This window comes from Euphorbia lathyris, chromosome 5 (genome assembly GCF_963576675.1).
Source record: "Euphorbia lathyris chromosome 5, ddEupLath1.1, whole genome shotgun sequence".
Classification (NCBI taxonomy): domain Eukaryota; kingdom Viridiplantae; phylum Streptophyta; class Magnoliopsida; order Malpighiales; family Euphorbiaceae; genus Euphorbia; species Euphorbia lathyris.
This window is the reverse complement of record NC_088914.1, coordinates 81630992-81703080: the sequence shown is the minus strand read 5'-3', so window position 1 is coordinate 81703080 and position 72089 is coordinate 81630992. Positions and strand designations below refer to the sequence as shown.

Sequence of the window (72089 nt, the reverse complement as noted above, 5' to 3'; positions counted from 1 at the left end):
ATGGGTACTGATACTGTCCTCTGTGTTGACGAGAAAGGTAAGTCTGTAGAAAGCAAGTTATATCGAGGTATGATTAGCTCTCTACTCTATCTTACTGCCAGTAGACCTGATATTCAGTACTCAGTATGCTATTGCGCTAGATATCAAGCTGACCCCAGAGAATCACACTTTATAGCTGTGAAAAGAATTTTTAGATATTTGCAGAGCTCAGTTAATGCAGGTTTGTGGTATCCAAACTCAAATGACTTCACACTCATTGGATACACTGATGCTGACTATGGACGGGACAAGCTAGAGCGTAAGAGCACTTCTGGAGGATGTCACTTCCTTGGAAGCTGTCTAGTGTTTTGGTTCAGCAAGAAGCAGTCATCAGTTGCCCTGTCTACAACTGAAGCTGAGTACATTGCTGCTGGAAGTTGTGTGGCCCAAGTCCTATGGATTAAGCAACAGCTTGAGGATTATGGTGTCAAAACAGAAACAATTGAAGTCAAATGCAATAACAAAAGCGCTATTGACCTATCTAAGAATCCAATCCAACACAGCAGGATGAAGCATGTCAGCATAAGGCATCACTTCATCAGAGATCATGTACTCAAAGGTGAGATCAAGCTGACCTACGTACCAACAGATGAACAGCTTACGGATATCTTCACTAAGCCTTTAACCACATCAGAAATAAACTTAAAACCACCCCAAGTCGAGTGATATGTTTAGGATTGATATATCACTGTTGAGACTTGTATGTAACAATGTCTTCTGTCCGACAGAAAGCTGATCTCACAAGCTTCATATATACAGATATCTAGATAGTTACATAGATCCGATGAAACGTTGTTCATTAGGATTGGGGATCCGATTTGAGATAACAGGATGGGTAGATTCATCCTTGTCAACTGTTCATCTTATTGGTATTAATAGGTATAACTAATCCTCAGACTCAAAGGAATGTTAATTGGTCATCCTGAATTACTGAATGTGAGACTTTGATCCTGTGGTCCCACGATCCTTAACAGAGATGACTCTGGGGTGTGAACTGCAAAGGTTGGGTGTCACAGGAAGTAATTTCAGGGTAGTTATACATTGGATTGAGCATTTATCACTCCCGATTAATGGGAGATACATCCAAGGATCGCTTGTGGAAGACTTGACTCTAAACCCTTGCAAGGTGATAGCTTAAGAGTAGAAATACAGATTTCACTTAACCTATCTTTTTGAGTTGACTCGGCCAATAACAAGTAAAACGAACGTCTCGCTATATATGACTTGACATTACCCATAGTCATAAGATTCAGTTCAAGGATGTAGTTGATAAAGGATCGTATTATACCGTAACTAATACGGAAGGGTTAACGACAGAATCAACCTGTCTTCTTAACGGACTCTGGGGGAATGATTACAGACTTGCCAATAACATACTCTGTATATCATTCCGTTATGCAAGGGATTAAATATAATTCTTGAAGAAATTAATTTAATAGGTTGCATACGGCCAGAAGTAGTAAGGACCTAATGGATCACACATAAGACTTGGATAAGCATCAGCACATACGGGAGCACTAACTGGTATGTCACTCAAACCTTCAAACGTAAGAGATCTCCAAAAAGGATGGATTCGGTCAGCACGGACTGATGTGTCCGTGTCAATATACGTTTTAAGCTCACATGTGTTGGGGTTTAGTGTCCTATAGACAATTGTTCCAGGATACAAACTTAATGTAAATGAATTGTTCTTTATATCATTTGTTTAATGAGATATATGTTTTATAACTATATAAAGGCAATCCCTTTTAAGCACTAAATAAAGTCTAATAAAAGGAAATCCGTAAGTTTATTTAAAGTGATTATAAAGTGTTCATACAAGCATAAAGTGAGACAAAACTTTATAGTAAACTGATAAACTTAAAACCACCCCAAGTCAAGTGATATGTTTGGGATTGACATATCACTGTTGAGACTTGTATGTAACAATGTCTTCTGTCCGACAGAAAGCTGATCTCACAAGCTTCATATATACAGATATCTAGACAGTTACATAGATCCGATGAAACGTTGTTCATTAGGATTGGGGATCCGATTTGAGATAACAGGATGGGTAGATTCATCCTTGTCACCTGTTCATCTCATTGGTATTAATAGGTATAACTAATCCTCAGACTCAAAGGAATATTAATTGGTATTCTGGATTACGGAATGTGATTCTTTGACTCTAGTGTAACACGATCCTTAATAGAGATGACTCTGGGGTGTGAACAGTAGACGTTGGGTATCACAGGAAGTAATTGCGGAGTCGTTATATATTGGATTGAGCATTTATCACTCCCGATAAATGGGAGATACATCCATGGATCGCTTGTGGAAGACTCGACTCTAAATCCTTGCAAGGTGATAGCTTAAGAGTAAGAAATACAGATTTCACTTAACCTATCTTTTTGAGTTGACTCGGCCTGTACAAGTAAAATGAACGTCTCGTTATATGTGACTTGACATCACCCATAGTCATAAGATTCAGTTCAAGGATGTAGTTGATAAAGGATCGAGTGGAAGACTCGACTCTAAATCCTTGCAAGGTGATAGCTTAAGAGTAAGAAATACAGATTTCACTTAACCTATCTTTTTGAGTTGACTCGGCCTGTACAAGTAAAACGAACGTCTCATTATATGTGACTTGACATCACCCATAGTCATAAGATTCAGTTCAAGGATGTAGTTGATAAAGGATCGAATTATACTGTAACTAATACGGAAAGGTTAATGACAGAATCAACATGTCTTCTTATAGCTCTGGGGGAATGATTACGGACTTGCTAATCACATACTCTGTACATCATTTCGTTATGCAAAGATTAAATATAATTCTTTGAAAATTAATTTAATAACGTTGCATATGGCTAGAAGCAATAAGAACCTAATGGATCACACATAAGACTTGGAACCTAAAAGAGAGATAGATGTTAATTAATTGATAGAAGCCCAATTGAGCCCAATAAGGCCCATGGACATAAAGGGGATCGAAATTCATGTAGTGATATATATGAATAATTAATTTGATTTTGTTAATCCTAATTAGATTATGAATATGAATTAAATTAATTAAGAGATAATTAAGTTAGGAGTTTTAATTAGATTAATATACTCCTATTATTATCCAATGAGGTTATTATTTTTATCCTTAATATATTAGATATATAGTGAGATAATAATTAGGAATTCTATTCCGAATGGAATTCCTATTCAGTAACCTAATTCTATCTAACTAGGGATTAGATACAAGAGATTATAAATACCCCTTCCCTTGAGATTTTCGAAATCCAAGCAAGCCATACCATACTTGTGATTTTCGAAATTCACCTAGTCCAAGAGAGAGAAAATTCGACACCCCTAGTTCTAGGACGAGATTTTTCTACGGCTTCGTTTGATCAATTGATTTTCATCTATTTCTTTTATCCTTGATCTTGTGTTGATTAGTTAGAGGCAATCTACTTTGGTTGCTATTCAACGGTTGATACTAAATTAATCTTCCCGTGTTTTATTTCGTGTTTGGGAACTCGAAGAAGAAAAATAAACAAAAGGCAGAAATTCGTTTTACTAATCCTACATCAGGTCAGTTCACGATTTCGCGGATTCCCGGAGATTGAACCGTCGGATCGTCGCGAATTTTGGACAGGAGCTTCTAGACATATTCTTCCACGTTTCCACCGAAGGGATTGTCGTTCGAAGGTCTGGAAGGTCTGTTTCGGATAGGGGCAGATTGGTAGACAGTTTCTATCTCTTTTGAAGTTGTGGGCACTTCGTTTGCAACAGTAGATAGAACTTCTAAAAGGTATTTCTTCTTATCCTTCTTTATATGAAATAACGGTTAACGGATCTTGTGGTTAAATGGAAATAGGTTAAAAATTTTATATTTCTGCTGCTATACCTTAGCCTAATTTCCAACAGTGGTATCAGAGCCATCGTCAAATCCGTTATGAAAATTTAGAAGTTTTTCAATAGGATTGAATAAATATTTATAGTTAGGATTAATTAACAACTTGTTTTGATTAATTGATTCTAAAGATAAATAAGTTTTAATTAAGTGTTAATTAAAAGAGATTATGCGTATGTTCCTAATTATTTTGATTGATAATCATTATAACGAAATCTATTAGTTTTATAGTTAGATTGATAAAATCAGTTTTATTAATTCTAAAGATAAAACGGAAATCTATAGTAGTTTTTCCTATTTTCTGAAAATCGTTTTAAAACCGTTTTAGAACTGATATATATATATATATATATATATATATATATATATATATATATATATATATATTTAAAATCGTTTTTATATTTAAATATATATGTTTTAGAAATTGATAGTTTTCTGTTTTGATTATCGAATGAAAATCTGTTTAAAAGTTTGTTTTACCAATTTGTAAATCAAAATATTAAATGAATTAAAATCAAAATAATTGGGATGTGCATAATTAAAGTTTTGTATAGTTATATTAATCTAAAGATTAATATAAAAGATACGAAACTATTAGAAGTAAAATTGGATGAAAGTTAATTTGATATGTTAATGTGATTAACATAAATATTACATAAGATAGTTATGTATTCAACCAATTAAATTTATTTAATTGAGTCTATGCATGTTTGGAGTTATGGACATATTTGGACCCTCTTTATTCTTTTGGTATTTTTGAAATAGGGCCTGCGAGTCCTGCCTTTCTACTATCTATTGTAATTTCTCCTCTCATCTGATTCCCTTCAATTCAATTGAAGTTTTCTTTAGTAGTATAGAAATTAATATGTAATTTCAAGGCTCCATGGAGAAGACGGAGGACCTAAAGAGAAATATGTAATAGTTAGTATTTCCTTAGGTTTGCCCTTTTATTCCGTCTCTGGCTCGACGGAATAATTTAGATGATATGTCCATAACGCCAATGTATGTGAATGTATGTGTCTGATGTATGCTAAAGCAAATCAAGACTAAGTTAGATTATGAGACCTAAAATAAAATCCCTCATTAAAAAGTTAAGTAAATAAACAAGTTATTAAAATCGGTTGCCCCTCCCTAATATTATAATTCAGCCGGCAGTGCTGAGGGCTTTTAGGTTGTTGAGTAAACTCAAGCTCGGGGTCCTTTCAGTAACACCTGAATTATCGAAAATCATTTTTCATGAATATGGGGTAATACTTAAATTAGATTATGATAATTGGATGAGTAAACTCATGTTGTCATAAACTAATGGGCAAGACGGTTGGGATTAATATGAATAGCATATTAGTTACTAATGTGGTTAGTAACCCAATAACCTAGGAATCACATTAAAGATGTGATTGATTACATGAATCTACTTAATGAATGAGACTAGCTTGTTGAGTAAACTCAAGGCGAAATCTCAGGAGTTAGGATCCTAGCTCACTAAAGGATTTGTGAAATTCTTCGAATTAATATGGAGGGCTATTAATTTGGCAAAATAGTGGGAGCAATCTAAAATAAACTAAAAGGCCTATAATTTTAGATTGATATACTTTAAGCAAATGAATGACATACGTTTACTATTTCTCACTCTCAGGTTTAATTAAACCCACTCTTATAATCATGACTAAAACCAATCTGCAAAACATTCTTACCGATAACAAATTGAATGGTTCAAAATTCACCGACTGGTTTCGTAACCTCAAAATTGTTTTGAAGTTCGATAAAATAGGGTATGTACTTGATACATCGATACCCCCTCTCCCTGCTGATGATGCTCCCATTGAGGAAATTGATGCTTACCAGAAGCATAAGGCTGATGATGATCATGCCGGATGCATCATACTTGCATTGATGATACCGGAATTACAAAGGCAACATGAGGAAATGGATGCATATTCCATCATCATGCACCTAAAGGAATTGTTTGGGAAACAAACCAGGTGCGAACGCTACGAGATATCCAAGTTGCTATATCGTAGTAGGATGCAAGATGGCACATCTGTCATGACACATTGTGTCAAGATGATTGGCTACATTACCAAACTTTCTAGTATTGGATTTGCGATGGATAACGAATTAAGTATAGACTTAATTCTTCAATCCCTCCCAGAAAGTTATTCACAGTTCATTATGAACTATCAGATGAATGACTTGCAAACCTCTCTTGAAGAGCTTGCAAATATGCTCAAGTCAGTTGAGCCCAATATGAAGAAAGACAAAGCCATACCGGCTCTTGTCATTGAGGGATCAAAGAAAAGGAAAGGGAGCTATCCCAATCCTAATTATCCCAAGAAAGGTAAGAAAGCCGTGCCCTACAAGGCTAAGGGAAAGGAAGTGAAGAAGTCCAAAGGAGAGTGCCACTTCTGTGGTAAAGATGGGCATTGGAAGAGGAACTGCAAGGAGTACCTAGCCTCCCTCAAGAAGGGAAATGGCGGTGCTTCAACATCTGGTATGTTTTATATTGAAATAAATACAGTTTCACTGTCTGAATCTTGGGTATTAGATACCGAATATGGATCTCATATTTGTACAAATATGCAGGAGCTAAATCAGACTAGGGAACTAAAGAAAGAAAGCATAAGCTTGCGAGTAGGAAATGGAGCAAGAGTTCCCGCCCTCGCAATTGGAGATTATGTTTTAAATTTGCCCTCTGGGCTTGTAATAGAATTAAGGAATTGTTTATACATTCCTCAAATGTCTCGCAACATTATTTCTATTAGCCGTCTTGTTGACGACGGTTTTCATATTTTAATAAAAGACAAGAGTTGCAATTTTTATAAAGATTCGATCTTTTATTTTTCAGGAATTTCACAAAATGGGATTTATGTGTTAGATAACAAAATTCCTGCTTTTGCAATTGATACCAAAAGACATAAGCTAGATAATTCAACTTACTTGTGGCATTGTCGTTTAGGCCACAAAAACAAGAGACGCATGCTAAAGCTATATTCAGATGGGCTTATAGATCCAATCGATCCCGAATCATTGGAAACATGTGAATCATGTTTAAAAGGTAAAATGACAAAGACACCCTTTAGCAATAAAGGTGAGCGTGTATCAGACACTCTAGGACTCATTCATTCAGATGTATGTGGTCCTATGTCAGTCCAAGTAAGAGGAGGATTCAGATTCTTCATAAGCTTCATAGATGACCATACCCGATATGGTTACATCTACTTGATGACGCACAAGTCATAAGCTTTTGAGAAATTCAAATGCTTCAAGAATGAAGTAGAAAATCAATTAGGAAAGAAAATAAAGACGCTTCGATCTGATCGAGGTGGCGAATATCTTTCAGATGATTTTCTGAATTATCTAACTGAATGTGGGATATGCTACAATGGACACCTCCCTATACACCACAACACAATGGTGTGTCCGAGAGGAGAAACCGTACCCTATTAGATATGGTACGATCCATGATGAGCATGGCCTTACTTCCAAAGACGTTCTGGGGTTATGCCTTAGAAACTGCCCTCTTCACCCTAAATCGAGTACCAACTAAATCCGCTAGTTCCACACCATATGAATTGTTCGTTGGTAGGAAACCCGTGTTTTCATTTATGAGAGTATGGGGTTGTTCAGCCTTTGTCAAACGCATTGCGTCCGACAAATTAGATTCTAAATCTGATAAATGTTTCTTCATTGGATACCCTAAGGAAACTATGGGATATTACTTCTATCATCCAGATTATCAGAAAGTAATCGTATCCAAGCACGCAACCTTCTTAGAGAAAGAGTTTCTCGAAGAAACACAAAAGGGAAGCATGATTGAACTTGACGAAGTTCAAGAAGAAGAAACACTGACTGAAACAACAGAGGCGGTTGAGGTACCCGAAGGAGTCCCATTAGATGAGACTCCAGTGCCACCTATTCGTAGATCATAAAGAGTTCGTGAACTCCCAGTTAGATATGGTTTTCTAGTGGGAGATGATAATGAGGTTCCCGTGTTAGACGACGAACCCGAAAACTACGAAGAGGCTCTTACTAGTCCAGATTCTAAAGCATGGCTTGAGGCCATGGATTCTGAAATGGACTCCATGTATACTAACCAAGTGTGGATTTTGGTTGATCCACCCGAAGGGATAATACCCATTGGGTGCAGGTGGATCTTCAAAAAGAAGACAGACATGGATGGAAAGGTTAGCACCTACAAAGCTAGGTTAGTAGCGAAAGGATATCGTCAGAAGCAAGGAATTGATTATGATGAAACTTTCTCACCTGTGGCTATGTCCAAATCAATCAGAATCATGCTTGCAATTTCCGCTCACTACGATTATGAGATTTGGCAAATGGATGTGAAAACAGCTTTCCTAAACGGAAACCTGCTTGAGGATGTATATATGATGCAGCCTGAAGGTTCCATATCGAAGGATGCAAATAAAGTTTGCAAACTTCAGAGATCCATTTATGGACTCAAGCAAGCATCTAGAAGCTGGAATAAGCGTTTTGACGAAACCATAAAACAATTTGGTTTTGAACAAAATTGCGAAGAAGCTTGCATTTATAAGAAAGCAAGTGGGAGCTCTATAGCATTTCTCATACTATATGTGGACGATATATTATTAATGGGAAATGACGTTGCTCTCTTATAGTCAGTGAAAGTATGGTTATCTGGTAACTCCTCAATGAAAGACCTTGGTGAAGCAGCTTATATACTTGGTATAAAGATCTATAGAGATAGATCGAGAAGACTGCTTGGTCTTTCATAGGCTACATACATTGAAAAGGTGCTAAATCGGTTTAGCATGCTTGAATCGAAACGAGGTAACTTACCCATGTTACATGGAGTAAAGTTAAACAATCATCAATGTCCTAAAACCGATGATGATAAACGACGCATGGCTGTAGTCCCGTACGCCAGCGCAATCGGTTCGATTATGTATGCTATGCTATGCACTAGACCTGACGTAGCGTTCGCGTTATCTGTAACGAGTCGTTACCAAGGGAATCCGGGAGACGAGCATTGCATTACCGTCAAGAACATTCTTAAGTACTTGAGAAGAACTAAAGATATGTTCCTAGTGTACGGAGAAGGTGATCTGAAAATAGAAGGATTTTCAGACGCAAGTCATCTCACAGATGAGAATGATTATAAATCCCAATCAGGATACCTGTTTATCTTGAATGGGGGCGCGGTCAGTTGGAAGAGTTCCAAGCAGGGAAGCGTAGCTTTCTCTACGACCGAGTCAGAGTATATCGCAGCTGCGGAAGCAGCAAAGGAAGCGGTTTGGATTAGAAAGTTCATTACAGAACTAGGTGTGGTGCCTGACATTGTCAATCCCATTACACTGTACTGTGATAACAATGGAGCCATTGCGCAAGCAAAGGAACCACGGTCTCATAATGCATCCAAGCATTACCTTAAGCGATACCACATCATTAGAGAGATTGTGGCTAGAGGAGATGTGAGAATAGAAAGAGTACCTACAGAGGACAATGTTGCAGATCCGTTGACAAAGCCTTTAACCCAGAGAATACATGATCGTCATTTAACTTCTACTGGGATAAGTTTTAGAAACAATTGGCTTTAGTCTAAGTGGGAGTATGTTGGGGTTTAGTGTCCTATAGACAATTGTTCTAGGATACAAACTTAATGTAAATGAATTGTTCTTTATATCATTTGTTTAATGAGATATATGTTTTATAACTATATAAAGGCAATCCCTTTTAAGCACTAAATAAAGTCTAATAAAAGGAAATCCGTAAGTTTATTTAAAGTGATTATAAAGTGTTCATACAAGCATGAAGTGAGACAAAACTTTATAGTAAACTGATAAACTTAAAACCACCCCAAGTCAAGTGATATGTTTGGGATTGACATATCACTATTGAGACTTGTATGTAACAATGTCTTCTGTCCGACAGAAAGCTGATCTCACAAGCTTCATATATACAGATATCTGGACAGTTACATAGATCCGATGAAACGTTGTTCATTAGGATTGGGGATCCGATTTGAGATAACAGGATGGGTAGATTCATCCTTGTCACCTGTTCATCTCATTGGTATTAATAGGTATAACTAATCCTCAGACTCAAAGGAATGTTAATTAGGATTGGGGATCCGATTTGAGATAACAGGATGGGAGATACATCCATGGATCGCTTGTGGAAGACTCGACTTTAAATCCTTGCAAGGTGATAGCTTAAGAGTAAGAAATACAGATTTCACTTAACCTATCTTTTTGAGTTGACTCGGCCTGTACAAGTAAAACAAACGTCTCGCTATATGTGACTTGACATCACCCATAGTCATAAGATTCAGTTCAAGGATGTAGTTGATAAAGGATCGAATTATACTGTAACTAATACGGAAAGGTTAACGACAGAATCAACCTGTCTTCTTATAGCTCTGGGGGAATGATTACAGACTTGCTAATCACATACTATGTACATCATTCCGTTATGCAAAGATTAAATATAATTCTTTGAAAATTAATTTAATAACGTTGCATACGGCTAGAAGCAATAAGAACCTAATGGATCACACATAAGACTTGGAACCTAAAAGAGAGATAGATGTTAATTAATTGATAGAAGCCCAATTGAGCCCAATAAGGCCCATGGACATAAAGGGGATCGAAATTCATGTAGTGATATATATGAATAATTAATTTGATTTTGTTAATCCTAATTAGATTATGAATATGAATTAAATTAATTAAGAGATAATTAAGTTAGGAGTTTTAATTAGATTAATATACTCCTATTATTATCCAATGAGGTTATTATTTTTATCCTTAATATATTAGATATATAGTGAGATAATAATTAGGAATTCTATTCCGAATGGAATTCCTATTCAGTAACCTAATTCTATCTAACTAGGGATTAGATACAAGAGATTATAAATACCCCTTCCCTTGAGATTTTCGAAATCCAAGCAAGCCATACCATACTTGTGATTTTCGAAATTCACCTAGTCCAAGAGAGAGAAAATTCGACACCCCTAGTTCTAGGACGAGATTTTTCTACGGCTTCGTTTGATCAATTGATTTTCATCTATTTCTTTTATCCTTGATCTTGTGTTGATTAGTTAGAGGCAATCTACTTTGGTTGCTATTCAACGGTTGATACTAAATTAATCTTCCCGTGTTTTATTTCGTGTTTGGGAACTCGAAGAAGAAAAATAAACAAAAGGCAGAAATTCGTTTTACTAATCCTACATCAGGTCAGTTCACGATTTCGCGGATTCCCGGAGATTGAACCGTCGGATCGTCGCGAATTTTGGACAGGAGCTTCTAGACATATTCTTCCACGTTTCCACCGAAGGGATTGTCGTTCGAAGGTCTGGAAGGTCTGTTTCGGATAGGGGCAGATTGGTAGACAGTTTCTATCTCTTTTGAAGTTGTGGGCACTTCGTTTGCAACGGTAGATAGAACTTCTAAAAGGTATTTCTTCTTATCCTTCTTTATATGAAATAACGGTTAACGGATCTTGTGGTTAAATGGAAATAGGTTAAAAAATTTATATTTCCGCTGCTATACCTTAGCCTAATTTCCAACAACATGCACACGGAATGCCATGAGTCATGGGCGACACGCATCCGCATTCACTAACCACATCCATACTCAATCTGTGCATACGCTTGAGCTCAGCATTTAGTATACGCAAGCAATAATGTGAAATATGTAAGTCGAGATACTTGAAATGTGGTCCACATTGAGCCACCGCATATCTTCTTCTCGAGTCCTCGAGTGAGTATCTGATTATATACCGTAAAGGATTACAAAACTAATGTATTACACTTTAAAAGATTAAAGCAAATAACAGAATAAATGTCTTACTTGATCGCCTCGATCTGAGCCTCAATGTCCTTATGCACCTTCGCCCACACTGTATAGAGTGCACTAGTAGATGAATTCAACCACTGTTTCAACTGTGCATGTGAACTCTCCACTCGACAGGTTGTGGTGTTTCCTAAGTGCAACACCTTGTTCGTCCATGCTCGACAAAACTTCTCTTTATGCACTAGCCATGTGGTCTCCATGTACTCTATCATATGAGGCCAGTTGGCAGTAGTATCCTTTATGGCATACACTGCCGCCTCATATTCGGCTACTGTCGGGGCTTCAAGTATACGTTTCCATTTGGAATTCTTAAAAACTTCACCAAAACTCTTCACTCCACACAACTTGCCTACTCTATCCTCCACATCTTTATTAATATGCCATGTGCACAATAAATGATGACTATGAGGAAATACCTCACGAACCGGCCTCATCAGTCCTAACTCCCGGTCTGTAGCAATGGTTGTTGGATGCACATCAGGTTGGAGCAAAAGCTTCAATTTTTGTAACACCCACATATAACTTCCCTCAGTTTTATCCTTCATGATTGCATAGGGGATCAAGAAGTTTTTGTTTGAAGGCGTCATTCCAATGATCTCAAAGAATGGCATCTTATACTTGTTTGTTTTATATGTTGAATCCATACCAACAAACAAGTAATAAGATCGGAACAGTGTGATCGATGTAGGATGTGTCATAAATAAGTGAGTCACAACATTGCTGTCCGGCATCGCTTGCATCCAATGTACATATTCCTTATCTATAGCAAGCTGATAAAACTGACCGATTACATCCCGACCCTCAAAGCTCTCAGTCTTGATTTTCTCCCTATAGTTATAGATATGTCTTTGTGTCGGGCAATCCTCCGGATGTTTTTCTTTGATTACAGCAAAAATAGCACAAGGCTTAGCTTGAGCTGAACTCATTTCACGAACAAGTTTTTTGGAACCCGGGCTTAGTCCGCTCATCTGTCTGTAGCCCTGACAATATACAGCCAACTGATGACAGTGCTGTCCTCTATCTCCAGCAATCCCATTCACCACCCAACCGCCTAATTCAGCGATTTCCAAAATCTTTATCTGGAATTTGCAACCACGGTACTTTGTTTTTGTATCCCTCCGTAGTATAACATCCGTATACATATCCCTTTTCCTTCTATAATTCTTAATACCACGAGCACATTTAACCAATATCCACTTTGACTTGCCCCATGTCTTGTGCGACGCTGTGGTTAACTCGAAGCCGATCCCAATTGCCGTCTGTTTTGCCAGTTAACAGCTTCATGATATGTTTGAAACGTTTGTTTGGAAAAAAAACTGCGAACTGTAATCAATGCCGTTTCCGCTAAATTTTTCCCACGAAATCTCCTGCAAATGATAAATAACGAACATTACATTCCAACACGCGATATTTCTACAGCGTTTCGGTATCTAAACCCGAAAAGCAGCCACAAATATGCTCGGGCATGTGAGCATCACGCCCCACCAGATATGGTTATGTCTATTTGATGAAGCACAAGTCCGAAGCTTTTGAGAAATTCAAATGCTTCAAGAATGAAGTAGAAAATCAATTAGGAAAGAAAATAAAGACACTTCGATCCGATCGAGGTGGCGAATATCTTTCAGATGATTTTCTGAATTATCTAACTGAATGTGGGATATGCTCACAATGGACACCTCCCTATACACCACAACACAATGGTGTATCCGAGAGGAGGAACCGTACCCTATTAGATATGGTACGATCCATGATGAGTATAGCATTACTTCCAAAGACATTCTGGGGCTATGCCTTAGAAACCGCCCTCTTCACCCTAAATCGAGTACCAACTAAATCCGCTAGTTCCACATCATATGAATTGTTCGTTGGTAGGAAACCCGTGTTCTCATTCATGAGAGTATGGGGTTGTTCAGCATATGTCAAACGCATTGCGTCTGACAAACTAGATTCTAAATCTGATAAATGTTTCTTTGTTGGATACCCTAAGGAAACTATGGGATATTACTTCTATCATCCAGATGATCAGAAAGTAATAGTATCCAAGCACGCAACCTTCTTAGAGAAAGAGTTTCTCGAAGACACAGAAAAGGGAAGCATGATTGAACTTGATGAAGTTCAAGAACAAGAAACACCAATTGAAACAACAGAAGCGGTTGAGGAACCCGATGCAGTCCCATCAGATGAGACTCAAGTGCCACCCCTTCGTAGATCACAAAGAGTTCATGAACTCCCTATTAGATATGGTTTTCTAGTGGGAGATGATAATGAGGTTCCCGTGTTAGACGACAAACCCGAAAACTACGAAGAGGCTCTTAACAGTCCAGATTCTAAAGCATGGCTTGAAGCCATGGATTCTGAAATGGATTCCATGTATACCAACCAAGTGTGGACTTTGGTTGATCCACCCGAAGGGATAAAACCCATTGGGTGCAGATGGATCTTCAAAAAGAAGACTGACATGGATGGAAAGGTTAGCACCTACAAAGCTAGGTTAGTAGCGAAAGGATATCGTCAGAAGCAAGGAATTGATTATGACGAAACTTTCTCTCATGTGGCTATGTCCAAATCAATCAGAATAATGCTTGCTATTGCCGCTCACTATGATTACGAGATTTCGCAAATGGATGTGAAAATAGCTTTCCTAAACGGAAAACTGCTTGAGGATGTATACATGATGCAACCTGAAGGTTTCATATCAAAGGATGCAAACAAGGTTTGCAAACTTCAGAGATCCATTTATGGACTCAAGCAAGCATCTAGAAGCTGGAACAAGCATTTTGACGAAACCATAAAACAATTTGGTTTCGAACAAAATTGCGAAGAAGCTTGCATTTACAAGAAAGAAAGTGGGAGCTCTATAGCATTTCTGATATTATATGTGGACGATATATTATTAATGGGAAATGACATAGCTCTACTATAGTCGGTAGAAGTTTGGTTATCTGGTAACTTCTCAATGAAAGACCTCGGTGAAGCAGCTTATATACTTGGTATAAAGATCTACAGAGATAGATCACGAAGACTGCTTGGTCTTTCACAGGCTACATACATCGAAAAGGTGCTAAAGAGGTTTAGCATGCTTGAATCGAAACGAGGTAACTTACCATGCTACATGGAGTAAAGTTAAATAATCATCAATGTCCTAAAACCGATGATGATAAGAAGCGCATGGCTGTAGTCCCGTACGCCAGCGCAATCGGTTCGATTATGTATGCTATGCTATGCACTAGACCTGACGTAGCGTTCGCGTTATCTGTAACGAGTCGTTACCAAGGAAATTCGGGAGACGAGCACTGGATTGCCGTCAAAAACATTCTTAAGTACTTGAGAAGAACTAAAGATATGTTCCTAGTGTACGGAGAAGCGGATCTGAAAATAGAAGGATTTTCAGATGCAAGTCATCTCACAGATGAGAACGATTTTAAATCCCAATCGGGATACCTGTTTATCCTAAATGGGGGCGCGGTCAGTTGGAAGAGTTCCAAGCAAGGAAGCGTAGCTTTCTCCACGACCGAGTCAGAGTATATCGCTGCTGTGGAAGCGGCAAAGGAAGCAGTTTGGATTAGAAAGTTTATATAAGACTTGGAACCCAAAAGAGAGACAGATGCTAATTAATTGACGGAAGCCCAATTGAGCCCAATAAGGCCTAATTACCATGGGGGGCGATTTTTATGTATGGAGATACATAAATAATTAATTTGATTTTAATCAATTCTAATTAGATTGGGATTATGAATTAAATTAATTAAAGGATAAATAAGTTAGGAGTTTTAATTAGATTAAATTACTCATATTATTATCCAATAAGGTTATTGTTATTATCTTTTATATTTAGATATATTAATAGATAATATTTAAGAATTCTATTCCGAATTGAATTCTTATTCAATAAACCTAATTCTATCCAACTAAGGATTAGAGACAAAAAGATTATATATACCCCCTATGTAGATTTTCGAAATCTACCCCCTAAGAACAAGCTAGTGAATTTCGAATTCCACCCTAGCAACAAGAGAGAGAATTTCGACCCCTAGCTCGAGGACGAGATTTTCCACCGCTTCCTTCCGTTCAATAGATTTTCATCTCTTTCTCTTTATCCTTGATCTTGTGTTGATTAATTAGAGACAATCTACTTTGGTTGTTAATAAACGGTTGATTCTAACTTGATCTTCTGTTGTTTTGTTTTGTGCTCGGGAACTCGAAGTAAGAGTTGTGGGCACTTCGTTTGCAACGGTAGATAGAACATCTAAAAGGTATTTCTTTTTATCCCTCTTTGTATGAAATAACGGTTAACGGATCTTGGGGTTAATGGAAATAGGTTAAAATTTTTATATTTCCGCTGCTATACGTTAGCCTATTTTCCTTCAGTGGTATCAGAGCCTGCGTTAAATCCGTTATTTCATATATGAAAATTTAGAAGTTTTTCAATCAGATTGAATAAATATTTATAGTTAGGTTAATTAACAAAACTGTTTTGATTATTAGTTCTAAAAGATAAATCATTTTTAATTAATTGTTAATTAAAATAAGTTATGCACATGTTCCTAATAATTTTGATTGATAATCAATATAACAAAATCTATTAGTTTTATGGTTAGATTGATAAAATCAGTTTTATTTATTCTAAAAGATAAAACGGAAAATCTATGATAGTTTTTCCTATTTTCTGAAAATCGGTTTAAAACCGTTTTTAAAAAAATTACAGCAGTTCGGGTCGCGCCTTACGGCGCGACCCGACTACTGTCGCGGTTGCTGCCGCACGGCGTCTGGCTACCGCGCGGCGTCTGGCCGCCGCTGTCGCAAGGCAGCGGCGGGTCAGCTGCGTAGGGCTGCTGCCAAAAGGCAGCAGCCCGAGACCCACTCAATTTTAAATCGTTTAAAATTAGTTTTATATATATATGTATATGTTTCAGAAATTAATAGTTTTCTGTTTTGATTATCGAATGAAAATTTATTTAAAAGTTTGTTTTACCTAATTGTAAATCAAAAGGTTTTAAATGAATTCAAATCAAAATAATTGGGACGTGCATAATTAAAAGTTTTGTATAGTTATATTAATCTAAAAGTTTAATATAAAAGGATACGAAACTGTTAGAAGTAAAATTGGATGAAAGTTAATTTGATGAGTTAATGTGATTAACCTAAATATTACATAAAATACTTATGTAATCAACCAATTAAATTTATTTAATTGAGTCTATGCATGTTTGGAGTTATGGACATATTTGGACCCTCTTTTAGTCTTTTGGTATTTTTGAAATAGGGTCTGCGAGTCCTGCCTTTCTACTATCTATTGTAATTTCTCCTCTCATCTAATTCCCTTCAATTCAATTGAAGTTTTCTTTAGTAGTATAGAAATTAATATGTAATTTCAAGGCGCCATGGAGAAGACGGAGGACCTAAAGAGAAATATATAATAGTTAGTATTTCCTTAGGTTTGCCCTTTTATTCCGTCTCTGGCTCGACGGAATAATTTAGATGATATGTCCATAACGCCAATGTATGTGTCTGATGTATGCTAAAGCAAATCAAGACTAAGTTAGATTATGAGACCTAAAATAAAATCCCTTATTAAAAGTTAAGTAAATAAGCAAGTTATTAAAATTGGTTGCCCCTTCCTAATATTATAATTCAGCCAGCAGTACTGAGGGCCTTTGGGTTGTTGAGTAAACTCAAGCTCGGGGTCTTATGGTAACACCTGAATTATCGAAAATCATTTTTCATGAATATGGGGTAATACTTAAATTAGATTATGATAATTGGATAAGTAAACACATGTTTTCATAAACTAATGGGCAATACGGTTGGGATTAATATGAATAGCATATTAGTTACTAATGTGGTTAGTAACCCAATAACCTAGGAATCACATTAAAGATGTGATTGATTACATGAATCTACCTAACGAATGAGACTAGCTTGTTGAGTAAACTCAAGGCGAAATCTCAGGAGTTAAGATCCTAGCTCACTAAAAGATTTGTGAAATTCTTCGAATTAATATGGAGGGCTATTAATTTGGCAAAATAGTGGGAGCAATCTGAAATAAACTAAAAGGCCTATAATTTTAGATTGATATACTTTAAAGCAAATGAATAACATACGTTTACTCTTTCTCACTCTCAGGTTTAATTAAACACTCTTAAAATCATGACTAAAACCAATGTGCAAAACATTCTTACCGATAACAAGTTGAACGGTTCAAACTTCACCGACTGGTTTCGTAACCTCAAAATTGTTTTGAAGTTCGATAAGATAGGGTATGTACTTGATACAACGATACCCCCCTATCCCAGCTGATGATGCTCCCATCGAAGAAATTGATGCTTACCAGAAGCACAAAGCTGATGATGATCATGTGGGATGCATCATACTTGCATCGATGACACCGGAATTACAAAGGCAACATGAGGAAATGGATGCCTATTCCATCATCATGCACCTAAAGGAATTGTTTGGGAAACAGACCAGGTGCGAACGCTACGAGATATCAAAATTGCTATATCGTTGCAGGATGCAAGAGGGCACATCCGCCATGACACATTATGTCAAGATGATTGGCTATATTACCAAACTTTCTAGTATTGGATTCGCGATGGATAACGAACTAAGCATAGACTTAATTCTTCAATCCCTCCCGGAGAGTTATTCACAGTTCATTATGAACTATCAGATGAATGACTTGCAAACCTCTCTTGAAGAGCTTGCAAATATGCTCAAGTCAGTTGAGCCCAATATGAAAAAGGACAAGGCAATATCAGCTCTTGTCATAGATTGATCAAAGAAAAGGAAAGGGAATTTTCCCAATCCTAAATATCCCAAGAAAGGCAAGGGAGCCATGCCCGCTAGAGCTAAGGGAAAGGAAGTGAAGAAGCCCAAAGGAGAGTGCCACTTTTGTGGTAAAGACGGGCATTGGAAAATGAACTGCAAGGAGTACCTAGCCACCCTCAAGAAGGGAAAAGGAAGTGCTTCAACATCTGGTATGTTTTATATTGAAATAAATACAGTTTCACAGTCTGAATCTTGGGTACTTGATACCGGATGCAGATCTCATATTTGTACAAATATGCAGGAACTAAATCAGACTAAGGAATTAAGCATAAACTTGCGAGTAGGAAATGGAGCAAGAGTTGCCGCCCTCGCAATTGGAGATTATGTTTTAAATTTGCCCTCTGGGCTTGTAATAGAATTAAGGAACTGTTTATACGTTCCACAAATGTCTCGTAACATTATTTCTATTAGCCGTCTTGTTGACGACGGTTTTTATATTTCAATAAAAGACAAACGTTGCGATTTTTATAGAGATTCGATCTTCTATTTTTCAGGAATATCACAAAATGGGATTTATGTGTTAGATGACAAAATTTCTGTTTTCGCAATTGTTTTTGTATCCCTCCGTAGTATAACATCTGTATCCATATCCCTTTTCCTTCTATAATTCTTAATACCACGAGCACATTTAACCAATATCCACTTTGACTTGTCCCATGTCTTGTGTGACGCTGTGGTTAACTCGAAGCCGATCCCAATTGCCGTCTGTTTTTCCCAGTTAACAGCTTCATGATATGTTTGAAACGTTTGTTTGGGAAAAAACTGCGAACTATAATCAATGCCGTTTCCGCCAAATTTTTCCCACGAAACCTCCTGCAAATGATAAATAACAAACATTACATTCCAACACGCGACATTTCTACAGCGTTTCGGTATCTAAACCCGAAAAGCAACCACAAATATGCTTGGGTGTGTGAGCATCACGCCCCACCATGTGGTGGGGCGTGTGAGCATCACGCTCCACCATGTGGTGGGGCGTATGAACATCACGCCCCACCACATGGTGGGGCGTGATGTTCATACGCCCCACCACATGGTAGGGCGTGATGTTCACACGCCCGAGGTTCGAACCAACGCTTTTTTTAAAAAAAATTGACAGAAATCAAAGGAAGTTCAATCGGAAAAATACCTCAACTTCAGACACAGCATCACTCCCGTCTTTTCCCGGTGATAACGGATTGCTCTCCATCAAACGTGTTGTCTTTGATTTCGGATCAAAATGTATTTGGGAGAGTTTGAGAGAGTTTGGGAGGGTTTGGAATTTTCAATTTTTGGTTAAAGGGCGGTTACGTCTTTTTTCGGGGCTGGAAGTGTGAATTTGGGGTATATATATATACAACAACAACAAAGCCTTAGTCCAGAAATGATTCGGGGTCGGCTAACATGAACCATCATATAAAACCGTGAAAATCAAGTCGTGTCAGCGACACAGATTCGCTCCCTCCACTCCGTCCTATCCACTACCATATTTTCCTCAATTCCTAATAAACTCATATCACTCTCGATCACCCTCCTCCAAGTTTGCTTAGGTCTTTCCCTACCCCTTACCACTACATCCCTTTGCCACTCTTCGGTTCTCCTAACCGGCGCATCAAGCGCTCTACGTCTCACATGGCCAAACCACCTTAGTCGGTTTTCTCTCATTTTATTCTCAATAGATGTGACCCCTACTTTTGTCCTAATTATTTCATTACGCACCCGGTCCTTTCTCGTGTGACCACACATCCATCTCAACATACGCATCTCCGCCACCGACATCTTATGGATGTGGCAGTGTTTCACTGCCCAACACTCCGTACCATATAACAATGCTGGTCTAATTGCCGTCCGGTAGAATTTTCCCTTCAATCTATTAGGCATGCCGGGATCACAAAGGAAACCCGTAGCACTCTTCCACTTCGACCAACCAGCTTTAATCCTATGAGCAACATCTCCATCTACTTCTCCATCCGTTTGGATAATAGATCCTAAATACCGAAAGCAATCCGAGGCCTGAACAACTCTCCCATCTAGGATGATTGTCCCTGCCTCCCTACTCCTACGGCCGCTAAACTTACACTCCAAATATTCTGTCTTACTTCGACTCAACTTAAAGCCTCTAGATTCTAGAGTTTGCCTCCATAGTTCCAACTTCATCTCCACTCCTTCTTTCGTCTCCTCAACCAACACAATATCATCTGCAAACAGCATGCACCATGGTATACCATCTTGAAGTGAACTTGTTAGTTCATCCATAACGATGGCAAAAAGAAATGGGCTTAGTGCGGAACCTTGATGCACTCCAATGTAATAGGAAACTCTTCAGTCTTCCCAACACTAGTACGTACACTCGTGCATACTCCCTCATACATGTCCTTTATGATGTCAATATATTTCCGCGAAATGCCTTTCCTTATCAAGGCCCACCAAAGTACTTCCCTTGGTACCTTATCATATGCTTTCTCCAAGTCAATGAAAACCATATGCAAGTCTTTCTTCTTATTTCGATAGTGCTCCATTAATTGTCTCATTAGATGGATGGCTTCCATAGTTGATCTTCCCGGCATAAAGCCAAACTGGTTTTCCGAGATCTTCACCGTCCTCCTTAGCCTTTGTTCAATCACTCGCTCCCAAAGTTTCATAGTGTGACTCATTAATTTGATTCCCCGATAGTTGGCACAATCTTGGACATCGCCTTTGTTCTTATACAAAGGGATTAAGGTACTTTTCCTCCATTCTGATGGCATCTTATTGTTTCTCCAAATTTTGTTGAAGAACGTCGTCAACCATTCGATTCCTCTTTCTTCCAAACATCTCCAAATCTCAATAGGGATGTCATCAGGTCCTACTGCTTTCTTCAACTTCATCTTACTTAATGCCATTTTGACTTCACCCTTTTGAATTCTCCGCAGGCATTCATGATTTATCATATCGTGATGGATACTTATATCTCCAACATCTTGTTGGCGATCTCCATTAAATAAGTCATCAAAATAGGACCTCCATCGTTCCTTGATATCCTTATCTCCAACTAGGACTTTCTGGTCCACATCCTTCACACATTTAACTTTTCCGAGATCTCGCGTCTTCCTATCTCTCATCCGAGCAATTCTATATATGTCTCTTTCCCCTTCTTTCGTATCCAATCTTGTATACAGATCCCGATTCACCTTTGCTCTAGCATCTCGTATGACCTTCTTTACTTCCCTTTTAGCCTCTTTGTATTTTTCGTAGTTCTCGTCACTCCTACATTTCCCCAATAGTTTATAGGATTCTCTCTTACTCTTTACTGCTTGTCGTACTTCTTCTGTCCACCAAGATGTGTCCTTACCCGGTGGCATGCTACCTTTAGATTCCCCTAGAACTTCCTTCGCTACTTCCCTTATACTATGCTCCATCTTATTCCATATCGAATCTATATCTGAATCCATATTGCAAGTCCAAATATCTTTTTTGGTCATCTCATCCACAAATTTTTGTTGATTCTCCCCTTGCAATTTCCACCACTTAATCTTAGTCTCTACTTGAGGTGTTTGTTTTCTTATACATTTCCTACTTCGAAAATCTAGCACCACTACTCTATGTTGGGTTGTCGTACTCTCATCAGGGATCACCTTACAATCAATATAACTCTTTCTTCAAGCACTCCTTACTAAGAAGAAGTCAATTTGGCTCGCATTACCGCCACTCCGATAAGTCACTAAGTGGGATGTTCTCTTCATAAACCATGTGTTCATGATACTCAAGTCATAGGCTGATGCGAATTCCAAAATATCATTTCCTGCTTCATTCTTATCTCCAAAACCATACCCTCCATGAACACTCTCAAACCCATCTCGCCTAGAACCCACGTGTCCATTGAGATCACCCCCTAGTACCATTTTTTCATCCCTAGGAACCTGTTGCACCACTTCCTCTAAGTCATCCCAAAAAGCTTGTCTTATAGACACATCTAATCCTATTTGTGGCGCATATGCACTAATGACATTCACAACCTCATCCCCTATCACTAGCTTAACACTCATAATTCTATCGCTCTTCCTAGACACCGCTACTACCTCATCAATATACTCCCTATCAATAAGAATACCTACTCCATTTCTACCCTTATCCTTTCCTGAGTACCAAAGCTTATAACCCCAAGGAGCTATCTCTCTAGCCTTAGCTCCAACCCACTTGGTTTCTTGTAGGCATAATATATTTATTCTCCTCCTCTTCATAACATCTACAATTTCAGCTAATCTTCCTGTCAAAGAACCTATGTTCCATGTCCCAAAGCGTAACCTACTACCCTTACCCCTACCCCTACCATTACCGTGGACTAGCTTATTTACCCGCAACCCTTGCATATTTGACACCACCCCCGGATCCTGGGGTGGCGCGCCGCTTCGGGGCGACGACCTAGCAACCCTTGCACATTTATCACTACACCCGGGTCTAGGAAGTGCAGCGCGTCGCTGAGTAGGGAACGCCCCAACGGTATTTATATTATATATATATAAAGAAAAAACGCTTGCTAGCTAGTGATGTAGGCTAAGATCTATAGGCTATAAAACAACTGAAAACTCGGAGATCTAATGGCCAATGATTACATCAAATGGTGGCTTGGCTTGTGATTGGTCAATTCTGTTGGTAGAGGATTGATGATATGGACATTGGCTTTAGAGAGCATTTAAAAACAAAAAGTAATAATTGGAGCTTTTGTTACCGTTATATAATTTATGTTAATCCCAAATAGTTTCAAGTAATTTCTTTTGTGACATATTTTATTCCCCCTTCCCCCCTTTTAAAATTTGGCCAAGAAAGAATTGAGAAGACCAAGTTTTGAAATAATGAAGTGAAGTCGTGTAGAATGTTAAGCCTTTATTAATAGATCAATGAGGTGAAGTGTTAAAGGTATAGGTATGAAGTGAATCAAATCCAACTGAACACGTTCTCAAAAGACGTAACAATCGATATCGATGTGTTCAGTCTTCTCATGGAAGGCGTGATTCTATAGATTTGAAGAGCATATGCGTTATTGCAAAAGAGCAAAGCAGCGCTGGTTGTGGTAAGGTGAGATCTTTTAAAAGGTTTAATAGCCTATGAAGTTCACAAGAGGTAGAAGCCACAACTTTGTATTCTGCCTCAGAGTATGAACAAGAAACTGTGCTCGGCTTTTTAGATGTGATATTAATGAAGTGGCTAAGAATAAAACAAGGCATGAAGCCCAGGCCTGAAGTTGTAGGTTGTTTGTTGCTAGAAGATAGAGGCAAGTCCTAGTGCGCCTTCAGATATCAAAGCACTCTGTGTGCTGTATGAAGACAATCAGTTGTGGGTTGGCAGAGGTGTTGAGATAGTGTCTTTGCTATAAAGGAAAACTCTAGTCTAGTACGAGTGAGGTAGAGTAATTTTTTAGTCAGTTTGTGATAAGCTGATATGTCAATTAAGGGTGTGGCATTCGGGGTGGGTTTAAAGTTGGGGATTGTTGGTGTTGACACTAGTTTGCACCCTAGAAAGTGTTGATAACTCAATAATTCTAAAATGTATTTGTATTGGGACATGTGAATACCTCTGGATTTTCTGGAAAATTCAAAACTAAGGAAGTAATAAAGGGGGCTTAAATCCTTGATGCTAAATAATCGACAAAGGTATTGTTTGATAGCAGTGATGTATGATGGAGGTAAACTTGGCTCCAGAGTTGACAAGAAAGTGATGTTCGCCTTGAAACCCTTTAATCGAGATAAGGCCATCGATGCGGTGGAGTATGTGAGGAAGCAGGGAGAATAGCATGTATTTCTTAGGACATGATTTTTTATAACTGCTATTTTGACATCTTGTGTATAGACCTTTGGGGCATTTTTCCATTTAATGAAATGAATTTATATAGTATTGCCTTTACCATGTTGCTTGTGTACTTTATTTTTATTTTTTTTTTACTTTATTTGGTGTCTTTTTTTATTTGTTCGAGACGTGTGGTCATCTCCACTCTAGTTGAAGCAATTCGATGAGTGACGTTTATTTTACGCTGATACTATAGCACCCATGGTGTCGTTTGGGGAATGGTGCATCGTGGACTATAAAAGATGATGGTGAGCAAGTGAACTTCCTTAGTTGTGGTTCTTTGTTGTCGAAACTACTTAGCTCAAGCTCTAGAGAAGGTTTTTCTAATTGAAATGTAAGTGATGGGGGATCATGATATCTTGTGAGTGGGGACTCAGAGGAAGATTCGTTAGAGGATGTGTCTTTTCCAAGTAATGTGGGGTTACCTATGAGGAGTCCAATGGCAAACGTGGCCAAAAGTTCGTGAAGGCATTTCAAAGTCAGAGTCATCAATTCCTCAACTTACCTTTGAGTATGTGCTCCCCTAGACACCGAAGATGATTCACGCGCCATTGAGGAGCGAAGCAGTGGTGAGTTACCGAGGTTTTGGGATGTCTATTGGAGAGCAATGGATGAGGTAGAAGAGGCATGTTAAATTACCTTTAGACGTGGGTTCGATGACTCATAGGAGTGGTTCTCAGAGGAGTGTGGCGAGGACTCTTGTGTGAAAAATAAATCTTGGTCAGAGTTATCGAGATGGCAAGATGTTGGTTGGGGGACCTCAAAATTTATGGATCGGACATCATCTTAATGTTGAAGATGTTCAGATTTGAGCCATTCCTTCAGAATATGTCATTACAGGGAGGAGGCATGGTCATTACGCTTCACTATCAGATGTAGACGGGAGTGGGCCTTATCATGACCCATATCATCCAATGAGTCTTACGTTTCATGAGTACTTCTTCGAAAGACTATTGGGTATAATTTCTCCAGATCCCTCACATCTAGTGAATGGTGTGGACATGTTTATGTCACCTGCGGACGGGGAACAACATAGATGAGTGTCGCAATTGAAGGGATATGTACTAGCCTAAGAGGCATCGTTGTTGTCTACGGCGCTAGGTTATGGCTATATTTATACTTTATTTCTAAGGACTACTATTGAACTGCGAGGACATACAGTGGAAATGCGCCAAATAACTCCTGAGGGGCTTGATTAAGCACTATTTAACATCATTGAGGTTGTAGCTAATTCATTTGGCCTTGACTGCACCAATGAATTGAGCTACGAGAAGGTCTTTGAGCAGGTCAAAGGAATCGATGCCAACCACGAATTCAAGTTCCAAGCCCTTATACAATTCTTACGCGATGCTAACCAATGTGGTGGGGAAGACTTTGCATATGACATGATCTTCCTTAGAGTAAAGGTTGTTCATACTCATGAAGGTTGCACAGTGTTCGGTGGGGTCTTTTATGCTAGTGTAGGAAGGAAGGCGGGGGGTTTTCCATTTCTTAGGGAAGCTGGCTTCAATGATCCTCTTGTTGGACATCATGTTGCCCCCCATGGCTCTGCCTAAAGCTTTTTTATACAAAAAATATTGGAACCAGACTTCGCAATCTTCTCCCTGCTTAGGGGCACCTTGTGTATGACAATGGTAGTCTGAGGGGTATTAGGCACGGATTGCAAGGGTGGTTCTCCTGTGGGGAGAAGGTTGTTTACAGCCGTTTTCACGGTGGCAGCCCGTTGAGGATTCATCATGGAAATCAAACGAAGCGTAGCGGAATGCTACCATTTAAAATTTCTAGAATCTGTTTGATCATGTTAGATTGTCATAGATTAAATCTTTAAAACGTTTTTCTAATAATAGATTAGAAACTTGCAGGTTATGTCTCTTCTAGAGATGGCTGAAGAAATCCACAAGTCATATGAATTGCTTCGGAGTCACATGCACCAACGCTTTCGGGATGAGCCAGTGCTAGCCGAGTAAAAATGGTGGATGAAAATAGCAAAGGGGTTGCTCTATGTGCTTGCCAAAATTTGCAGTGTGTATGCTAGGGTTAGAATTGTTCTATTTATGAGCCTTAATATACTTTCTCTAATTAGGTTTTTAATGATTCAGTTAATTGCAAATTGACCCCAATTGATTCAATCTCATAAGTAAATCTCCAAAAAAAATTATTTAATTCAATTGACATCAATTAATCAATTGGAATAGCTAATCATTATACTTAAGGCCCAAAGAATTTAATTGATTTTTCAGTTCCATTAATAAATTACCCGATGTAATCTAATTAATCAATTGACTAATCAATTACATTAGGAAGTTTATTAATTAACTATAATCATTTTTTATTACTAACTTGATTAACTTGTTATTTAACAAATAATCAGTTAGTCCCTTAAGTTAATTAATTAGCAATTAATCAACATGTTCTTTTCTGATTAAATACACATGTATTTATTACTTAAGCTTCATCCTAGCAGTTGTGTGTTATGGGCCTAAAGTCCACTGACCGTCCGTAAGTGGGTTCTAGCAAACCATTACGGCCCCCAACTGATACGAATTATTTCAGCCATCTCATGAAGACATGAAACCCAGTAGATGTTCTCTCAGTATCTCTTACCAATCGCATATCGATATTATAAACCATAGACATGGTGGTTGTCATTCTCTGTGTGGTTTATTATATTTCTTGATCAAAAGTGAACTGATGAATCAGATAAGTAAACTACTTATCAGGGTATGGCCATACACTTCTTCAGTTCCACTTATCAAGTGGCCAGTGATATCAGCTCATTATTAGGTAAGTGGTAATTCCTTCACTTCACTTATCAGCAACAACGTGTTCACACCCAACATACTCGTATTTGACATCATGGTACAGACATGTTAGGCGCATATCAAAGTGAACCAGATTCCATGTCATTTACTATAATGAAATCGGGTCTAGAGATAATAGAGTTCTGCATATAGAAAGATCAATGACACGTCCACCATGAATCTTTCTATAGCGGGTCGATCCAGTCCCGTATTCACTTCATTAACACGTACCTACATCCATATGTTACTATACAAGTATTGTAGTCGTATGTTCAATACTGTTGCATAGATAACGAATGTATAAGTCTTCGGCTTTATTCATTCCCATGAATAGAACAAACCTCGGATAGATTAATGATTAACAATCAATAGATACTTCATTAAGGTTTATGGCACAAGATATAAATAGAATGAATTAACGCCTTTATTCATGTAACACTTAACAATATATTCCAACAATATACATAATGTTCAATACAGAGTACAAAACCAATGCCTAAGAACTAGGGCACACCAACACATCCTCCTCAAAATGAGGGTTTTCTACCTAGAGGAGCTTTCAGATCTTCCTGTTGTCTTCTTACATGGCCTTCTAGGTGACCATCATCTGCTTTTGTGCTTTAATCTGCCACGCGTAGGATGCCTAGAATTTCCTGTAGCGTCTTCATAAGATCTGCAATATGCTCTTGGGATTCATCTTTTGAGTATGTTTTTACTGTTACTCTGACCTCAAAAGTAAGGACAATCATGGTTGTCTCAATTTCTCTCTTCCTGTCAGACTAGCTTGTGCCCACCATCTCCTTAGTGGGAGTTGGACCCAAAGGGAGGGGCGTTTCTGTCATGATGTTTATTTTTCAGATGATTCTGAAGGAGTTTTAAGTGATAAGTCCACGCTCAACGCACCAATGAATCGATGGACTTTTGATGGGCTTAGCCTTTTGTACATGTGATGCGAGTGGTTCCTTGGAGACACTTCCACAATCAAGTCAGTAAGGGAACAGTTAAATGTAGCAAGAGATATAGAGAGAGAAAGTAGAGAAAAGTGAGAGAGAAAAAGGCTTCATGTACTATGTGTTGAATCCTTTGATTTATAGGTGACCGTTGATGAGCGAGAAATACAATAATTTCTCCTAAGTTGGATCATGATGTCGTCACAGTCACCGTGTCTCACTGTTCGCAAAGGGTATTACATGTAGCATATCGGCTGGAACTGTAGCATCGGGCCCAAAATCACTCATGGGCTCATATCCGTCATCTGTAACTATGTATTTCACATAATTGATTTTTTTGGCTTACATTATTACGACGGTTGTACTGTTGTAATGTATGGTAGTGTTTTTAATCCCATGGTTAAAAATGCCCTTTATGAAAAATTATTTTCCAACTACAGTTGGGAATGATTTCCTATAAATGTCCATTTTAAAGTTTTAGGGGGTGTTTGGTTACTCATTTTTCTCCTCGTGTTTGCCTTTTCACTTCAAATTGAGAGTTTTAGGTGTTTAGTTAGAAAATGCAAACAACAAACCGTAACAATAAACAGCAAATAACAGGTAAACCAAACGGACCCTTACCCTATATCACTTCATAAAAAATTAATTAGTGTTAAAAAATTAATGTGTATAAGTAGCCTAATTAATGTGTATAAGTAGCCTAATAAATGAGGTTTATCTTCCTTCTTTCCCATCCACTGATTCTATTCTTTTAGTTTTTTTTTTCTCATTGGATATCATATACCGTGTTGTATCTCTTAATCCATTTGATTTATATCTGTTATTCACCATCTTTTCATTTGTAACTTTTTCTAGTTTAGCAAGAGCGGAAATAGTAGATATTATCCGTAAAACACAGATTTACGGGATTGCGAAAGAAATGATTCAGATCCAAAAATTTCGAATGGTTTAAATGAAGAAATCAGGACTACAGCTGCTTCTCTGCGAATTTGAAGTAACGAGCAGTATATATTCCATTTGTTGCTTGTTTTAGCGGTACCTTTAATAGCTTTTTCTTAACTCTTTGTAGTATATTTTTTTTTTAGCTTCGTAGATCATGTATTAGACATAACTTGTAGTTATATAATTTGTCAATAATTTGAGAAGTCGAACGTGTAAACATGTCGTGAATGTACAACATCGTACTAGTAATAGCAATAGCGTCTCTGATCCGATCCAATAATTTCTGAAGTCTGAAAGTTGGCTTTTCGTAAGCAAAACTCATATTCCTAACTATCGGTTAACCTCCATTATCACCCTCTTCGATTCATTCATCCACCACTAAAGATTCAGATATTTCTATCTAATAAAAAAACTTGACTTTCGATTCCATAGTTTTTGTCCTATCTGACTCATTGAATCATTGACTAATCTTTTTATTCTTTTCCCTTAATTCCTGATGACTCCTCCTCCTAATTGTTGGGGTCCAAAAACCCAAAAGATCCGCCATAGATGCTAATGCTGTGAATTTATCTGAGTTCCAATATTCAAGGAGGACCCTTTTATGGGCCATCAGCGGACCCATTTCAGATTTGGTTCTGCTCTTCCTTCCAAACCTCTGCTTCCCAGAAATCTTCCAGCCATGAAGTAAGTTTCATCACTTTGCTTCTCTTTTCTCTCCCGGAATATGTGGATCAAGATTCAACTTTGCCTCCTTTTCTACTTTGTTTAAATGTGCCAATCTAATCTGGGTTTTCTGATTCATCATTTTTCTGATTGATGCTATACATCTGCATAATCTATTATTAAATATCTAGTGATTAACTGACATTGCTTATATGAATCATTAGACTCAGTAGTGGTTATGAAAGTTTTCTCCCAATGTCTAGGAGTTTATGCTTTTTGTTTGCCATGATTTTGCAATAAACTTTTGGTTGCTATCTCTGCTGTTGAGAAGCTATGTGGCACAGGAAATTCTTCATTAGTGTTTCCACGCACACTCCGTTTCGGTTTCTTTTCCGTTTCTGTTACTTTCCTAACTAATTTTTATTAGAAATAACGTTTGCAATATCTGTTTCCGTTTCTTATCACTTAGAGGATGGCTAGGATGAAGTTCAAAAACCTATCTGATGGAAGAATACAATAACGTGTTGAGAATAACTCCAAAAGGGCATAATTTTTTTTAAAAAAATGCCCTATTTGATAGCGGGTTCCAGCACTTAAAATTAATACATTAAGTGTTATTTATTTTAAGATTGTTTAATAACACAACTTAAATATTTCAGTTAAGTCATAGAATCACTTATTATGACTAGTAAAAAAATTTAGCTTAAATTTTAAGTTGAATACTATAACTAATATTTTTAAATTTAGTACTTATTTTTCATATTTATCAAACACTTATATCATTTAATAATTTCAGCAATTACTTAAAATTCAGTACTATTTTTTTCAACACTTAATTTTAAGTTTTATCAAACACCATCTTATAACCGTCTAATAGGCACCTTTGAGATCCAGTAGCTCTTAAACCGGTTATCCAACGGTTAACCAAGCCATTGAACACGAGTGACGCGTCAGGCTTGGGTGCCATGTGTGGTAGATGGCCATCCTTGAGGAGTGAATCAACCGTCCAGGCTTGTTTTTGTTGTGAATCACATGGATCTTAATTGAGATAATCTGATTCGGGATTTAGTTGTTTGTATCCTATATTTTGCTTCATCTCTTGTACAGATTGTTGATCTTCTTCTTCTCTTCAAGATATGCATATCCTCATCTCAAACTGAAACTTACAATAAAAATTTAAGTAAATTTCTACATTTAATTAATTGATGGATGATTATTACACAACATATAAAGGAAAGCATATTTCAAATTAATAATCCATGATTAACAGAAAAGCAGACACTAGAGCTTTTCTCAAATATTATGCAATCAAATGTTAAAGGCCTATTTCGGTTTTAAACACATCCTAAATTTGGAAGGCAAAATCTTTAGCTCAATGAGATCATGTCGGCAGTGTGAAAACAGTGAGATGAATAATCAAGCTACACTATTTTGAGTCCAGTTCAAGAATAAATGCTTACCTTTACGATGAACATCAACTTCCGATGACTCAACCGCAACGGACCACCAATGAAGGGCAGTCATTAAAGGCAACACTTTTGAGTCTGCGCAAGCCATCATTTGTGAACTGAACGACCTCCAATGAAGGGCAGTCGCTAATGTAAAGATATTTCAGATTGTTGAGGCCATTCAAATTGAACTCCTTCAGTCTCTCACAATATGATAGATGGAAATATTTTAGGTTTGGAGGCAAAAGCCCTCCCTCTACATTCACCAATGATAAAAGCTCCTTACACCTTGAGATTTTCAAATGCTTCAGTCTGGTAAGACAATCCAAATCAGTTCCATCATCCAACAGGCATTTCAATTTATAACATTCACCAATCTCCAACTTTTGTAGAGCTGCCATAGCCTGTAGATAGCTTTCATCTAATATGGAAAGACCTTCAATTCTTTCAATTTTCAACTCTGTGAGACATGGGACATTAGTCAGGTTTCTCAAAACTGCTTCTCGGCACCCATCAATATAGAGCTTTTTGAGAGATGGAAGCACTCTAGGTAAATCAGTTAACTGTCGGCAACATGAAATTTCAAGTTGTTCGAGGGAAGGAAGGAAGCTTGGCAACTTTCCTACCAATTTTGGACACTGTTCTATTTTAAGCTTACGAAGCTTATGGAATTTTCCCACAGAATCTTCATTCAGACCACTAGGCCAACACCACTGCTTCCACTCTGACATATCCTTAATCTCAAGAGCCTCCAAACTAGGAAATGAAGAATCATCCCCATAAAATTCACTCCCTACTCCTTCCACTGCACTCAATCCTTGTATTCTCAACTCTTTCAACAAGGGTAGTCCTCCAAGCCGCGGCAAAAATTTGATACGCTTACAAGATAACAATTGCAGCTTTACCATCTTACTGAATATCGGATCTTCTATCCATGACGGGAATTGCCTCCCGCCAAAACCCGAAATTGAAACGCTTGATGCATTTTGATGTGGCTCCAGTGACTTCAAAATCTGCTCATCTTGAATATTTGAGTTTACAACTGTACCATAACAATCCCATTCCAAGCACAATTCAAGGAGTCCAGGATTCTCCTTAATAAGATTCACATCCTTTATATCTCCCACATTTTGTAGCCCTTTAATCTCAAGCTTCCCTGCTAATTGAGAAAGTTTCTTCAACTCTGATATCTTCAGTCCATCATTCCCTTCTCCCACTATAAACTTGCTCAACTTGCGCAGACTTGTCAGATTACCAATTAGTTGTGGCATTCCTTTCAAAGACTCTGTCTCACTAATATCAAGATACAACAAGTTGGTTAAATCACAAATGCTTTTGGGTAACTCAATAAGCTCATTACAACCATTCAGCGTCAATGTTTCCAAGTGAAAGAGTTTACCAATTGACTCTGGCAACCTTCGAATATTAGTCCAAGACAAGTCAATGTACCTTAATTGTTTCAATTCACCAACACAACTTGGCAAATTCTGAATATCATAACTTGTTAGTGACAGTACCCTTAAGCATTTCAAATTTGGCAGCAGATCGTACAACACCTCTCTACTTAAACAGCTTTTATAATAACGAGACTGCTTTAGAGACAAAAATGTCCTCAATTTCTTCATCTTGTAAAAGCATTCAAATCTTTGAGAAATTTCATAGTCTCGAGGAACGAATGATGAATGTCGAATGTACGCATATGACTCCAATCTCGTTGACTCATTATCAACCAAGTGAAAACATATGTCTCTACTAACAAAGTGCGCAAGATCATTGATAAGGTCATGCATCACATGTCTTGATCTAAAATCATTAGACTGTTGGAAAAATGATCTTGATAATAACTCATCAAAGTACTTGTGACCTAAATCATCCATTCGCTTCATTTTATTCTGCTGACACAAAAAACCCTCTGCCATCCATAATAAAACCAATTCATTCCTATCAAACTCATAATCCTTGGGGAAAATTGAACAATATTCAAAGCATCGCTTCAAGGGAGGAGGGAGATGGAGATAGCTCAACCTCAAAGCAGGAAGAATATTGCTTTTGTTGTTTGGTAAATCCCATATCTCACTCTTCAGGACTTCCTCCCACACATTAGTGTTGGATTTACCTCTTAGAAGGCCTCCTAATGCTTTAGCTGCCAAAGGTAATCCCTTGCATCTTTTGACGATCTCTTCGCCTATTGCTTTTAAATTTAAGTGCTGATCAAAGTCAGTTGATCCTAAAGCATGCTGACAGAATACAGACAAGCATTCATCGTAAGACAACTCTTTGAGATTATGAGCCGTAGTAAAAGTACCTGTCATCAATGAAGCTTCCCAGATTAATGTTCACAAAGCTAATTGATGTGAGATTATTTATTTATTGATAAATGAAATAAATTGATCATGACTTCACGTACAGGTTTAGTCTTTTAGCTATAAAAGGAAAAAGATATATTGGAAATTACCTGCTGTCATATCTGCAACGCTCTGCAGGCGAGTTGTGATGATAATTCTACTTCCTGGTGCCCCTGCTTCAAATGGAGCACATAAACGAGTCCAGGCCTCATAGTTCTGAGACCAGACATCATCCAATATAATTAAAAACTTCTTTTCAGACAACATCTGCTTCAATTTCAGTTGTAACGAATCCAGATCGTTATCATCATTGCAATGAATTATTGTTTTGGTGATCCTGAAAACATCAAAACCTTCACCAACAGAAACCCAAGCTTTGAAATCAAACTGTAATGAGTTATCATTGTAAACGAGCTGGGCTAAAGTTGTTTTGCCAACACCGCCCATGCCAATTATGGGAATGACAGCAACATTAGCATCACCATCTGCAGCCTTCAGTAATTCGACCACCGCCTTTTTATCATCGTGCCGACCATAAACCCTTGCTTCATTCACCAAAGAGGTTGAAGGCGGTCTTTCACTCTCCTCCTCGGGGACCCTCCTTGTATTCGAATCCCGAAGACTCAAGAGACCTTTTCGTTCCATAATCTCATCCAATCTTGCAGTAATCTTTTCTACCTTGGAAATCATATCCTTGTTGAACTTAACAGTTGTTGGCTTCACAGCAACACAGCATGAAGAGAGGATTCTGTGCACATTACTCGGACGGATCTTGTCATTTTGATCCTCTAAAATTCGTTGTTGAGTTGTTGAACCTCAGTTGCTAGTTCATCAACTATATCTTCTATATCGTAAGTCAAGTGTTTTAGATCAGTCAGCCAAATCTCCACTGGGGGACTGCTGATCCGCATCTCTGCATCATCAAGCACAGTATTAATCCTCCTGAGCATCGTCTCCCATTTTTCGAGTTGATCAAGGACTTGCTCTTGACCCACATACTTGAGCCAGTCAATGGACTTCAACCTGTCAAAAACCGCATCAAAGAATGCAGAAAGGATCGGACCAGCGACTGCTTCCATTGCAATTAAGGATCGAACCAGGTTTGCTTTGAAAGAAGAAAAATTGAAACACAGAGTCAGAGCAGGTGCAAGTTAATCCAATATCGTAAACGAGCTGGGCTAAAGTTAATGGATTGAAGGGATAGAATCCATTAAAATATCCCTTTGTTAGAATCTGAATTTCTTTTACTATTTATTTTTAGTTATTGGAATTTGAAATTTAAAATATATTTAATGTTTTATATAGGAATTTTCCATCATCTTCCTGTTTATTGTACATTGAATTGAATATAGGAGTTTTGTTGGACTTTATTTTTTTTTGTACCGGATTCATCTTAAGTGAATTTGAAAAGAAAAATGTATTAATTATTTTTTAATTATTGGGATTAGTAATAATTAGTTAATTTTACGAATTAATTCATCTCCATTTACAGGATTAAAGATAAAGATACTGCTTAATTTTAATAAAAAAAACTACAAAATTGACAATTCACACTAGTATAAGGACTCGAGATTAAAATTATTATAAAAATGTATAAAAAAAATTGATGAGATAATAAGATTAGTAGATAAAATTTACATAAAATTATAAATGTAAATTAATGAAAGGATTAAAGAGTAATAATCTGATTGATAGACTCCGAAAAAGATTTAGCAGCTGGGATTTTCGGTTTCTGTCAAAAGCTGGGAAAGCTGTTCTTCTCAAATCTGTAGCTCAAGCACTTTCCACCTTCTGTATGAGCACTTTTTTACTACCAAAAAGAATATGTGATGAGCTGCAGAAGATGATGAACTCGTTCTGGTGGGGAACGAAAGCCGACGGACAGAGAAACATACACTGGTTTAGTTGGTCGAGACTGTGCGCAGGAAAGGATCAGGGAGGTCTGGGTTTTAAGGATATTCGGTCTTTTAATCTCGCACTACTGGGAAAACAAGGTTGGAAGTTGATGCAGGCGCCTCACACTTTGGTAAGTAGGTTGTTCAAAGCAAAATACTATGAAAATGAGACTTTTCTAACCTCCAAATTAGGCACTAATCCTAGTTATGTTTGGAGGAGTGTGTGGGCATCGCTGGATTTACTTCGATTGGGAGTACGATGGAGAGTGGGGGACGGAAGTAGCATCAGTGTATGGAAGGATCCATGGGTACCGGGACTCCCCAATTACAAAATCCACTCGTTCTGCATCCCTGGTCTTGAAACGATGAAAGTGGAGGACCTATTCGAACAAGGTACGAAGTTATGGGATCGAAACAGACTCAGGGGATGTTTCAATGAGGAGGAAGCAGACAAAATCGAGGAAGTGGTGATACCGGTGAAGCAAAACGTAGATTCTATCATGTGGCAATTTACCAAGAACGGAATTTATACATCGAAATCGGGTTACCGGGCACTAGATGGGGAACTAAACAACAGAGAAGTAGTTGACGGATGGGCAAAGCTATGGGATATACGAGTAATGCCAAAAATAAAGCATTTTACCTGGCAGCTTGGCTCGGGATGTTTGCCTTTGAGATCAGATCTGCGGAGGCGTCATATAAACATTCAGAGTGAATGTGTTCTGTGCGGGACGGGGGAGGAAACAGCAAACCACCTATTCATTGAATGTGTTTTTGCGAAAGATTGTTGGGAGGAGGTCAATATTACACCACCAGCCGCAGCACAGGGGGGATTCGTCGAAGGCCTGCTAGATACCTGCATAAATAGGAGAGCAAATGAAGTTGAGTCAATTTTGTGTGTGATGTATGCGATATGGTTGCAGCGAAACAACTACCTGTGGAACAACGAAGAGGTAACTGCGAGACAGTGTATGTTGAAAATGAATAGACTGCGAGGGGATTGGCTGTGCGTAGGAAAACAGCAGCAAAACACACAAGATCAGCAGGCAATAATAGAGGTTAGCAGAGGACAGACAGACAAAAAATGGAAAAAGCCGAGAGCTGGACACTTAAAGTGCAATACGGACGCTGCAATATTTTCTGACTCGGGACAGTACGGAACAGGAGCGGTTTTGAGGGACGAGTGTGGATCGTTCATAGCTTTTCACAGCAGCGTAGGAAGAGGAGTGACAGAACCGACGCTAGCGGAAGCAATCGCTCTCCGGACGGCACTGCTGTGGGTCGAAGGTTTGGGGCTGTCAAGGGTCGACTTTGAATCAGATGCACAAGTGGTAGTGCGCGGAATCAATTCGGAAAAGGTCGATCTGTCTGACAGAGGAGCAGTACTAACAGACTGCAGGAGTATAATTTCAACAAATGACTGTTATGCAGTCTCTCATATTCCGCGTTTAGCGAATGGGGTTGCACATGTGATAGCTAGGCAATCTCGTTCCAATGCTAACGCATTAATGTCTTATTCTATTCCATATTGGCTTGTTGATGTAATAGCACATGATGCTAATCCCGTTTAATCAATAAAGTTGATATCTTCAAAAAAAATAATTTATTTGGTTCAATTTGACAATTTATACTGATAAAAGGATTCAAGATTAAAATTATTATAAAAATATATATAAAAAATGGATGAGATGATAAGATTATGATATAAAATTTACATAAAATTATAAATGTAAGCTAATAAAAGGACTAAAGAGTAATAATATCATTTTAAATTTATTTGGTTGACAATTTACACTACTAGAAGGACTCAAGATTAAAATTAGGGATAATGTACCAAAATAAGCCTATGATTTTTAGGAAAGTATCAATTTAGGCTCCACGTATAAAATAGCACCAATATATATGCTTCACGTTTAAAAAATGTATCAATTTAGGGTTCGATAACGGATTAGACACATCATTCCTATTACTCCGTTAAGTTCTAATTTCTCCCTCCACGTACAATTGATAGAACTTAACGGGGTAATATCAATGACGTGTTTCATTCCGTTATCGAAGCCTAAATTGGTACCACTTTTTAAACGTTAAACCTATTTTAGTGTTATTTTGTACGTCGAGCCTAAATTGATACTTTCCCAAAAATTATAGATCTATTTTGGTACCGTATCCTTTAAAATTATTATAAAAATATATAAACAAATTGATGAGATAATAAAATTAGGAGATAAAATTTACATAAAATTATAAATATAAATTAATGAAAGGACTAAAGAGTAATAATGTTATTTTAAATTTTATTTGGTCTATTTTGACAATTCACACTAACAGAATGACTCAAAATCAATTTATTAAATTGTACATGACTTACATTTATATTATCGAGTAACATTCAAGTTAGAGGTGCAAATGAGTCTGCCTAGTTCGCAAACTGTACGAGTTAGGCTCGGTCAAAGTTCAGATTTATTAGGCTCAATTCGAGATCGGCTCGAGCTTTAATGAGCCCGAGTTTGAGTTTCTTTGGATTCGGTTCGAAAGCTCGTGAGTAGGCTCGAGAGTTTTTTTATTAATATTATTATTATTTATTTTTTTAATGTAAATACATTTTAATTTTGTAATTTTTTTATAGTTATTTTAATTAGTAATTTTGAACTACACATAAATGTTTGGTCCAAAACTCAATTTGAAACTATATGGTTGTAGACTACATATTAAATTAAAATTTGTTAGATTTCTCTCTCATATCAATGGTGATCGGCGGTGGCTGGGTGCAATGGGTTGGCGACTCGGTGCAATGGGTTAGCCCCTTCCTTTTATTTTGAAAAAAAAAAGTTTCAAACCTCTTCCCCCCACACACCATTTTTTTAAATTTTTATAACTCTGGGCGGGTCCGTGACCCACCATTTCACAAGGAATGGCTGGTCACTGATCCGCCACTTCTTGTAAAATGGCGGGCCTTTTGGCGCACCAAGGCAAATTTCTAAAAATTTTAAAAAAATTTGAATATTTTTCGAATTTTTTTTAAAAAATTAAATATTTAAAGTTTTAGGTTCGATTTCTCGGATCCATTCTCCGACTACTTTTTGTTTTGCTCGGGAGAGAGAGAGAGAAAGGTTTTTAATTTTTTAGGCAAAAAATTTGAGGAGGGCAAATATGGTAAGAAAGGGGCAGTAAATAGGAAAAAGAGGGCGATAAATAGCAACACGCTTCATTAAGGTTTATGGCACAGAATATAAATAGAATGAATTAACGTCTTTATTCATATAACACTTAACAATATATTCCAACAATATACATAATGTTCAATACAGAGTACAAAACAATGCCTAAGAACTAGGACACACCAACACATCCTCCTCGAAATGAGGGTTTTCTACCTAGAGGAGCTCTCAGATCTTCCTGTTGTCTTCTTGCATGGCCTTCTAGGTGACCATCATTTGCTTTTGTGCTTCAATCTGCCACGCGTAGGATGCCTAGAATTTCATGTAGCGTCTTCATAAGCTCTGCAATATGCTCTTGGAATTCATCTTTTGAGTATGTTTTTACTGTTACTCTGACCTCAAAAGTGAGGACAATCGTGGTTGTCTCAATCTCTCTCTTCTTGTCAGACTAGCTTGTGCCCACCATCTCCTAAGTGCGAGTTGGACCCAAAGGAGGGGCGTTTCTGTCATGATGTTTATTTTTCAGATGATTCTGAAGGAGTTTTAAGTGATAAGTCCACGCTCATCGCACCAATGAATCGATGGACTTTTGATGGGCTTAGCCTTTTGTACCTGTGATGGGAGTGGTTCCTTGGGGACACTTCCACGATCAAGTCAGTAAGGGAACTGTTAAATGTAGCAAGAGATATAGAGAGAAAGTAGAGAGAAGTGAGAGAGAGAAAGGCTTCATGTACCATGTGTTGAATCCTTTGATTTATAGGTGACCCTTGATGAGCGAGAAATACAATAATTTCTCCTAGGTTGGATCATGATGTCGTCGCAGTCACCGTGTCTCACTGTTCGCAAAGGGTATTACATGTAGCATATCGGTTGGAACTGTAGCATCGGGCCCAAAATCACTCATGGGCTCATATCCGTTATCAGTAACTATGTATTTCACATAATTGATTTTTTTGGCTTACATTATTACGGCGGTTGTACCGTTTAGGGATGGAAACGGGTAGGGTACCCGCGGGTAGTGTCAATCCCAAACTCTTACCTGTTTATTTTTTAATTACCCGTACCCTTCCCATTACCCTAACGGGTATATGTTTTGCATCCCATACCCGTCCCATTTAATTCACGGGTACCCACGGGTACCTTACCCGTTAAGAATCAATAAATAAAACAAAAAATATTACAAATTTAACAAAGTATAGATTTAATAAATCACCCATCTAAAAATTGAACAAATTGAACCTAATTAATAAAAATAAAGTAGTTTAGTGGTATCACTTAATGGTCGAAGAACAAAAGATTGTGTTCAAATATCACATCTTATATCTAAAACATAATAATATATTTTAATATATAAGAAATTTATGACGGGTAACGGGTACCGGGTACCCTAGGGGGTCTTCTCATACCCGTCCCATTAATCTAACGGGTAATGGTTTTGATCTCATACTCGTCCCATACCCTTTTATACAGGGTACAGGTAGTCCCATTAGGGTCGGGTAGTACCGAATACCGTAGGTAGAGTACCCGTTACCATCCCTAGTACCGTTGTAATGTATGGTAGTGCTTTTAATCCCATAGTTAAAAATAGCCCCTTATGAAAAATTATTTTCCAACTATTCACAAGTTGGGAATAATTTCTTATAAATGCCCATTTTAAAGTTATAGAGGGTGTTTGGTTACTCATTTTTCTCCTCATGTTTGCCTTTTCACTTCAAAATAGAGAGTTTTAGGTGTTTAGTTGGAAAACGCAAACAACAAACCGTAACAATAAACAGCAAACAGCAGGTAAATCAAACGGACCCTTACCCTACACCACTTCATAAAAAAATAAAAACTATTAGTTTTAAAAAAAATTAATGTGTATAAGTAGCCTAATTAATTAGTTGCGGGAGGCTGTTGTCTAATTGAGAACGAAGAATGAGGCTTATCTTCCTTCTTTCTCATCCATTGTTTCTATACTTTTAGTTTTTTTTTCTCATTGGGTTTCATATACTTTGTTATATCTCTTAATCCATTTGATTTGTATCTGTTATTCACCATCTTAACTTTTTCTAGTTTAGCAAGAGCGGAAATAGTAGATCTTGTCCGTAAAACACTAGATTTACGGGATTGCGAAAGAAATGATTCAGATCCGAAAATTCCGAATGGTTTAAATGAAGAAGTCGAAACTACAGTTGTTTTTCTGCGAATTTGGAGTTATGAACAGTATATATTCCATTTGTTGTTTGTTTTAACAGTACATTTAATGGCTTTTTTTTTTTACTTTTTGTAGTTTATTTTTTACTTTCATAGTTCATATATTAGATATAGCTTATTCTTATTGTTAGCGATATTTTCGAAATAATGCTAATTTTCAACCTTGTCACGTGTGGTTAGGGTACGGGCGTGCCAGAGAAGATTATTTCTCAATTAAAATGGTTAAGTTTATGGAATTTGCGCGCCAAAACTTGAAATCTAAACGAGGCGATTGGCGAGGGACGCAAGGATTGAAAAAGTCCCTCTTGGGTCTCTCGCGCTGTTATAGAAACTTTGCGAGATAAATTATTTTTATTTAAGCTAATGTGGATAAATTAAAGACGGAAAGATAAAGGAAATTAAAGTGCGAAATTGACACGAGATTTTGGGAAAATCGGTATTTATTGATATGAATAAGTGTTTGAATACATGTATTCCAAGTAAGCATTAAAATGAAATGAATTACAATTGAGAAATCTCTATATTAAACATATAGGTAATCAATTGAATTAGAATAAACAAATCAATACAAAGAATTGAAATGCGATAAAATAAATTGAAATTCAACAACAAACTCGGAGCCACAATAGCTATCTCGGATTGACGTTGAATTTTGGTGTTGGTGCGAGGTTCTCGGAGAGCTGCAGCCGGTCGGGCCCGTATGGTATATGATCTTGGCAATCTCAAACGTATGGTAGGCAAAATGGGGCAGATTTAACCTTCGACTTCGGGGAGCTTGATTGAATGCTTAAGAACTCGGAATTGGACGATTAAATAGTCTAAATTTAACTTCGGAATGTCAGGAACAAACTTCTATAAGGGATCTAAGGCTAAAACGAACTTTAAAAGGGAGGAATTGAGAGTTGAAAATAACTGATCGAATCTGGAAAATTCTAGAAACAGAATAGCTAAAACGATTTGAGCTGTAAAGATTGGCTTGTAAATAGAGTTTCTGAACACGGAATTGGGAAAATAAATACACTAGATCGAACTTCAGGACGTCAGGAACAACTTTGTTGAAGGGATTGAAAGCAAAAAATGACTTTAAATGGACGAAATCGGGCTTTGAAAATAAATGGACGAATCTGGAAAATTAATTTGGAAACAGAGTTCTAGCTAAGAATTGAGCGAATTAAGAGCTTGGGAATGCTAAATTGAATTGAAAAACTTGAAAAGAGGCTTGAATTAAAGCTAAAGCACACTAAAAGAGCTAAAAAGAGAGCTAGAAAATGGAAAGAAGAACTAAGAACTTGAAGAACTTGAAGAACAAAGAACAAAAACTAAGAATTAAGCATTGGAGCTTTGAGAGGGGGTTTTGTGTGTTGAATGAGTCATTTTTTATGAAGGGGAGGGGGTCTATTTATAGTTTTTTGGAGTGGCGTTTTGGTAATTATTTAGTGGTATTTTGGTAATTATTGGTCAACTACCCCTTATTTTTCTCTCTAACCTTGCCCACTACCTTGCCACATCATCAACTTCCTCAACTTCTTCCAACTACCACTAACCTCCACTAACTTCCATGCCACATCACTCCACTACCTTGTGGTTTAGAGAAAATCTTAAGGTTTGGGCCTAGATGTGGGGATGGGGCTAAGCTTGTAGGCTAGCCCGTGGCTGTGTCCGAATGCGTTCTGAGAAATCGGTGATCGACAAAGGGCTCCGGGCGAGAACTGACCTCTAATTCGCCGAGAGAAAGAACACGCCCCGCGTAAGTCTAGCTATGCCCTGCGTAGTGCAGCTTCTGAACCTGATGCGTCTTGTTGATGCGTTTTACGCGTGGCGTAAAGTAAGGTACGCCCCGCGTAGTGGAGCCTTTGAAGTGGAACGTCTTCGGATGGATGGTATATGATCTGCGTATAGGAAGGCACGCCCGCGTGTTTGTGCTTCTGATCCTGGAGCGCCTTGTCGATGCGTTTTACGCGTGACGTAAAGGAAGGTACGCCCCTCGTGGTGGAGTCTCTGAAGTCTAACTTCTCCGGGTGCCTGATCTACGCCTCGCGTATGAGAAGGAACGCCCCGCGTGGTTGAGCTCCCGAGCTGTCCTTCGGAAGTAGCTTCCTCCACGCCTCGCGGGCTGGCTAATACGCTTCGCGTGTTAGAGTTATGCCCCGCGTGGTGCAAGACGTGCTTATCGGTTGGAGGTTAGTTTACATATGTATTTTTATTTTTATTTTACCATTATTATTTTCTAGACAAAATATAAACTATATCCTAAAATCAAAACCCAAGCATTGTATATACATAAAATAAAATTTATTTTATTTTGGGCCAACAATTGCCCCACTCTTTTGTGTATAAATTGACTAGAATTTGTACACAAAAGAATGTATTTAGGATTTTTTGAACCAATTTTTTTTTTTTTTTGGAAAAATGTGAGAAATAAAGCAGGAAAATTACAAAGCAATATGTACGATGAAATTATTGGAGATAATTTGTACAAAAATAAATAAATAATAACAAACTTGACCTCGTGACCGATGAATGGTTTGAGATCAAAACAGTTGTTCAGAACAGTTGTTTGATGGGATTAAATTTGATTCGGATAAAATAAATACCAAAAGCTTGGTTCTGAGATAATTGATACTTCAGAATCAGAGATTGCTTCTGAAAATGATATGGAAATGGCTTGAAGGATTGCAGGTTAATGAAAAAAATGACTTGAAGCGATGATGATGAAAATTAATTTGGACACAATTGCCTTGAATTGAGGAGTGTATAATGTTTATCTAAGCTAAATGGACTTCTAGAATAATCAGATTGAACTTTGTTGAATTTGACGTAGAAATTGGGCGTGTCAGAATCATTTTAAAATTTGGATACACGAGTTATTTGATGTAAGAAAAATCAAATGGCAATGAGGTGATTTCGAGTGAGAAAATTGAGGTTATAGGAAATCATTTTGAACAAAATGAAAGTTGAGAGTTATAATTTGGATATCAACGAAGAAATTGAGATTGGTTTTGAAGGAAAAGGTGGTTTATGGCGGATGAAATCAATTTTGAAAAAAAAAAACTAACCAGAACAGTTGTTTGATGGAAATTATGATTTTGAGATCAATAATTACCAAAAGCTTGGTTCTGGGTATTTTAATTAACGGGAATCAACTAATAGACAACAAATACGATTTAGAAATGGTAATGATTGAGTGTTCTGGTTCGTGAGTTAGAGTTTGAAGCAAATGAAGAAGATGCGAAAACAAAAGTAGAAAATATGAACCAAATGGAAGCATGAACATAAATAATTTATTTTGAAAACTGAAATATTTTTTCATTTTTTTTTTTTGTGCTGGCAAAAACGCCAACTTATTTTGACCATAAATGGTCTTATGGGCTATGTTGTAAGTACAACATTATGTTATCGCCTCGTACAATAAAATGCTCAGTAACATCTCTACAAGAGGGATATGAGTTTCCATGTCTAGACTCTTATTTTCATGACTCTCTTTCCGCATAATAAAAAGTATTTGTAAACTAGAGTCTAAATGAATAAACACGGTTAAGAAGTAAAAACTTTGTGACTTGTCTGAATGGTAGGACAACTGAAGTAGACTGATGACAAGTAGAATCATGGATTGCAAACTTGATCTTCTACTCGAGTTAACCAACTTCAGAGTGATCATAGGCTTTGGAAAAACATGAGTTGCTGGAAGAATCATTAGAGGTATTTCTGGGGTGGATTCTCGATTAATCTCTTGATCTTGACTGCCCCCCAAACCACGATCATAGAAGTTTTCTTCATCATGACTGAGTTGCGAATTACAATCATAGAAAACTTCTTCATGTGTTTCTGAAGCCACTTCTTCTTCGATATCACAACTTTTCATAAAATCTTCTGATTTTAAAGACCTCACAAGAATGAGAGATTCTTCTAGAATAAATTCTTGTTGAACCTCTTCCGGTTGGATGTCCCTCGGGTTGGATACCTCATCGTCTTGACTGGATTCTGAATCATAGCTCCAAGAAATATCTTCCTCATCTTCTTGAATTTCTACAGGTGCTTCATGGATGCCCCCCGAGTTAGAAGTGCTTGATGGGTCGTCACCCTCCCGACTGAAATCCGAATTGAGGTTATGAGATATATTTTCCTCCTCTTCCTGGGCTTGTACAACTATCTCTTTGTTCACGTCGGGACTCCCTGGAAATTCTATTGACTTTGGGGGATTTGCATCTATGGGCAATACTTCTAGAGTGGGTTCTTGTTGAATTGCTTCCTCTTTACTGCCCCCCGAATCAAGATCACTAGACACGACATCATCCTCTTCGCTGGATTCTGAAACGTAGCTCCTAGAAACATCTCGTTCTTCTTTTTGAATTTCAATAGTAGTTTCGTGGATGCCCCCCGAGTTTGAAGTATCTGATAGGTCATCATCCTCCTGGCTGGAACCTGAATTGAGGTCCTGAGATAAATCTTCATCCTCGTCTTGGGTTTGTACAACTCCCTTCTCGTTCATGTCGAGGCTCCATAAAAATCCCATTGACCTTTGGGGATTTGCATATATGGGCAGTACTTCTAGAGTGGGTTCTTGTTGAGTTGCTTCCTCTATGTTGTCCCCCGAATCAAGATCACTAGACACGACATCATCCACTTCGTTGGGTTCTGAGTCATAGCTCCTAAGAACATCTCCTTCTTCTTCTTGAATTTCTATAGGAGTTTCGTGGATGCCCCCCGAATCAAGATCATTGGAAGCGGTGTCATCCTCTTGCATGGACCTAGAATCATAGTCATAGGGATCGTCTCCATCCTCTTGACTTTCTATCGCCACCTCACTGTTAGGAATCTTCGTTTCTGGAAGAGTCGGGCGTGTGGAAAATGCTTTTAAGTGATGAAGTACTCCATCTTGGATGGCCCCGATACAACCTTCAATGCAGACTCTGAGAGAAGCTGTTATATTAGCCCTCTGTTTCTCGAGTTGATCCAAAAGTCGTTGATATTCATCGTCCTTTGATTGGTTCTCCTCCATAAGTAATGATTCGATTTCTCCATCATCCTCAACAACTTGGACTGCTTCCACCTCTGCCACACGGCTAGAATCCTTGAAAGAATTTTGGTCATAACTCATATTAGAGCACACAACATTTTCATATGTCTTATGCTCGATTGGAGCCATGACCGTACTTCTTTCAAAGCAAGATTGCCGACACGGACGATGAAAATGGAGGTTTTCATCCCTATAATTGCAAATATAATTATTTCGGTAATGAGGATTACTCATCCGTAGATGCTCCCATACTTCAATATAATCAGGACCATGTGGATTTTTATGGGACTCCTGGACTTGCTCCACGTAGCAACCATATTGATCATCATAGAATGACGCGGTTTGAACATAAGCACAACACTCACAATCGATATCACGTTCATCACTATGAATATATTGAATATAGCCATCAGTGTAGCACCTAAAAACGGTGTACCAATGGACCCACGGTACTGTTGTATTTATTGTAAAATGGCGATCTCGATTGAAGCCACCAAAATACACTGGTATCGTAGCATCCCTCGTATCTTCGTATGATGTCCTGGTCATGGCTTAATTGTTATGCACCTATTGATATTCAGAGGCATTCTCCGTGGATAATAGAAAAAATGATTAACTCAAATTTATTATGAAAATAAAGCGAATAAAATTGCATAAAGTAAGAGCATGGAATAATAATAAACTAAATTGAAAAGTTGAGTGTGAGAAGAAAAAAAAAACGTGTGTGATGGGTTTTGCAATTTTTGGCTAAGCTAAAAACAAAAAGGTCCCACTGGGCGTGCCAAAAATTGTTAGCGTTAGCTAATAAATTTTGGTAAAGTGGAAGTGGGATAACGAGTGTGAAGGAAAATGTGTGTGATGGGTATTCAATTTTTGGTGAAGCCTAAAGAAAAGGTCCCACTGGGCGTGCCAAAAATTGTTAGCGATATTTTCGAAATAATGCTAATTTTCAACCTTGTCACGTGTGGTTAGGGTGCGGGCGTGCAAGAGAAGATTATTTCTCAATTAAAATGGTTAAGTTTATGGAATTTGCGCGCCAAAACTTGAAATCTAAACGAGGCGATTGGCGAGGGACGCAAGGATTGAAAAAGTCCCTCTTGGGTCTCTCGCGCCGTTATAGAAACTTTGCGAGATAAATTATTTTTATTTAAGCTAATGTGGATAAATTAAAGATGGAAAGATAAAGGAAATTAAAGTGCGAAATTGACACGAGATTTTGGGAAAATCGGTATTTATTGATATGAATAAGTGTTTGAATACATGTATTCCAAGTAAGCATTAAAATGAAATGAATTACAATTGAGAAATCTCTATATTAAACATATAGGTAATCAATTGAATTAGAATAAACAAATCAATACAAAGAATTGAAATGCGATAAAATAAATTGAAATTCAACAACAAACTCGGAGCCACAATAGCTATCTCGTATTGACGTTGAATTTTGGTGTTGGTGCGAGGTTCTCGGAGAGCTGCAGCCGGTCGGGCCCGTATGGTATATGATCTTGGCAATCTCAAACGTATGGTAGGCAAAATGGGGCAGATTTAACCTTCGACTTCGGGGAGCTTGATTGAATGCTTAAGAACTCGGAATTGGACGATTATATAGTCTAAATTTAACTTCGGAATGTTAGGAACAAACTTCTATAAGGGATCTAAGGCTAAAACGAAATTTAAAAGGGAGGAATTGAGAGTTGAAAATAACTGATCGAATCTGGAAAATTCTAGAAACAGAATAGCTAAAACAATTTGAGCTGTAAAGATTGGCTTGTAAATAGAGTTTCTGAACACGGAATTGGGAAAATAAATACACTAGATCGAACTTCAGGACGTCAGGAACAACTTTGTTGAAGGGATTGAAAGCAAAAAATGACTTTAAATGGACGAAATCGGGCTTTAAAAATAAATGGACGAATCTGGAAAATTAATTTGGAAACAGAGTTCTAGCTAAGAATTGAGCGAATTAAGAGCTTGGGAATGCTAAATTGAATTGAAAAACTTGAAAAGAGGCTTGAATTAAAGCTAAAGCACACTAAAAGAGCTAAAAAGAGAGCTAGAAAATGGAAAGAAGAACTAAGAACTTGAAGAACTTGAAGAACAAAGAACAAAAACTAAGAATTAAGCATTGGAGCTTTGAGAGGGGGTTTTGTGTGTTGAATGAGTCATTTTTTATGAAAGGGATGGGGTCTATTTATAGTTTTTTGGAGTGGCGTTTTGATAATTATTTAGTGGTATTTTGGTAATTATTGGTCAACTACCCCTTATTTTTCTCTCTAACCTTGCCCACTACCTTGCCACATCATCAACTTCCTCAACTTCTTCCAACTACCACTAACCTCCACTAACTTCCATGCCACATCACTCCACTACCTTGTGGTTTAGAGAAAATCTTAAGGTTTGGGCCTAGATGTGGGGATGGGGCTAAGCTTGTAGGCTAGCCCGTGGCTGTGTCCGGATGCGTTCTGAGAAATCGGTGATCGACAACGGGCTCCAGGCGAGAACTGACCTCTAATTCGCCGAGAGAAAGAACACGCCCCGCGTAAGTCTAGCTACGCCCTGCGTAGTGCAGCTTCTGAACCTGATGCGTCTTGTTGATGCGTTTTACGCGTGGCGTAAAGTAAGGTACGTCCCGCGTAGTGGAGCCTTTGAAGTGGAACGTCTTCGGATGGATGGTATACGATCTACGTATAGGAAGGCACGCCCCGAGTGTTTGTGCTTCTGATTCTGGAGCGCCTTGTCGATGCGTTTTACGCGTGGCGTAAAGGAAGGTACGCCCCTCGTGGTGGAGTCTCTGAAGTCTAACTTCTCCGGGTGCCTGATCTACGCCTCGCGTATGAGAAGGAACGCCCCGCGTGGTTGATCTCCCGAGCTGTCCTTCGGAAGTAGCTTCCTCCACGCCTCGCGGGCTGGCTAATACGCTTCGCGTGTTAGAGTTATGCCCCGCGTGGTGCAAGACGTGCTCATCGGTTGGAGGTTAATTTACATATGTATTTTTATTTTTATTTTACCATTATTATTTTCTAGACAAAATATAAACTATATCCTAAAATCAAAACCCAAGCATTATATATACATAAAATAAAATTTATTTTATTTTGGACCAACATTTATATAAGATTTTATTTCTTACTGTTTTATTTTCGTATTATCATTATACTCTTATTATCTAATGGAATTTTAGTATCTGCTAACAAAAGAAATTAGTTGCCGGAGTAATATAATTTGTCAATAATTTGAGAAGTCGAACGTGTAAACATGTCGTGAATGTACAACATCGTACTAGTAATAGTAATAGCGTATCTGATCCGATCCAATAATTTCTGAAGTCTGAAAGTTGGCTTTTCGTAAGCAAAACTCGTCCTCCTAACTATCGGTTAACCTCCATTATCACCCTCTTCGATTCATTCATCCACCACTAAAGATTCAGATATTTCTATCTAATAAAAAACTTGACTTTCGATTCCATACTTTTTGTCCTATCTGACTCATTGAATCATTGACTAATATTTTTTTCTTTTCCCTTAATTCCTGATGACTCCTCCTCCTCCTAATTGTTGGGGTCCAAAAACCCAAAAGATCCGCCATAGATGCTAATGCTGTGAATTTATCCGAGTTCCAATATTCAAGGAGGAGCCTTTTATGGGCCATCATCGGACCCATTTCAGATTTGGTTCCCCTCTCCCTTCCAAGCCTCTGCTTCCCAGAAATCTTCCAGCCATGAAGTAAGTTCTCTTTTCTCTCGCGGAATATGTGGATCAAGGATTGAACTTTACCTCCTTTTCTACTTTGTTTAACTGTGCCAATCTAATCTGGGTTTTCTGATTCATCATTTTTCTGATTGATGCTATACATCTGTATAATTTATTACTATGATATGAGTTAAATATCTAGAGATTAAGTGACATTGCTTATTTGAATAATTAGAATCAGTAGTGGTTATGAAAGTTTTCTCCCAATCTCTAGGAGTTTTATGCTTTTTGTTTGCCATGATGTTGCAATAAAATTTTGGTTGCTATCTCTGATGTTGAGAAGCTATGTGGCACGGAAATTCTTTCTCTATTAGCGTTTCCGCATGTCTGGTTTCGGTTTCTTTTCCATTTCCATTACTTTCCTAGCTGATTTTTCTTAGAAATAACTTTTCGTATCCGTTTCTATTTCCGTTTCCATGCAAAGAAGCTTACTGAACCCTCTGCATCACTAAGTGGATGTGATGTTGCATTCTAATTGGGGGTGTCAGATAACATCACTTATAGATAGTGACGGATTCAGAATTCATGGAGAGGAGGTCCTCGTTATAATTTATGGGTGTTAAATTGATTTTTTTAGTGTTTTTACGTTAAAAAAAATACAGTCCCGTTCACAGTTTCTGTAGAATGTTCGGCGTTTTTTGTCGAACAGTGGGGGTGCTCAAGCCCCCCTAAACCCCATGGACCCATTCATGTTTACTGAGGCAACTCGATTCAGAGGACACGAAAACACAATTATCAGTTTTCTTACATTTATATCATATATGCATATGGAACATGTTGATAACATAGCACAATTTTGACACCGATAACCCGAATTGTCACCCTTTTTGTTTTGGAGTTATATTTATTGTAGTAATAAATTAGGCAAGGCTATTTGATTTCAAATGTGTGATAGTAATTCATCCAAAAAAAAAAACAAAAAAAAATGTGTGATAGTAAGGACTGAGATTAAGGTATACAATTGATTTTATTAGTTCAGAAGTTTCTAACTGATATCAGATTTTGCTGCCATGCATCATTCCATATTTTTTGCTCCTCCATTTTATGATAATGGTCATCCAAATCCTCCCCATATTTTTTGCTCTTTGGTAGCGTTTCTGTGTTTCGTATCCATTTTGGTTTCAGTTTCAGTTTTGTTTTTGTTTCCTAGCTATGTTCTGAGGACTATGTTTTAGAAATAACATTTCCCGGTATCCGATTCCGTTTGTATTGCACAGAAAATCCTCTTCAGTAGCATTTCCACGTTTCATATCCATTCAGTTTCAGTTTTGTTTCTGGTTCCTCACTATGTTCTGAAGACTGTGTTTTAGAAATAAAATAACATTTCCCGGTATCCATTTCCATTTGTAGCTTTAAGAAAGGTAGCAGCTAGAACTGTTAGGATGGTTTTTCTGGCTGAAACCATGTCAGGACATTGAACTAATCTACTGAAGAACAGCTTTATTCAGTTGATACTTTTCCTTGAAGGATTAGCAAATTTATTTGAAGTGCAGTTTTAATCTCATAATATATTGTGTTACACTTTGTTTAATCATGCTTCAACAGTTCTAAGGTATTCTTACCAATTTGACATTCACTTTCATATGCAATTCTTTTCGCCTTTTTTGAATCATTCGCTAGCAACTGCATATAGTAATTTGGTGATCAATTCAATCAAACAGTTCAAAACTTTTAGAGAAACAATCTGCCTAGTATAATCAGTATCAAGTTCATAACTTCATATCTGTAGTCTAACAATGTTTCATTCTCAGCAGAACGAGAAAGATCTTTGGGGTTTCACTTTCCCTCATTCTTATAAATCTGGCTGCCATAATGGAGCGAGCCGATGAAAACCTCCTTCCCTCTGTTTACAAAGAAATCAGCGAAGCTTTTAATGCCGGACCATCAGATTTGGGGTACCTCACTTTCATTAGGAACTTTGTGCAAGGACTTGCATCACCTCTGGCAGGTGTACTAGTCATAAGTTATGACCGCCCTACAGTTCTTGCAATGGGGACATTCTGCTGGGCCTTATCAACTGCTGCAGTTGGTGCAAGCCATAGTTTCCTACAAGTCGCGTTTTGGAGAGGAATAAACGGTTTTGGACTTGCAATTGTCATACCAGCATTGCAATCTTTCATTGCTGATAGCTATAAAGACAGTGTTCGAGGCACCGGATTTGGCGTGGTTAACCTTATTGGTAACTTGGGTGGCATAGGAGGAGGAGTCTTGGCTACAATCATGGCTGGCCATCAGTTTTGGGGCATGCCTGGATGGCGCTGCGCCTTTGTCCTGATGGCTGCTTTGAGTTCGGTAATCGGATTTCTAGTTTTCACATTCGTTGTTGACCCGAGAAAAACAACCATCGAACGTCATTCAACTGATCATGGAAGTTTTGAGAGGTATTTGATCATTTAACATAGCTTTGATTTGTAGTATCATATGCATTTATTTGGAATCCATGCTTGATAAATCTTAGGACCAGTTTGTTTTATCTACTGTTTGCTATTGTTGTTTGTTGTTACTGTTTGCTGTTTACTGTTGGAAAAAACTGTTTTTCCGAAAAGCAGCTTTTATAAAATGCTACTTTTCAGAGGTAAAAGCCAAACAGGGGGGTCACTAACCAAACACCTAAGGCAAACAGGAGCTTGAAAATGAGCTACCAAACACCCCCTTAATATAACGAACTCTATTCATACCGTTGATTTTGTTTGCACTTTGCAGCGATGAATTGATAGAAAGGAATCATATCAGAACATTATCCGTTTGGTCGGAGTCTTGGGCCGCCATGAAGGCTGTTACGAAAGTGAAAACATTTCAGATAATTGTTCTGCAGGGAATTGTAGGTTCTCTTCCATGGACTGCTATGGTGTTCTTCGCAATGTGGTTCGAGCTAATCGGTGAGAACATATACAAACTACTACATTTTCGAGCAGCATTCCAAATCCGGCTTGCTTGCCTGATTAATATTGCCTTGTAAATTTCCTTCAGGTTTCAGTCATAACAAGACAGCATTCCTCTTGAGCCTGTTTGCTATCGGATGCGCATTGGGGTCAGTCATCGGAGGAGTAACAGCAGACCGAATGTCGCGTGTCTACCCCTACTCCGGCCGTATAATGTGTGCACAGTTCAGTGCCTTAATGGGCATACCATTCTCATGGTTTCTTCTAAAAGAAATCCCACTTTCAGTAAACAGCTATGTTACTTATGCAATCACTCTCTTCACAATGGGCTTAACAATCAGCTGGAATGGCACTGCTGCAAATGCACCAATGTTTGCTGAAGTCGTGCCCGTGAAACATCGAACGATGATCTACGCTTTCGATCGTGCTTTCGAAGGATCGCTCTCAGCTTTCGCTGCTCCTTTGGTTGGAATTCTTTCGGAAAGAATGTTCGGGTATGATTCGAAGTCAATTGACCCGATTAAAGGTTCAATGCCGGAGGCTGCAGCGCTGTCGAAGGGGCTGCTTTCGATGATGGCTGTTCCATTTGGTTTGTGTAGTTTGTTTTATACTCCATTGTATAAGTATTTTATCAAGGATCGTGAAAATGCTAGAATTGCAAGTGCAAAAGAGCTAGATATGGATGTTAGTAGTGTTGTTAGGCTTCAGGATACAATTTTGTGAATATTGCTGAGCTATCACTTTGTACTAACATTATTCTTATTGACAATTTGATGCTTCCTTTTCTCCTTTTCTCCTCCCCGATTGAACTATTGAGGAATGTGTTTACAATTCATTTACGTATACTCAAAGGAAGCATAAACAAATATTGGAAAATGTTGTTGTTAAAATAGAGCTAAATAAGTAGAAATAGACATGAAATGATGGAAGGCTATTGAAAAATAGCTTTGGTGCAATTGAGGAATGCGAGGCTCTTTCATTGCTCCATGCTCTCAAATGGGTGGCGGACAAAGGCTACAAACAAGTGATGTTCCAAACTGGTGCAAAAACGGTGGCAGATGCGATTGTTTCAATGGCAGGTGACAATTCTGAGTTTGGTGATAATATAGCTCGTTGTAAATCAAGCCTGGGACAGCATGACTTTTATTCAATCAAACATATCCCGCAACAAGCTGATGAGTTAGCTCATGCTTTTGCTTGGGCTTCACATTTTGGGTCTCGTTCTCGACTTTATTAATCTATTATGAGTTTTGCATGTAATGTTACAATATTGCCTGATTGAGGCCCATCAATGCATTTCTTTTAAAAAAAAAAATACATGACCTGTGAACACATTACACAAACTCATCATGATATTAAAAGCTCGTTTGACTACTTGTTGTTTGTTGTTCCTATTCCTTTTCCAAAAAGCAGAGATTTCCTGCTTTTGTAAAAAGTTATTTTTCAGCCGTAAAAGGCAAACAGCAAATGTCTAACCAAACACTTCAAACTCTACTTTTAAAATGAAAAGGCAAAGAGAAGATGAAAAGTAGGTAATTCTTCTAAATGTATTGAAGGTTAACTTCTGAGTACTTGTGACAATTGTAATTTGCTATTCATTTATATAAAGTATAATCACATAAAATGTAGAGATTTTATAACACGATTATGAGATAATCCATTTTGATATCCATAGGACGTTGTTTGATTCATGGAATGGAACAGAACATGTATTGCCAAGGAATAGAATAAAAGAGAATTAAATAGGTATTCTTTGAAAATAACTATTTCGCTCTTAGGTTGATGAAATAACTAGTTTTATAGTTCAAAAGACAATCTTATCCTCAAGTTTTTACCATTTTTTTCAGTGTATGGCAGTTTTTTATTTTTTGCTAACATCACCATCTTACTGGGGTATGTATACGATTTGATCATTGCATTCTCAAGCTATACTCATCACTGCCACAAACAAGAGATAAGATAAAATATGAATAGCAACAGATGAAGTAGAAGTGATCCATTCTTGATCGGTTCTGAGATCTCTCACATATTTGTTGTACTCAGGTTTTCGAGATCCGTGTTCTTTACTTTCTGTAATACATAGAATTGATTTGTGATATAAAAAAAAAAAAAATCTTGATTGCTAATAATTTTTCTTGATTGTTGATATTTCAATTATGTTCAACACCTTGCCTTAATCCTTTTCCGTATGCATAGAAATGATATTGAAGCTTGTGACGAGCCTTTGTACGCAAATTTTCTCAAAGTGTCAAAGTGACCGGTGTTGAGAGGCCATACACATATGAGGCTCTTTCCAATGTGGTATATACATATGTAGTATTCTCAGTTTCGTATTTTTCTGGTTCGTTCTTGTTTTGTCGCTTATAGATTGGAATTTTCATGTATGTGAACGGTGACATGGTAATTGTGTTTCTCAAATAGGAAAATAGTTCTAACGTAAACAAGGTTGTAAAAGACATCATTTATGGACTATTGAGAAAAGAAGTATCAATTTGTAAGATAATGTTTACAAATTTTGATATCAGTGCATGACCTAGATAATGCATTGATACATTTCTCAAAATTTGTGAACATCACCTTACAAAATTGATATTTCTTTTCTCGTGATTCGACAAATGGCGCTTTTCACAACCTTGTTTATATCAGAATTATTTTTCTATTTTAGAAACACAGTTAGAACGCCATGTTCACAAACCGAAAATTTCAATTCATACGACATGTAATTCAAATACTCATAAACAAGAACAAAAAAGAAAAAGAAAAATAGGAAATTGAGAATATTACTTTTCTGCATATGTATATACCAGATTGAAAAGAACCTTATGTGTATGGCCCTCTCAACACGTGCTACTTTAAAAAAAAATTGCTTACAAAGACCCGTCACAAACTTCAGTATCATTTCTCTGCATACATAAAAGGAAAACAATTAGACAAGATCAAAATATCAACAATCTAAGGAAAATTTACATAAACCAATCGTACATATTGTAGAAATTAAAGAACATGAAGCTCGAAAACTTGAACAAACAAATTCAATAAGAGAAGTGCCGAGGGATCTCAGAGCGGACCAAAAATGGATCATTTCTACTTCATTTTCAACAATTCGTATTTTATTTTATTTTGTGGTAGTGATAAGTACAGAAACTTGAGAATACATTGATTATACTGTATATATAGCCAAATAGCATCAGAATTTGCTGATGGAGTTTAGACCAAAATTTTAGATAATCAGAATTAACCTAATATCCAAAAATAATATAAATATTTAGAAGAATCACTATATTCTCCTGTTACCATTAAAATAACTAGTTAAATTACATATAACCCACAAACACCACAACACAACATGATAACGACATAAACCCACTTATAATGCGACAATAACTAATTTAACACTAAACTGATAATTGACACAACACAAACACAATTAATTTGCACGAATTGTGACCCGTACATGCAATGATCCATATCACAAGAGAAACATGTAGCCATAAGAAACATGGCAATAAATCATTTTTATGTCACACACTGTTCAAATTAAGACCATGAAATGTACTAACAGGTAACATAGATTATTCACATGGTAAAAACAAGGAAACATGCTCTGCAGGGCACAAGCATGGCCACAAAATAAGTAACAAGTCAACATGCTTATCAATCATAACAGCTACAGTAACATACAAATTCACGTTTTTTGTTTTAAGTTGCACTTCTAGGAACTAAAGCCCCCCCTGTTGCCTCCACTCAGAAAATTGAAAAGAACTGAACGTAAATTGCGGATAAATTATACAGCCACGGGCATTCAATCAGTCATCGCGCAAGCGAATTGGCACTTCGTGCCACCACGCGACAAAAGCTAAAGGCACCGCGTAAAAAACGTTTGCCCCACATATCCTCCAGCCATAGCTCTTCTCACATTAGACTCAAACATCTTTGGGTTATCCCTTAAAACTGCAGCAGCCTCATGATTAAGGGGATCCTCATAATTCGGTTCCTGCACATCAAGTTAGGACAACTAAATATAGAACAGGATGGCTACAAAATCACGGAAATGCAGTCAACGAAAACATTAGAACAATACCGTGAAAAGATGATATAATCCATAGATAATAGTATTTATATTCAGGACGGGTTTCCAGTCTTCTCGTAAGATGTTGAGGCAAACATTTCCTTCCAAGTCAATGTTAGGATGGTAAACCTGGGAAATAGAAATACAATCCATGAAGTCCATATTTAGACATCAACTGCTATAAAGAGTCTAGTCGGTTTAAGGAAACAGGTTTAGTAAAATAGATAATGTTGGCCTACCTTGGTCTTGCACTTAACCTTTGGCGCCTCGTGTGGGTAGATCGGAGAAACTTGGAAGGAGAACAAAAAAGTGCCACCTCTAACCACGATTGAAAAATATGACGTTAATAATTACTTATAGATGAGAGCTCAGGAAAACGTTTGGCAGTTGATGATGGACAAACTTGACTTCTCAATAGAGAAGTTCAAATACTACATATATTGCCAATGGTTCATGGTCTATGTTACATGGAAACAGATAAGGAAAATGAAACGGAATCATAGTTGTTAGAATTGTACGAGTCGACGCGTACGATTCAATGTGAGTCAAGCAGATTTCAAGTCGTATCTATGATACAACTCGAAACCTTCCTGAATCAGCCATGAATCGGCCGAATCGGTGGTGACTGGCCGAATCGCCCGATTCGGTCGATTCATGGCGCTATTTGAAAAAAAAAAAATAATAATTTTTAAAAACTGGATAAATCGTACACAGAATTGGGGAGGGAGATGACTCTTGAACTTTTATAAAAAAAAAAGAGGCCGCTCCTAAGACTCAAACCCGTGACCTCTTGGTCACACGACAACAACGTTTACCGTTGCGCCAAGGCTCGCCCTCGACTCTTGAACTTTTATAAAACAAAAAAAAAACTGTAGAAGTTATGAAATTAGACAGTTATGAAATTGAAAAGGTTTATGACTCTTCACTGCAGAATTATTAAATTATGATGAGTTATGAAATTATGAGTTTATAACGTACAGATGTTTCAAATAATTTATGACTCTTTACTTCAGTGAAGTTATGAAATTGAAAACTCTTTACTTCAGTGAAGTTATGAAATTGAAAACGTTTCCCGATGACTCTTCAACTTTTATGAAAAGGTTATATATTCCAAAACTTCTCTTCTATTTATTTGTTATTAACTTATGGAAAGCTTGGTTATGGACAAAGAAGATGATGATGATTCTTCTGATGTTGATGCATTGTTTGGCAATTAGTTTTATTAGGATTGCATTAAATTTGAATTTTAACTTAAGTATTTAGATGATAACTTGATATAATTTCTATTTGGATATTAAAATTGCATTTTTAGACTCATATTTAAAGTTAAATATGGTTAATATTTTATTTTTTATAATATTTTGAATTCGATCCGAATCTTACAATTCGGTTCGATTCACGAGTCTCAATTCACAAAATGAAATTTCGAGTCACAAGTCGAATCTCGATTTAACAACTATGATGATTCTTCTGGTGTTGATGCATTGTTTGGCAATTAATTTTATTAGGATTGCATTAAATTTGAATTTTAACTTAAGTATTTAGATGATAACTTGATATAATTTCTATTTGGATATTAAAATTGCATTTTTAGACTCATATATATATATATATATATATATATATATATTAAAATAACAAGAACGTATGTTTAATTTTTGTATATATCTACATTAAAAGGTTTACAGAAAAGTCAAATAATAAAGGGAAAAATGAGATTTTCTCATTTTGAAAACTTGTAGAAGATGAAAATATTAGGGATTTACAGAACATCTGATTAACATTGATCCACTTATGAAAACATGTCTCCAAATTTAAAGAAACTAGTTTTCAATTTCTTTTTATTAGGGAAATGTGACCCGAAATTTTAGACACAAGTTTCCAGAGAGTTTCGGTTTCCGAAACGTTTAGGAAAGGTGAAGCGCTTTAAAATTAAAGTTCCCGTGCAACATAGTTTACAGTTGATGTGTAATTTTAATAACTTCTCGATACATGACACTTACAAATAATATCCTTCATCTGGTCGGATTGTAACCTCAAAATTCATCAGATCATCCTTGCCATTGGGGAATGCTATGGCGCATGATTTAGGCAAGTTCAGCTCAGAAATATCTGCCACAAAATATAAGATGTGGTGTAAGAAAAATACTAAGATATGAGCAAGATGATGATATTAGTGTGCATAAGGACCGCTTTTACTGCCAGGTTTAGCAATTTCATTTTTTGCAGTTTTAGCAACATGAATAACAAAATGGACATCATCTATCAATGAAATTTGCTGCACAAACAAGTTCTTCAATCCAGTTAATTACACCAGTAAATCAAGAAAAATATGCATAATGTAAATCCGGATGCAAATGCTCACTAACTTTAATAGCTAAGCGGAAAGCGGAAGAGACACTATCTCACCAATGCTCAATAGCTCATTGCAACATTAACAAACTGAAGACCATGCTTCATATGTGATAAACATGCTATTTATAAGTACCACAATGAGAAGTCTAACATGAAACAGCGACCTTTGCTCTCAAGTATTATAAATTCACAGTTAATTTCATCTGCTGAAACATTTAAATAAGCCTAACTATCAAGTAACGTCAACCCACCCATCATTTGGTGCCAACTTAAAAACTTCTAAAGTGACAGATTTAAGGACTTGATCCACTCCCGCAATGATGTGCTTTTGAAGGCCTGTTTCCTTGAAATTAATATTTTAAATATCTTGCTCTACCTAGAAATTTCTGACCTACTAGAGAACCCCAACCTAAGATGATCTAGTTGAGATTGTTTCTGTAAGTAGGAGGTTTTCACTTCTCGTGTATGTGCAATTCGTAGACAAATTAGAAGATAATCTGGTTGACTAGCCAAGTGATCATGCTGTGGTTATGTATGTTTACACAACAAATTTTCTCAGCCAAATTTCCGTGGAATATATGGCACTTCGTTTCTTTTGTCATGGATGGATTGAAAATATTCAAGAGATATGGAAGTGTTATTTATGAGTTCTTAAGGTTAGTTTAACATTAGGAAGTTGACAGGAAAAAAACTTTATGTGAGCAATTGAAGACCATCCTTTGGTTTGCAGAAAAGTTCTCTCTCAGAAAACATTTCCATTGAATCCTTATAACTTGATACAACCTGTCAACTTCCTAATGATAAACTAACCTTAAGAACTCATAAATAACACTTCCATATCTCTTGAATATTTTCAATTCATCCATGACAAAAGAAATGAAGTGCCAGATATTCAAGGGAAATTTGTTGTGTAAACATGCATAGCCACAGCATGGTCACTTGGCTAGTCAACCAGATTCTTTCTGATTACGAATTGCAAACTTTACTGCACGAAAAAGTGAAAACCTCCTACTTGCAGAAACAATCTCAACTAGATCATCTTGGCCATGAAATTCTGCAATACACCGTAGTCATGTTGATTACTCAATTTCGATCCACTTCACTTGACATCACAAAAGTAGAACTTGAAATCCTTACTTACTACCAGTAACAAAACCACCAGAAAAAAAAGCATAAATCTCTGCAAATTCTATGAAGCAGAAAACTGAGCATAAGCTGCTCAACATAAACCTTTTAAAAGCCATTCATAATCCACATCTCTCACAACTTTAAATTCCATGAGTAGATCCCTTTTAAACAAAATTGACAATAAAAAAAACTGAATGCATCAGAGAAATCCAATTATCCAGCTACACAATCCATTACAATCCTGAGAATTTAAGTTTCAAAAAGAGCACTCTTGAACTATCTGGGTAGGCAAGGATTCTCAAAAGTAAACACTAAAACAGTTGATAAATAGATACAGTTCCCATAACTAATAGCATATGAGTATGACAGAGAGACGCACCCTTATGAAGACGCAATTCTCCAGCACTTTGCTTTTTGACAGGCGCACCTCCGTTGGCATTTTCAGCAAGTTCTCGCTGCTTTTCCTTTACTTTAAAAAGCCGAATCATAGCTCCTACAGTAGAAAATCAAAATCTCAAAATCATTTCAAGAAGATCATTCATCAACATCAATACATCTATGAATTTAGCAAAAACACATTCAATTAAACCGATCAAATAAAGAATAAGCATATCCTCCATGGATTAATCATTTCCACGAAGGACATAAGAATTCCCCAAATAGATCGCAACTTTATATACCCTATTCCCTAAATGACAAAAATCAAAACGAAATTCCTTGCAGCGATCAAAAAAGAAAGAAACCCTAAAGAAAACCCTGAAGCTTAAACGCATCATGATTGTTTCTGGGTTTACCATTAGAAAAGCAAAAAGATAAAAGAATTTACTTCAACGGGAAAAAAAGAGCCCGATATAGAGCTGAAAAACATGAAGAAAGCGAAATCAGAGATATATAAGGAAGGATTATGGTACAAATAGGAAGCTACCTGCTCTACGGAAAAAAGAAAAGGCAAGAAAGAGAGGAGAAATGAAAATTTGAAAAATAAATTAAAATTTGTGATTTTGAGAGTGAGCGAACAAGGACATAGAAGGCTCTCTATGGTCTCATTTATACTACTAACATACAAATAAGATAACACACATAAAGGGGTAAATTGCACACCCTATTCATTCAAGTTTGGGGTTAGTTTGGGGTTTAGTTTAAATTTAAATTATTGCTTAATAAACTCATGGGTAAATTTCAAATAAAACCCTTGTAGTTTCACTAATTTTCAGATAAAGGAATGTGGTTTACTTTTTGTCAAAACGAGGATTGAGGTTTCGCACTTTTAACAAAACAATGACCTTTTGGATTAATGTTGTTAAAACCATCTTTAACGATCTGAAAATGAAAATTTTCAAGAATAAAAGTTGTTCAATGTTATATTTACTATGGAACTACATTTTCGATTTTCAAAAATCATCTTTTTTGAAACTTTCTCGCTCTAAACATTAACTTTCTCTCTCTTTACCAAACATCATCTAAATAATCTCAAAATAAAAAAGTTGAAGAATTAAAGTTGCTTAAAATATTAGTAGTTCTTAAAATATATCATTTTTGAAATCGTCAATAGTGATTTTAATAGTATCAATCGAAAAAGTCCTTATTTTGTAAAAGTTGAAAACCCCAATCCTCGTTTTGATAAAAAAAAAAGTAAATCACAATCCTTTATCTAAAAATTAGTGATACCACATGGGTTTTATTTGAAATTTACCCTAAACTCATTTAATTTTCATTTTTATTTCAATAAATTCAGACAGTACCGTAACGAATTTGTATAATATGGTCGTTACGTAACTGGTGGCGAAGCCCCAAGTTTACATTTGGGGGCTAAATTTTGCCTTGTGACATTGTTCGAGTTGGATGTATAGATTTGGGAGAAGTTCTCTAAAAGTCCGTACTGTTAGGGTTGGTCAGGTTTTTTTTCCTCCAAAACCTTAAAACTTTGTCGTTTTTGTCTGTTGTAGACTAAAAATAAAAAGTATTATGTCTTAAAATAGCAGACATTTTTTATGTTTTATAAATTCAAAGTCAATTTCTTAAAAATTATACAACTTTTATCTTTTTTATTTTTAGTTACAAATTACTTATAAATTTTTTGAATTAAAATTTAATTTAAAAACTAAGTTATTTGAGTCTCACAAATAATTAATTGATTTAAGAAAAATAGAAGTTTTTTTTAAAAGAAAATTAGAAGTGTTAAGAAGATGAAATGTACATAAAAATAATTAATAATAACCTCTTACATTTTTTTTAACAATAATAACGTCTTACATTAAAATATATAATTTAAATCAACTCAATTATTTCAATATAATACTATAAATATACCAAATATAAACTAAAATTAGGGCTACCAAGATTGAAATCGTCGCTTTTAAATGGTGAAGCCGGAGCCCCCAGACTTCCAAGATCCGCCAATGTACGTGACAAACATGTGCATAGCATGTAACAGTAAAAAAATATAAAAATTACGTTTTTTTTGATGTCAAATGATAGTTTGAAACAGATTGTCGTATAGTTTTCATGTTATATGTATAAATCCGTCATTTCTATAATTATTTCAATTATTTTTTTGTGTTTAAAATTATCAAAATGACTTTATTAATTTAATAATTTTACTAAAACAAAATAAATGAAATTTATCCTAAAAGATATATATTCCATGGCTTAATCTTGCTCCTCCTGCATAATGTTTCATTGCACCTCTAATAGCTTTTTCCATACGCTGATTTTATATTTTTATTTTATGTTATTTAATTTTATTATTATCACTAAATAAGCGTCAAATTTACCCTAATGTTTAAAGTGAAGTGTATATTTAGCGCTAACGTATGAAATTGTTCAAATTTAACCCTAACGTTTTCAAGCAAAAATTATTTTTAGCCTTGCGCTATCCAAAATTTGATTGCTATTTAACTATCATATCAGACCTTCCAAATAAGTTTGTCGATAAATTGAATCAGTTTCGTAATTTTATATTGGTTTTTTATAACTATATTAACAAAGTAAAGCTTACTTTGTTAAAAACAAAGCATAGAATACACCAATAACATAGTTATATTTAGACGGTTCAACAATAAAATTTGGGATAAATTACACCCATTACCACTGAACGCTGCTCTTTTTGACATTATGGCCACTGAATTTCAATTCTTAACGGTATGGTCATTGAACTTTACACTTTTTAACACTGGTGGTCACTCAACGCCTCAAAAAGACCATTGACGGCCTCAAAATAAAAAATCTGAAGAGTTAATAATATTGTAAGGAACTTTAATTCTTGAAAATTTTCATTTTCAAATCATTTAGATATTGTTTGGATAGGAGAGAGAGAATTTTTAGTTGAGTCGAAGTAAGACAGAATATTTGGAGTGTAAGTTTAGCGGCCGTAGGAGTAGGGAGGCAGGGACAATCACCCTAGATGGGAGAGTTGTTCAGGCCTCGGATTGCTTCCGGTATTTAGGATCTATTATCCAAACGGATGGAGAAGTAGATGGAGATGTTGCCCATAGGATTAAAGCTGGTTGGTCGAAGTGGAAGAGTGCTACGGGTTTCCTTTGTGATCCCGGCATGCCTAATAGATTGAAGGGAAAATTCTACCGGACGGCAATTAGACCAGCATTGTTATATGGTACGGAGTGTTGGGCAGTGAAACACTGCCACATCCATAAGATGTCGGTGGCGGAGATGCGTATGTTGAGATGGATGTGTGGTCACACGAGAAAGGACCGGGTGCGTAATGAAATAATTAGGACAAAAGTAGGGGTTACATCTATTGAGAATAAAATGAGAGAAAACCGACTAAGGTGGTTTGGCCATGTGAGACGTAGAGCGCTTGATGCGCCGGTTAGGAGAACCGAAGAGTGGCAAAGGGATGTAGTGGTGAGGGGTAGGGGAAGACCTAAGCAAACTTGGAGGAGGGTGATCGAGAGTGATATGAGTTTATTGGGAATTGAGGAAAATATGGTAGTGGATAGGACGGAGTGGAGGGAGCGAATCTGTGTCGCTGACACGACTTGATTTTCACGGTTTTATATGATGGTTCATGTTAGCCGACCCCGAATCATTTCGGGACTAAGGCTTTGTTGTTGTTGTTGTTGTATTGTTTGGATAGGAGAGAGAGAATTTTTAGAGAGAGAAAGCTCCAAAAAAGGTGATTTTGGAAAATAAAAAATGTGCTTTCATGGTAAATGTCGTTCTGAACAATTTTAATTTTGGAATATTTTTATTTTGAAGTCGGTAACAGTAATTTTGAGGAGTTAGTTAAAGTTGAGTGGTTACGGGTGTTAAAAAGTGTAAAGTTCAATGGTCATGCCGTTAAGAATTGAAATATAGTGGCCATAATGTTAAAAATTGGTAAAATCCAGTGTCCATGGGTGTAATTTATCCAAACAATTTGTGATTAACTTATATGTAGCTGTTTGCACCAAAAATACAGTTTTGTTGATGTATACTCTTTGTATACACTTTTCGTGGAAGAAGTTTTTCTTTTCAGTAAACTTTTTCCTTAAACTCTTTACTTTTGCTTTTAGAAAGCGTTTTTTTTTATGTGCAATGTTCACTTATAACTTCCGAAAGTGAACCTGGAGGGAAACCAACTTGCTTAAGTGAACATTGGGGGAAACCGACTTCTTAAATGTACCTTAGGGGAAACCAACATTTTATAGTGTACTTCAGGGGAAACCAACTTCCTAAAGTGAACATTAGGGGATACTTGAGGTAAACCTAGAAGATCATGAGACCATTTAATATTTCTAACGTGTATTTTGTGAGCCAATTAAAAATCAGGAAAGTTAGAGAGTGAAGTAGTTACTTAATATGGTGGAGAACGTGGATTTGTGGAAACAAGAGGAAGTTACTCCCAATATCTACAAAATACAGAAATCACGATGGAAAAAAGACAACTCAACACACTCAAGTAAAACTCTAGCAAATTATCCCTAGACTTCAGCATTTTTAGAATTCCAGTGCAGTTTTTCCTTCTCAATTTTATTTCTCAGTCTGTGGACGTTCAGTTTAATTTCAATCCAAACACATCACTTCCTTTCAATTTAATTTATTTTGTTCTTCAAGTATTTCTTAGGTTGATATCGTTTTGATCATCAGAACCTCAAAAAATTTTAAGGTCTCTTTTATTTCCAACAATCGTTTGATTTTAGAAGTCAGTAGGCACACTCGATTTAATTTCATAGTTCGACAATACTATAATTCTCTAGCGCGCCTGTATTTTCCACAGAAATGATATTGCATATTTAGTTTATAGCATTTAACAGAATTTTTGTAATTTTTGTTAGTAATACACAAAGATCTTAGACATAATTAATAATGGGTGACTTCTATGCTTACTTTGTTTTTAACAAAGTAAACTTTACTTTTGGAATGTCTGAAGTGACGGTTAAATATCATTCAAACCGGTTTTTTCTAAATTTCTAAAACATAGACTAAAATTTATCTTACTGTTTAAATTTATATTATTTCATACGTTAAAGTTAAATATGCACTTCTCTTAAAACGGTAGGATTAAATTTGTTTTATATCCCTGCAATAATATAGCAAACACAAGTGAAATAGATCACAAGTAAATTACATGTATGGTCCCTTAATTTTGATTTTTTTATGAAAACTTCAAAGTTGAATATAAAGTTCATGAACTTTGCCAGATAAAATCTTTTAACATTTGCTCGTTCTAGTAATAACCCTCCATTGCAAAAGTGATCAGAATAATATTATAAACAAATTTAATTTTTAAATTTTTAGTTTTACTTTTAAAATTATTTAAACTATTTAAGTGTTGTTTGATTAATCTTCGCACACAACTTAAGAAGTTGGCAAATCCAACACAACATTATTTAGGATCGTCCCCTACATTCTAACTAACCTCGGCTTGGGGTAGTGTTTTTTAGAGGTATAAAAATATTGTTTAAAAAAAGTCACTAAAAGTTATTATTTTCTAAGATCGAAAATGTGATTATATCAGAAACGTGATTCTAAATAAATTTAATTCTCAACTGTTTTCAATATAAGATGCAAATATAAAAAAATTGTATTAGATAGTTTGGGGAATTTTTATTTCTGATTTTAAAGCTTCCCATAAAAAAATAAGACTAAATTTGATATTACATAAATATAATTAATCTAATAAACTAAATTTGATATTCACACTCATTAATTAGGTGTATATAAAATAAGCATAGCTAAATATATCATTAATTTATACCCAACTATCTCATTAATTTAAAGCTAAATATATATTAACAATTAAAAATATAAACAAAAATTAATTATTCAAACTTTCCAAATATGACACCTCATTATTTGTAATCACATGTCAACCCATCAAAATTCTTACTTATAATTATAATATAATTTTTGCTAAAAAAAAAAATAGCTTTCTAGATGTGTTTTACAATTGAATTCAATCTGATTGAAAACTTTATTGTTTTGGAATTAATTATCATTCAAATAGAATTATATAACCATTCATACATTTAGCAGTTTAATTTAATTAAATTTTCAGTTTTAAAACTTTATTACTTTATAACTAAGATTATAATTCAATTTAGTTGTAAAACCGATACGGTAGTAAATGAATAGACCAGAAACACTTAAGTGGCAATTTAATGTCCGAATCTAGTATTTGGGTTTAAGTTGAGCAAGCCCATAAAAAATTAAAGTGAGAAGACTTAGCAACGAATGAAACTTCTTTGGGAGCTGCCTAAGTGGACACGTGGACCAATAATTGTCTTGGATCCCAAAGGCATGTCCCCAGCTTCCCCTTAATGCAATGTATGGTTTAAATCCATTAAGAAGTTGTCACGTGTAAAGATACATAAACTATGTGTAAGTAACTAAACCGCTTATAAATAGCTTGGGAATCAAAACCCCAGTTATGTAATTCATAATGTTCTATCTCTTATTCGATTGCTTTCAAGCTTATTTCGTACTTCCTTAAGTACCATTCTAACTTAGGTATCAGAGAAGATTCGTTGGAACTTCGACCTTTTTTTCTGGCTGTTTACTGTTGTCTCAAATCACTAGAGACACTTAGGAAGCGGAATTCAGTAAGGAAGCAGAATTCAGTAAGGAAGACATTAAAAACCAATTAATTTCTCTATAATTGTTAAAAAAAAAAAAAAGATATTTTATAACCATTCAATTGAATTTTCAGTTTGTAGTTAATTATAATTCAATTCAATTGAATTAAATAATCATTTATACGTTTAGCAATTCAACTGAATTGAATTTTCAATTTGAAAACTTTATTATTTTGTAATTGGTTATAATTCAATTTAACTGAATTAAATTGTTCTATAATTGGAAAATATGATTATAAAATACATGGTCGATAATATATATACTTTGTTTGTTTTGATTTATTTTTCCTCTGATAGTTTAGGCATATGCTATTTGAAAGCCGTTGATAATTAATATGTTAATATATTTACAATTTTTTTTTTTGATAAACTATATTGATCTAATATTGCTTGAGAAATTGTTTGATTTGTGACATTCACGTTATAAGTTTCCTACTTATGTGAAATTGTCCTCTTTATATTCCATTTTCATGAACACTCTTTACCTTTCTTACCAATTACCTTCCTTTTTTTTGGTAGACATGGAAGACCGAGGTCCGGAAACAAAAAGACAGGAAAGAAAATAAATGTAAACACTAAACTATCACCAATTATCTTCTAAATTCTTCTTAAATGGAGTAGACATCTATATATTCAAAAACATCTATTTTTTTTAATCAAGTTTTCTGCATACATTAGGACTTTGAATCTGATATCACTAGCTTAAGCGACTTAAACTCTACATTTTTTTTTCAAGTATGTCTATCTTATCATTTCCAAATTTTATTTTATTAGCTGTCACATATCAATTTCAATCTCAACAGTTGAAAAATTTTGAATTATCATTTTCAATATTAAAGTCAAGCAAAGCTACATACCTAGAATTTTTTTTCATGATTCAATTTATTGAAGTTATGACTTGTTGTTTGAAGTATTCTACATATATTTACACATTGGAGATTGAAGATGTTAAAGAAAGTGAATTTGATGTTAAAAAAGAAGGGAAACAAATTAATTGTTTGGAAGCGTTTTGAAGAATGTTAAAGATTGTTGACATTTTCTCTATTTTTCTCCATTAATTCGGTGTTAAATCTCTATGTAAGCTTAAACAAAGATCTTGTTATAAATTTGACAAGGAAGACAACATGAATGTGATTGTTCTGTAAAAATAGAGGATTCCTCCTATCTAATTTTTTGACAAAATGTACTAGCTAAACAAAATTATATATTTTGCAGTTGATAAAAACATATTAGTTTTTTAAAAAAAAAGATAAAAACATATTAGTTTAAAAAAAAAAGATAAAAACATATTAGTTAAAACAATATTATTAACTCGCGCAACGCACAGAACTTCGACTAATATATAATAACAATAATTAATGAATATCTTAACGTAATAATGAAATATAACATAATTAAATAGATAAATACAATAATATTCATGTTTTCTACTCCCTTTTTTATCTCTATTCTCAATATCGAATTCTTGGAGAAATATAATCCATCGTATCAGTCTTGGTTTAGCATCGTACTTTGCCATTAGATACTCAGACAATGATTTTTTTTATAACACAAGATATTATCTAAATGCATCGAATGGAAAAAAATCATAGTTAGTAACTCTTTTTCCATGATGGAATAGTTTTCTTAGGCCTCGTTAAGGGTCCTACTAGCATAGACAATCGCGTAAAAGATTATCTGCCCGCTAACCTTGGTAAGCGTCGACTGCTAAATCACTTGCAGGAAGACCATCGATACCAGACACCTTAGAAGCACCAGTGCTAAAAACGGCATCATTTACATCCAACTCCCAAATGATATCGAAAGCAGTCCTCAGACCCGACTCTAGAATGACGGGATACATATTCTCAATAATCATCACACATCCCCCATTTGGCTCGACTTTAAAGAGATTATTGTAAAACTCGATTGTTGATTTCTGCATATCCAAGGATTCATAGTGCAAGGTGCCTTTAATGTCTTTAATAGCTTCAATCCTAATTATCTATCTACGAATCACAGTAGAAAGATAAAAACATCTAAAGTTTCTATCTCCATCCTTCACCCATAACTTTCTTGATTTTTAGCATCAAAGGAGCTCCTTTTGATTAAGCACCCCTTCCAACTCTTTGTGAAGATATTTCAAAAGCATCAAACTATTAACATCATGATGAATTTCTAACCCTTTATGTATTTCTTACATTCGGTTAATCAACTTCCAATTTTTAGCTAAAATATGACCAAACACTTTCTTGTTCCAAACACTAACATCATGCTTAAAAAGATTAGTCGTCTCGGTCAGATTCAAACCGGAACCTAGTGTGAAGAGACAAAATGGTCTATGAATGAGTTTCCCAATCAATATGATAACAAGACGGTCTCGGGAACTAACTTTGATGAGCGGAACAAACGAAGTAACATAGGGCTATGATCATAATGGCTGAATGGCAGAATCAACAGCGACGCATCCAAAAAGGCCATCCAGGCTTAAGCATTAATATAAGCCTTATCAAACCTCACTAAAACATGATTTCGACGCTACATATACCAATGACCAGTGAAGCTAAGATGAAGATGTCACAATTATCCATTTCATTCTTGTGATTCAAGCAACAATTAACATAATGACTGCCATCACATCTATAGTCAGACAAGGACACAATATCATTAAAATCCCCCAACATGAACCACTGACTGTTAATACTATAAGAATATTCAACTCCTCCTTCATTATTTTCTTAGCCGAGGAAATAAGGGACGCGCAAATAAAGGAAATCTAGCACTGCACTGATATCTAAGTCGATGAGATTTGACCCCCAAAAGACCTAAATGTCGCTTGCTTTACTTTTAGCATCCAACTTAATACATGATCACCTTATATGTCGTATTACCACTGATTTTAGTTGCCAAAAATGCAAAATAAACAAGGTCCTTTTAAAGAAAAATAAACACGGTTATAAGTTAGAAGATTTTGGGTTTTACTAAAAAAAAAGGTAAAAATAATTATTAAATTGATGAAAAGCATATTAAATTAAAATTATGTCTCGTCCTTTTCTTACTCTTTCTTAAAATTTAAGAACAAATGTCTCCTCAAATTATTCAAGTTGTGATATTCTAGTACTATTATTAAGGTATCATTAAAATTTCTCTTTGATATAAGTTGAAATTCAACTTTCTGAATGGGTCATGCTCTTGATGGACCTGATCAAATATCACTGAGCTTTTTACATGAAAATCATATTTAATTATAAAATTACAGCTGAATCATACTATAAAATTTAATTTTTAATATGTTATTATTTTTTATATAGCATAATATATTATAATTTATAAATTTTAGACCTCAATTCATAAATTTTAAACCCTAAAAATATATCTTAAATCTGTAATTTATAAAATCATATTGTATTTGCTAAGTTTCACATCTATACTATATATAATTACGGAAGCAGAGAGAAATGAGAAAAAGTGTTTTAGAGGTCTTTTTGATGAGTTGTCAACGTAGTAAAAAATCAGATTACATTTAATTAATTAAAAATAACAAATTTATATTTATAATATATTAAATAATTACTAGCCTATTAATTAAAATAATAAAAGAAAGCAAGAGTTATGGGAAGATGAAAAAACACAAAGCAAAGGAAATCCAAAAGTGACAAATAAACTTCTATATAAAGCATGATAGATAGTATTCCACCATTATATTCATTGGTCACGATATATATTATTATATTTCTGAAGGTAAATATTCAAAGATTTTGTATATTTGCATTCTTTTTTTAGTATATGTTCCTAGGTGTTATCGTTTTGATTGTTAACTCTAACTAAAATTTAGATTTTCGGCTTTTGATGAACTCAATTTTTAGTTTTAATTGAAGTTAGATTAATTTTTCTAATTCGGAACATGTTGAAATCTACTCATTTTTTTAGTTTGAGTTTAGCTAATTGATATAGATTGTATTTTTTTTATTTTTATGCATTTTGGTACAAATAGATATAAAGTTTCACACGATAGTTGTTCATTGAAGTTTGAGACATATTAAATAAAATATTAAAGAGATATTGGAATATTATACTTACAATGAAGTTTATTTCAATATAAATTATGTTATATTATTATTATTATTATCAATAAGTTATTTTTTCCCAATTTTCTAGACAAGGAGATTGTAAGCGTCTAATACGCTTGATAAGATGTTTATTCTTGAAGAATGTGGATTATGCTAGATACGAATTCAAAATCAAGGTAAATAAAAATAAATTTTGATGCTCAAAATCCTAAAAATGTACATTAATTATGGATATTGAGATAATTGCTTTTGCAAAATTGGCTTATATAATTTTTAACTATTATATTATGGTTCGTACAAAATTGTTAGTATTTCAAGGGTTTTTAACAGATGAAAATGAAATATGATCATAGGACAAATTATTGAAAAATATTAATTAAGAAAATATTATTATTTGAATCTCTTCAAATTCTCAAATGTTGAGCATAATGATTCTAATTAATATAATTAATTTCACATATTAATTATAAAACGTTTTTTTTTGTACTGAGTGGTTACAATTGCGATTTAATTCTATTTAACTAAAATTAATTTATGAACTTAATACTTCATTAAAAAAAATAAAATGTTTAATTAATGGGCAAAAAAATAATTTCACTCTCCTCTTTATACGCTTATGTCTCGACATTCTCTCTTATTTTTTTTTTTAAAAAACCCGAGAGGAAGATGGTTCTCTCCTAATTATATTTTTCGTCCCTTCATTTTTTTTCAATTCTTTTGTTTGTTTTTCTTACTTACAAAATTCAAGAATATATAATTATTAGAAAATATTAATGAAGTCAAATAAGTGATATCTGCGAGTATGGCTGATATTTTATACAGTGAAAGAATGAAGAACAAATTGATCGAATGTCTTGATGAGATATTACGAGATGAAAATAGGAGAAATCATCATCTTAAACTGATTCAATTAGATATATTGAGTTATTGTAGCAGAATGAATAATTGAATTCGAATACTTGGTGATCATGAAATT

The 72089-nt window shown here is 36.0% G+C and overlaps 3 protein-coding genes across 6 annotated transcripts; 1 reads left to right on the top strand and 2 right to left on the bottom strand.

Annotated features, from left to right (window-relative positions):
- Window positions 1-30763: 30763 nt before the first annotated feature.
- LOC136231114 (putative disease resistance RPP13-like protein 1) lies at window positions 30764-34198 on the bottom strand. The gene is made up of 3 exons (XM_066020396.1): window positions 33650-34198; window positions 31207-33499; window positions 30764-30902 (listed from the first exon to the last, which is right to left on the bottom strand). Exons 1-2 carry the CDS (start codon window positions 34182-34184, stop codon window positions 31236-31238), a joined length of 2799 nt encoding a protein of 932 aa, XP_065876468.1. The 5' UTR covers window positions 34185-34198; the 3' UTR covers window positions 30764-30902; window positions 31207-31235.
- A 14917-nt stretch (window positions 34199-49115) lies between these two features.
- LOC136231070 (uncharacterized) lies at window positions 49116-53225 on the top strand. Of its 2 annotated transcripts, none has more exons than XM_066020321.1 (4): window positions 49116-49527; window positions 51306-51935; window positions 52258-52433; window positions 52525-53225. In XM_066020321.1, exons 1-4 carry the CDS (start codon window positions 49445-49447, stop codon window positions 53157-53159), a joined length of 1524 nt encoding a protein of 507 aa, XP_065876393.1. In that variant the 5' UTR covers window positions 49116-49444; the 3' UTR covers window positions 53160-53225. The 2 variants fall into 2 exon arrangements, with proteins under 2 accessions (XP_065876393.1, XP_065876394.1); XM_066020322.1 differs by having other exon boundaries at window positions 49117-49527; window positions 51309-51935.
- A 2762-nt stretch (window positions 53226-55987) lies between these two features.
- Window positions 55988-61066, bottom strand: LOC136229572 (NEDD8-conjugating enzyme Ubc12). 3 transcript variants are annotated; one of them, XM_066018446.1, is made up of 6 exons: window positions 60914-61066; window positions 60368-60481; window positions 58509-58617; window positions 56745-56823; window positions 56518-56634; window positions 55988-56430 (listed from the first exon to the last, which is right to left on the bottom strand). In XM_066018446.1, the coding sequence occupies exons 2-6, from the start codon at window positions 60474-60476 to the stop codon at window positions 56293-56295; spliced, it is 552 nt and encodes a 183-aa protein (XP_065874518.1). In that variant the 5' UTR covers window positions 60477-60481; window positions 60914-61066; the 3' UTR covers window positions 55988-56292. The 3 variants fall into 3 exon arrangements, with proteins under 3 accessions (XP_065874518.1, XP_065874521.1, XP_065874519.1); XM_066018449.1 differs by having other exon boundaries at window positions 60815-60954; XM_066018447.1 differs by lacking the exon at window positions 60914-61066 and adding an exon at window positions 60783-60887.
- Window positions 61067-72089: the final 11023 nt, after the last annotated feature.

What these genes read in the sequence shown, in the direction of transcription:
- LOC136231070 (XM_066020321.1), top strand. Translation starts at nt 49,445, where the DNA reads ATGGGCCATCATCGGACCCATTTCAGATTTGGTTCCCCTCTCCCTTCC. An exon ending in GATCATGGAAGTTTTGAGAG is followed by an intron (nt 51,936 to 52,257) that starts GTATTTGATCAT and finishes TGCACTTTGCAG; the next exon opens with CGATGAATTGATAGAAAGGA. An exon ending in AATGTGGTTCGAGCTAATCG is followed by an intron (nt 52,434 to 52,524) that starts GTGAGAACATAT and finishes AATTTCCTTCAG; the next exon opens with GTTTCAGTCATAACAAGACA.
- LOC136231114 (XM_066020396.1), bottom strand. Translation starts at nt 34,184, where the DNA reads ATGGAACGAAAAGGTCTCTTGAGTCTTCGGGATTCGAATACAAGGAGG. An exon ending in CGTTGCAGATATGACAGCAG is followed by an intron (nt 33,500 to 33,649) that starts GTAATTTCCAAT and finishes CATTGATGACAG; the next exon opens with GTACTTTTACTACGGCTCAT.
- LOC136229572 (XM_066018446.1), bottom strand. Translation starts at nt 60,476, where the DNA reads ATGATTCGGCTTTTTAAAGTAAAGGAAAAGCAGCGAGAACTTGCTGAA. An exon ending in AGGTTAAGTGCAAGACCAAG is followed by an intron (nt 56,635 to 56,744) that starts GTAGGCCAACAT and finishes TCTATTTCCCAG; the next exon opens with GTTTACCATCCTAACATTGA. An exon ending in GATTATATCATCTTTTCACG is followed by an intron (nt 56,431 to 56,517) that starts GTATTGTTCTAA and finishes CTTGATGTGCAG; the next exon opens with GAACCGAATTATGAGGATCC.